The 72,089-nt window shown below is 40.9% G+C and overlaps 1 protein-coding gene across 1 annotated transcript; it reads left to right on the top strand.

Moving 5' to 3' along the window:
* UBL3 (ubiquitin like 3) lies at positions 21,380-69,947 on the top strand. Its single transcript, XM_005687541.3, has 5 exons — positions 21,380-22,432; positions 58,422-58,530; positions 62,944-63,030; positions 66,529-66,606; positions 66,914-69,947. Exons 1-5 carry the CDS (start codon positions 22,391-22,393, stop codon positions 66,964-66,966), a joined length of 369 nt encoding a protein of 122 aa, XP_005687598.1. The 5' UTR covers positions 21,380-22,390; the 3' UTR covers positions 66,967-69,947.

The following is a 72,089-nucleotide window of genomic DNA, read 5'->3' as shown; positions in this document are numbered from 1 at the left end:
CACTGCTGATAAGTCACTTCAGTCGTGTCTGACTCTGTGCGACCAATAGACAGCCGCCCACTAGGCTCCCCCATCCCTGGGATTCTCCAGGCTACTATGTGTAAAATAGATAGCTTAATGGGACGCTGTTGTACAGCACAGGGCGCTCAGCTCAGTGCTCTGTGATAACCTAGAGGGCTGGGATGGGAGTGGGGTGTGGGAAGGAGGTTCAAGAGGGAGGGGACACATGTATACATATAGCTGATCACTTCATTGTACAGCAGAAACTAACACAACATTGTAAAGCAATTATCCTTCAATTAAACAAAAAAAAAAGATCCTTGCACAGCTGAAGTTTGAATATCTCTGATTTTCTTTTAAAATTTACCAGGCCATTTGGAAGATTACATCCTACAAAAAAAAAAAAAAAAAGAAAGAAAGAAAAAAACAAAGAAAACCCTGATATTCCACAAAGCTGAAAAAGTAGGAATGCATTTACAACGGATTCTATTCACAAAGTGTTAGTTATACAAGAGTGGGTTAATCTAGCAGGAAGAGACTCGAGGGCAGAGCACGGAAATCTGTAAACTGATGGTGTAAAACAAAACCACGGAGATGGAAAAGGTCAAAATTAGTTGATGAAGTATGTGTTTCTAACCAGGAGAATAGAAAACTAAAAATAAGACCTCCTTCCTATCAAAAAGGACTGGACCGTGTCCTTTATAGTTCTCCTTTGTACCCCTTACTCACATGCTCGTCTTTTATTGCACCATCCAGTCCTCCAGGGAGAAAAAGAATCTTGCTTTGTCCCTGCCAGGCCTTCAGAGCAAATGTAGCCCTTTGTATCAGAGCTCTTTCACCTTCACAAAATGCTGATACAGTTTCTACAAATCTGAGGAAATCTCACGGTGGGAGTGGGAGCAGGTTTTGCAGAAAAAGAATTTTCCTTTCTGTCACTAAGACAGGAGAAATTTAGTCATGTTCCCTGGGATGAAGCTTGCTGTGTTGGTGGCCTAGACCCTTCATGCTTTGATGATTTCTTTCTGGAACTTTATCCCAACAACACAGAGCAGGGGAAATCTAACCCACCTAAAGGTTCTGTCTCTCCAGCTGTCTACATTTTCCTCAAGAGTTTTAACTGAATGTTGTTCAAGGTAATGCATTTTCAAAAGAAAACTTCTAATTCTGGCTGCTCAGCTCCATCAATCTCTATGAACTTCCTTTTCGGGTTCTCAAAATCCTCAACGTGTTTTACTACCTCAAATTGAATGAGAGGGCATTTTGGGAGATCAATCAGAGATAATAGGAGGGTTCTGAGCTTTTATAATTTAGAAGAATGCCGTGTTCAGAAATGGAGAACAAGAGCTCTATTATGAGCATTTAATTATTTCTATGAATACATTACAAACTCCTCCATCACTAGAATGTAATAACTAAAAACTGCCTTAGAATGACATTTAAATGAATTTCATTCCATGAAAATGAGACTTTAAAATCAGCCAGGCAAACAATGACATTTTTTTCTTCCTGTTGGCTCCTCAAAACTATTGCTCCATCAAAACACCAAAAGAATGTTGTTCCTGTCATGTAAGACGTGATAGTAACATAACTTTCATCCTAGTTCCAAGACCCTAGTTATGTAATATTCTAGGGCAACCCCAATTACTTCAAGGATATTGTGAAATCTTTTTAAAAAAATAAAAAAAAAATTGTTCAGGCATGAAATTAAAAGATACTTGCTCCTTGGAAGAAAAGCTATGACCAACCTAGACAGTATATTAAAAAGCAAAGACATTACTTGGTCAGCAAAGGCCCATCTAGTCAAAGTTAGACTTTTTCCAGTGGTCATGTATGGATCTGAGAGTTGGACTATAAAGAAAGCTGAGCACCAAAAAGTTGATGCTTTTGAACCGTGTTGTTGGAGAAGACTCTTGAGAGTCCCTTGGACAGCAAGGAGATCCAACCAGTCCATCCTAAAGGAAATCAGTCCTGAATATTCATTGGCAAGACTGATAATGATGCTGAAACTCCAATCCTTTGGCCACCTGATACAAAGAACTGATCCATTTGAAAAGACCCTGATGCTGGAAAAGATTGATGGCAGGAGAAGGGGACGACAGAGGGTGGGATGGTTGGATGACACCACTGACTTAATGGACATGAGTTTGAGTAAACTCCGAGAGTTGGTGATGGGCAGGGAAGCCTGGCATGCTGCAGTCAATGGGGTCGCAAGGAGTCGGACACGACTGAGTGACTGAACTGAACTGACATGAAGTTTAATACAGTTCAACTTTGAAAGGGTAGACAGCTGGCATTAGGAAATTTGGAGGCAGAAACATGGATCACCAACTATATGAGTATATTTGTTCCACTATGTACATGATCAAAACATATATATTCTCATGCTAAATTGTGTTTGACTCTGCGACTCCATGGACTGTAGCCTGCCAGGCTCCTCTGTCCATGGGATTCTCCAGGCAAGAATGCTGGAGTGTGTTGCCATTTCTTCTCCAGAAGATCTTCCCAAACCGTGGGTCGAACCTGTGTCTCCTGAATTGCAGGCGGATTCTTTACCACTGAACCACCAGGGAAGACCAATCAAAATATAAATCTTTACCAATTGCCAAGAGCCCAAACACCTGGGTCTAAAGGATGATAGATTTATTAGGCTATAAATATCAAAAAGGAAGAAAGTAAGTACACATTTAAAATGCATCGAACTCTGACTGTGTAAGAGTTGATGACGGGGACTTCCCAGGGGTTAAGACTTTGCCTTCAGTGCAGGAAGTGTAGGCCCAATCCCTGGTTGGGGAGCTAAGATACCATATGACTAGCAGCCATAAAGCCAAAAACAGAAACAATACTGTAACAAACTCAAAAAAAACTTTAAAAATGGTCCACATTAAAAAAAAATCTTTTGAGAAGAAGCTAATGATACAGTTTAAGTACTTTTAATTTTCATTCTTAATTATAACTAGATCTTAGACAATTGTTTCTTAGGAACTTCCCAAGATGCTGGGGTTAGCAAGGCAGATGATATAAAAGTCATAATCAAGGACCTGTTCCACCTAAGGTAAAAATAATAAATGTAAATATATATACATTGTTATATGATCTTATGATGGGGTGATCAGCAGTCATGCACTATGATATTTACAAAGAGTAGTGATGTGTTTATGGTAGTGAAAAAAAGCAATATTTGAAATTTTATATTTACATTGAGTCCAAATACTTACAAGAAATGTAGAAAACAAGACAAATAGGGTGTAATAGGAGAAGATTTGGGGTCAGGGTTATGAGAGGAGTTTATTTTTCTGGTTTTATGTCCTTTCACATTTTTCTAATGAAGATGTGTTGCATTTTATTTGTGATTCTTGACAGTTTTTGAAAAGGCAAATTTATTTGCCTCTTCTGAACTCAGTCATTCTTAAATAATCCTTTTGTTATTTTTGCAAAGAAGCCTTTTAGATATTGATGTTGATTAGGTATTGATTTTAGGTGTTGATACAAATAGATATCCCAAAGGACCATTGTAGTAGTGACCTAGTTTCATGTATGGACCAGAAGGCTAACCAGGCAGGGTCCATGTAGAAGCAGTACATGGTACAGTGAATATCTGTTGGACAGTTCTCATGATTAGGGGTATCTTGTAACGTGTAAACAAAAGGGACTCCTTTTATTCCTCCAGGAAATACCAGATGGCTTAGAGTCTAGTGAACAACAGTTTAAAGGGGGAAAAGGCAGAAACCAGAGGATAGTTACAGAAGAGAGACTGGGCATTCCTTTCAATTGAAACTGAGCATCAAAAAAGACTTCTTTTTTTTTTTTGAATTACAGAAGTTTAACTGGGAGATCTGCCAGAACTGGGACTGGAATCCAGGGCCCTGGCAGAAACATGGCTGCAGTATTCAGGAAGAACACTGTGCCCTAGTGCTGGGTGGGCAAAGCCAAGTGGGACTTGGCCAGAGTTGGACAGATATCAGGATGGCTAGATGAACACCGACCTGACTTGTGGGGCTGGACAGAGCTCTCCACACATGGGATCTGAGTCACCTGAACCAAGTGAGGTTCTGTTTTATTACCTCTACCTACCTGTTAGAGAATAGACTGTACCCTTGTCAATTACCATCTGGAGGAAGGTGGGTTCCAGCACTCCACTCGCGACGACTGGCTGGCATTTGTGTCGTTAGTATGATCATGACCTCTCTGGAGAAAAGCACAGAGAGGATGATGGACTTTGGGCCAAGGGCAAAGAGAAGAATCTCAGGCTCTTCAGGGAGTAAACACAGGGGCACAGAGATCCGCAGGCAGCCGCAGAAGCAGCACTGATTAACTTGGCATTCCTTAGTGCTGCTGCTGTCATTCTTTACAAACATTCGTGCTTCTGCACATGAATTTGCCTGTGCGGAATTATCACTGTCTCCTTTGTAACCCTTTCCCTAATGCGACCGGTTGCCAGTGACACTGAAGGGGTCAGTTTGGCTGTCGACTGTGCTTTAAAACCCACCCAGAGTCAACGCCTCATGCCTCCTCTGCTCCCTCCCATCCAGATAGTTCAAGCCATCATCTTTTCTAACCTAGATTATAGTAAAGCTCTCCAAATGGGTTGCCCTGCTTCTCTTCATGCCCCTCCGTAATCCATCCTCCATGTGTTAGCCCGAGCAATTTATATAAAGCCTGAGTCAAGTGTGAACACCGTCCTGACTGATATCGAGCCATGCTCTTTGCTAGGCACCCTGAACCTGCACCAACCACTTCTATCCAACTCTAACTTCATCCCTAGCCCTTGCTCCCACACAGATCAAGTTCAGGCTACACCAACTTCTCCATCTCTTGTCCTCCTCTCAGTCTTGGTCCCTTGCTTGGAAAACTCTTATTTTCTCTTTTTCTGGGGTAGGGGGTGGGGAGGGGAGCTTCCCAGGTGGCGCTAGTGGCAAAGAATCCACCTGCCAGTGTCGGAGATGTGCGTTCAATCCCTGGGTAAGGAAGATCCCCTGAAGGAGGGCATGGCAACCTACTCCAGTACTCTAATCTGGAGAATCCTCATGGACAGAGGAACCTGGTGGGCTACAGGTTATAAGGTCGCAAAGAGTCAGACATGACTGAAGCGACTTGGCACTTTTTTGTAAGCTTTTTTTTTTTTTTAATCACAGTTCAATTCAGTCACTCAGTCATGTCCGACTCTTTGCGACCCATGGACTGCAGCACACCAGGCCTCCCTGTCTATCACCAACTCCCAGAGTTCACTCAAACTCATGTCCATCGGGTCAGTAATGCCATCTAACCGTTTCATCCTCCATCGTCCTCTTCTCCTCCCGCCTTCAATCTTTCCGAGCATCAGGGTTTTTCAAATAAGTCAGTTCTTCGCATCAGGTGGCCAAAGGATTGGCGTTTCAGCATCATTTTAAGTCCTTCCAGTGAATATTCAGGATTGATTTCCTTTAGGATGGACTGGTTGGATCTCCTTGCAGTCCAAGGGACTCTCAAGAGTCTTCTCCAACACCATGGTTCAAAAGAATCAATTCTTTGGCGCTCAGCTTTCTTTATAGTCCAACTCTCACATCCATACATGCCTACTGGAAAAACCATAGCTTTGACTAGATGGACTTTTGTTGACAGAGTAATGTCTCTGCTTTTTAATATGCTGTCTAGGTTGATCATAACTTTCCTTCCAAGGAGTAAGCATCTGTTAATTTCACGGCTGCAATCACCATCTGCAGTGATTTTGGAGCCCCCAAAATTAAGTCAGCCGCTGTTTCCACTGTTTCCCCATCTATTTCCCATGAATTGATGAGACCAGATGCCATGATCTTGGTTTTTTTCACTCTCCTCTTTCACCTTCATGAAGAGATTCTTTAGTTCTTCTTCACTTTCTGCCATAAGGGTGGTGTCATCTGCATATCTGAGGTTATTGATATTTTTCCCAAAAATCTTGATTCCAGCTTGTGCTTCCTCTAGTCCAGCGTTTCTCATGATGTACTCTGCATATAATTTAAATAAGCAGGGTGACAATATATAGCCTTGACGTACTCCTTCTCCTATTTGGAACCAATCTGTTATTCCATGTCCAGTTCTAACTGTTGCTTCTTGACCTGCATACAGATTTCTCAAGAGGCAGGTCACGTGGTCTGATATTCTTATCTCTTTAAGAATTTTCCACAGTTTATTGTGATCCACGTAGTCAAAGGCTTCGGCATAGTCAATAAAGCAGAAATAGATGTTTTTCTGGAACTCTCTTGCTTTTTCAATGATCCAGTGGATGTTGGCAATTTGATCTCTGGTTCCCCTGCCTTTTCTAAATCCAGCTTGAACATCAGGAAGTTCACAGTTCATGTACTTTGAAGCCTGGCTTGGAGAATTTTGAGCATTACTTTACTAGCGTGTGAGATGAGTGCAATTGTGTGGTAGTTTGATCATTCTTTGGCATTGCCTTTCTTTGGGACTGGAATGAAAACTGACCTTTTCCAGTCCTGTGGCCACTGCTGAGTTTTCCAAATTTGCTGGCATATTGAGTGCAGCACTTTCACAGCATTGTCTTTTAGGATTTGAAATAGCTCAACTGGAATTCCATCACCTCCACTAGCTTTGTTCGTAGTGATGCTTCCTAAGGCCCACGTGACTTCACATTCCAGGATGTCTGGCTCTAGATGAGTGATCACACCATTGTGATGATCTGGGTGGTGAAGATCTTTTTTGTATAGTTTTCTTTTGTGTATTTCTTGCCACCTCTTCTTAATAACTTCTGCTTCTGTTAGGTCTGTACCATTTCTGTCCTTTATTGTGCCCATCTTTGCATGAAATGTTCCCTTGGTATCTAATTTTCTTGAAGAAATCTCTAGTCTTTCCCATTCTATTGTTTCCCTCTATTTCTTTGCACTGATCAAGGGGAAGGTTTTCTTATCTTTCCTTGCTATTCTTCGGAACTCTGCATTCAAATGGGTACATCTTTCATTTTCTCCTTTGCTTTTAGCTTTTCTTCTTTTCACAGCTATTTGTAAGGCCTCCTCAGACAGCCACTTTGCTTTTTTGCTATTTCTTTTTCTTGGGGATGGTCTTGATCCCTGTCTCCTGTACAATGTCACAAACCTTTGTCCATAGTTCTTCAGACACTCTATCAGATCTAACCCCTTGAATCTATTTGTCACTTCCACTGTATAATCGTAAGGGAGTTGATTAAGGTCATACTTGAATGGTCTAGTAGTTTTCCCTAACTTCTTCAATTTCAGTCTGAATTTTGCAATAAGGAGTTCATGATCTGAGCCACAGTCAGTTTTTATCACAGATATTTTTTTAAAACCATGAATTTTCAAATAAAATGGCCATACACAAATACTGTGTAAAATCATAACATTTTGCCAGGCAAATGGACCACCATGCCTTGTAACCATGTCTGAGTCTGCAAGAGTACACAGTGGGGTCAGGGTCATGGAGGGGGGTGCTCACCTTGGGAAGAACACAGCTGATTGGCTCCCAAGAGTCCTCTGTGGTGATGCTTCCTGGGTAACTTTACCAAAATCTGGGTTCTGGATGTAGGTTTTCCTTCTGTTCTGATGTGGGATTTCTTCTTGCCATCAGGACTCAGCATAAATATGCCCCCTTCTAAGCTACTTTCTCAGTCCCCCAGTTGCTGATAACTCCTCTTGGAGTCTCCCTGACCTGTCTTCCTGGGTCATTTTATTTATAGCACGTAACCCGAACCGGCTATATCTATTTTAGTTGTGGTGGTGGTTTTCTAGATTTACCTTAACAAGGTACCACATCCTGAGTGGTACAAGCAGCAGAAATCAATTTTTAAAAAAAGGACATTATTTTTTCCTAGAGTTCTGGAGGCTGGAAGTCTAAAATCAAGGTGCTGGCAGGTCAGGTTTTGTCCAGGACCACTCTCTGTGGCCTGCAGATGGCCACTGTCTTGTTGCCTGTTCACACGGTCATCCCCCTGTGCTTGCACCCCTGCTGTCTCTCTTGGGGATGGTTTCCTGGTTTCCTTTTAGATCACCAGAGTGCAATAGGGCTCCACTCTAATGGCTTCATTTTCAATTTGATTATCTTTTTAAAGCCAAATATAGTCATATTTAACTTATATGCAGAGTACATCATGAGAAACGCTGGGCTGGAGGAAGCACAAGCTGGAATCAAGATTGCCAGGAGAAATATCAATAACCTCAGATATGCAGATGACACCATCCTTATGGCAGAAAGTGAAGAACTAAAGAGCCTCTTGATGAAAGTGAAAGAGGAGAGTGAAAAAGTTGGCTTAAAGCTCAACATTCAGAAAACGAAGATCATGGCATCCAGTCCCATCACTTCATGGCAAATAGATGGGGAAACAGTGTCAGACTTTATTTTTGGGGGCTCCAAAACCACTGCAGATGGTGATGGCAGCCATGAAATTAAAAGACACTCACTCCTTAGAAGAAAAGCTATGACCAATCTAGACAGCATATTGAAAAGCAGAGACATTACTTTGCCAACAAAGGTCCGTCTAGTCAAAGCTATGGTTTTTCCATTGGTCATGTATGCATGTGAGAGTTGGACTATAAAGAAAGCTGAGCGCTGAAGAATGGATGCTTTTGAACTGTGGTGTTGGAGAAGACTCTTGAGAGTCCCTTGGACTGCAAGGAGATCCAACCAGTCCATCCTAAAGGAAATCAGTCCTGAATATTCATTGGAAGGACTGAAACTGAAGCTGGAACTCCAATCCTTTGGCCACCTGATGCAAAGAGCTGACTCATTTGAAAAGACCCTGATGCTGGGAATGATTGAGGGTAGGAGGAGAAGAGGACGACAGAAGATGAGATGGTTAGATGACATTACCGACTCGATGGACATGGGTTTGGGTGGACTCCAGGAGTTGGTGATGGACAGGGAGGCCTGGAGTGCTGCAGTTCATGGGGTTGCAAAGAGTTGGACATAACTGAGCGACTGAACTGAACTGACTGGTAGTCATATTCGGAGGCATTGGGGGTTAGGGTTTCAACATGTGAAGTTTGAAAGTGACAGAATTCAGCCCATATCAGTTAGATGTATGCTGTCTGGATAGTCTATTTATTTTCTGTCTCTCCACACTAACTTTTTATCATCACAAGAGCAGAGGTTTGTCTTTTGTTCACTCTGTAGACCTGTGTTCACTATCACGTCATTTCATAGGAGATGCTAATGGTTTACACTAAAGCAATGAACAGTCAGTGGTTTTGCATAATTTTTTGTTATCTTTCCCCAATGTGCCCCATTTTTCTGAAGATTTTTATCTCCTAAACTGCATTTATTAAGTTTTTATTAATAGATTTTTTCCAGGAGAGGATCATGCTATCACGTTCCAGCCAAAAATCCAAGAAATGTGACATTTGATTCTCCCAAGCAGCCTTATCAGTTTTAAATATAGAATTTCTATTAACTATTTTAAAGAGTTGAAAGTATTTCAAGGATTCCTCCCTCCTCCCTTCCCCATCACCATCTTTTCAGATCCCTGACATGAAGGAACTCAAGCTGGAAACCTCATGGATTAACCCTTACAGGCTGTGTCTCTCTAAGTTTTCCTCTGATTCTACAATCAGACTAGAATTAGAATACATCAGCTGATCAAAACCTACAAATGCCAATCCTTCAGCCAGGACTATATACCCCTTTACTTATCCAGGTGATAAAGTGAATTCCAGACCCACAGCCAGTTAGGCTATTTGAGCGAAAAACAAAGGCTAAAAAAGACCATCCACTTGAGTTAAAGAATCCATAATGAACCATCCTATAAAACATGACTGATTCCAAAAATGGTAGGTTCTTATCCTTGATGTGAAAGCTTTGCATATCTTGCAGTCAGCAGAAATTTTTACAAGAATGAAAATAAACACACCCAATCGCAGTAAATAAAGGGCGAATAGGGCGCCAACTCAAAGGCATCACAACCCAGTAAAACATGGGGACCAGCAGGCAGCTGTGCTGAGAACCAGAGCACACCACTGACAGTGCAGGTACCAATGGTTTATAATCAAGACTCCTAATTTCATACTGAGCCTCATAAGAATTATTGTCACTACAATTTATTTGTGAATTTGAGACTTCACACGTTTGACTTAACACAGAAACTAAAATCAAATAGCATGTACCCATGTAAAGAACATGTGTGTTAGTCGCTCAGTCGTGTCTAACTCTTTGTGACCCCATGGACTGTAGCCCGCCAGGCCCCTCTGTCCATGGGATTCCCCAGGCAAGAATACTGGAGTGGGTTGCCATTTCCTCCTCCAGGGGATCTTCCCCACGCAGGGACGGAACCCCAGGTCTCCTGCATTGCAGGTGGATCCTTTATCGTCTATAAGTGAAAGGAAAGTGAAGTCACTCAGTTGTGTCAGACTCTTTGCAACCCCATGGTCTGTAGTATTTCAGGCTCCTCCATCCAGGCAAGAGTGCTGGAGTGGATTGCCATTTCCTTCTCCAGAGGAGAAGGAATCTTCCCGACCCAGTAATCGAACCCAGGTCTCCTGCACTGCAGGCATACGCTTTACCGTCTCAGCCACCAGGGAAGATTTTATCATCTGAGCCACCTATAAAATGAAAGTGAAAGTGTTAGTCGCTCAGTTCTGTCTGACTCTTTGTGAAACCATGTACTGTAGTCCACCAGGCTCCTCTGTCCATGGGATTTCCCAGGTAAGAATATTGGAGTGGGTTGCCATTTCCTTTCACCAGAGGATCTTCCCAACCCAAGGATCAAACCTGGGTCTCCTACATTGCAGGCAGATTCTTTACTAAGTCAAGATATAACTGGAGTTTAAATTTGGGGGGGGGGCGGGAAGGCACTTCCAATGCCAACAAAACTCTCCCCAACTTTTGTAACTTTTGTAATTTTATAACTATTATTTAGCATATTTCAAATAATCTTATTCGGAGTAAGCTGGCCTTTTAATTTAATGACCAGACATTCAGCCCCAAAGAACCACCAGGTGTAGCGGAAAGCACCCTCAAGCTTCAACAGACTCATCCTTCACTTCGTTCAATGTACAGCCTGGAAGGAATTTGAATTTGAAATTTGACAAGCGCTTCTTTAGAACACTTTAAAAAAATGAGCTTTGGGCCTTTGCTTCTGTCCTAAAGGGATGGTGATTGCAAGAAAAGAATAAAAAGGCAGAAGATCCGTTCAGGCCTGCAAGTATTTTATGGTGTCAGGAGATTCACTGAAGCTTGCCATCTCTTTGTGCTAATAAATGTTAGTCGTGTGATTTGTTATTAAATAACTGGCAAAGTTTCATTTCAATTTCTTTGACTATGTCATGATACAGAGCTACCTGGAATCATATTTGTACAGAAAGAAGGAACACCCTTCCAGGAATACGAGAACCCCAAGAGTGGATTTAATGGGTAAATTATATCCTTGTCGCTCAGTCGTGTCCAACTATTTGCCACCCCACGGACCTTAGCCTGCCAGGGTCCTCTGCCATTATATCCTTAGAAGAAACTAAACTCAAAGGCCAGTATTTTATGAAGCCAATAACTTATTTCTGGATTCCTAAAGCCACTTGTCTGTCTTTGCAGTTTGTGGAAGGGAAGCATGTCTGCATCTGCAAAGAAGAGTGAGGCTTCTGCTTTTCTAAGATTTTAACTCAACTCTGCGTTCATGAGTTAATGCAAACTGCCGCAGGGTGCTTTTTCTAATTGTTCCTGCCCTTCTGCTGAATCCTCAGAATTAAACAGATCTGAGTCAGAATCCCAGTGACCCTGAGAAAGTTGTCTTACTCCTGAGTCTCTCCTTCATTTGTAAAATGGGCAAAACGACGTGACCTCCCAGGGCTCTTGTAAAGATTACACAGAATAAAGTATGTGAAAACCCAAATGGTGCCTGAGCTCACCTGGGAGAGCTTGCCTTCTGCTGCCCCCCCTTTTCTTTCTAGTATCCCCTTGTCTTTTCCTTCTCTCTCTTTAAACCTGTTTTATTTAGCTATTTTTGGCTGTACCATGCAGCATTCAGGATCTTAGCTCCCTGACAGGGATCACACCAGTCCTCTTGCTGTGGAAGTGAAGAGCCCCAACTACTGGACCGCCAGAGAAGTCCCTTAAATCATTTTTAAAACTGAAGTATAGTTAATTTGCAATGTTGTATTAGCTTAGGTATACGCAAAGTGATTCAGTTATACACACACACATACACACATACACACACACACATATAGTTGTTATTTAGCTACTTAGTCGTGTCCGACTCTTTGTGACCCCATGGACCGTAGCCCCCCAGGCTCCTCTGTCCGTGAGATTTCCCAGGCAAGAATACTAGAGTGGATTGCCATTTCCTTCTCCAGAGGATCTTCCTGACCCAGGGATCGAACCCATGTCTCCACAAGGCCAGGCTTTTCATCACTGTGGTTCTACTGGTCTCTATAACAAGAGGCAGACAGTGTGGCTGGATCCCAACTGAACAAGAACAAATAGTTGAAAACTCAGGCCCTGAAAGAAGCTGGTTTAGTCAAGTTACTATCACATATGAAAATCCTAGCACAGCAGAAAAAGAGAGTGAGACAAACACTTGAAGTCTCTCCCAGTGTATCTCATTTTATTATGATTGTCATCGTTGCTTATTATTGAGAGCTTATTATGTGCTAGAAAGAGTTCTCTTTTAAATTTTTGTATTTTGTATGTATTTTTCTACTTTCACATTTTTTTTTTTTTTTAGATGAGAAGATTGAGTAACTCACGCATATTTACATATGTAGTAAGTGGCAGAGCCGGGATTTAAATACAGGGTCCACATTCATAACCAATATGTTACTTTCCCCTCCCTCTTTCACTGGAATCTGTTGATTTAAGTTCACTTTAGGTCTTCTCTTTTATCTGGTAGGTAAGACAGTAAAGAATCTGTCTGCCATGCAGGAGTCCCAGGTTTGATCCCTGGGTTGGGAAGATCTCCTGGAAAAGAGAATTGGCTACTCGCTCCAGTATTCTTGCCTGGAGAATCCCAAGGGCAAAAAGGCTGGTGGGCTACAGTCCATGGGGCTGCAAAGAGTCAGATGCCATGAACGACTAACTTTGGTCTGTGGCCTTATAGCAAAGGTTGCCACTGTGATAAATTTATGACATCTGAATTCCCCAGAAAGATGAGAAGGTGATGTGGCATGAAGCCTCCGGACTTGCTGAAGGAGATGCCATTTAAACAGGGCAATTCCTTTATCACTGCTGCCCTTGAGAGATGGTTAGGTCCCGGCTCCTGTGTGAAGTCTCTGATTGGCATGCTGGAGGAGGTGCATGCTGATTATTCCATGTAACACGGTCATGAAATGCAGCCACGTGGGTGGTTGTCCAACAAGGCCTGACTCAAGAGCTGAATCAGTGATGATGACAGAGGCCACTCTCTGGCCCCAGCCCTTCCGACTAGTGATCTCCCTGTCAATGTGATACGCTGGAAGCCTTCACAAGCATACACAAGGCTTTGGAGAAATCTTTCCTGGATTCGTCATTCTGCTGCCTTAGATATTAATATAATGTGCAATACATTTATTGATGGACAATGTCACTGTCTCCTTTGGTAAAGAAAAAAACACAGTTTGAACAACATGGACTTATGGGTCAATCAGTCAAAAAACTAGTCTCAAAAACAGTGACTATCTGAAACTAACATAACAGTGTAAATAAACTATCCTTCGATTAAAAAAGACAAAAACAGACAAAAGTCCAGTGACTATTGCAGAGATTATTAGGGTATAAAAGAAATAGAATTTCCAGTTCATGCCACCAGATTAGTATTCAAGAGAATTCTCTTGCCTACATTGATGGAAGTATCATCTTATACAGGATTTTTTTTTTCTTTTTTTTTATCGAATAGCGTTTTATTACTTTTGGCGTTAAAAAAATGCCTTTTCATTGAATAATCCTATGATGGTGGACTAATTTGCATGGCAATGAAAACCAAGCATAATGACTGTGTTTTAGGAAATCAATCTGATGATACATTTTATATTCGTTTGGTATATTTGTCATGACTTAACACAGAATCATGTAATAATTCAACAATTACATTATGCCGCTAGGAACTGTTCTGCCTTTTGGTTTCTTGGAACATCTCAGAGGAAACTCATTCTTATGTTCATTGGAAAATTACAGAGAAGACGTGAGTACCTTTTAAGAGTTTCTAGTTCCTCATTTGTTGAAAGAATTGGAGATGATGATATTGCTAAGGTTCCTTCTAGATTCAACTTTAGATATTCATCAGTGCAGGCAAAACCCTGCAATGGTGTGGGCAAAAGTGGGGTTAGGTTGGGAGGAAAGGCGCTGCAAGACATCAGCAAGAGGTCATTCGGTACTACTTATCTGGTGGACCACGAATATAGTCTGCCCAACCCCCATGGCTGTATGTTTGCAAAAAAACTTGTTAAAAACTTGTTACCATTAAAAAACAGAACTCACTTTTTCAAAGTGAATTCCAGCCTGCACACAAAAATTGTCTTTCCATTGGTGTATTCTCTTAGTCATGGGAAAGCAAATGAGAGAAGCCTGAATATCATTTCTGCCTTAATGAGGCACACTCCTAGGTCTGAATAGAACATCAAAAGATAATCCCTGACTTTGCAAAATCATGGAATTGGGAAGAGAATGTAGAGGTTCATCCCTTCCGTGTGATTACTGACAAGATATTGGGTGCTATTCCTACAATATGTTAAGCGCTGGGGCTACAGAGATGAATAAAGCCCAGCTCAAACCCTGAAGGAGGTTACGGATAGTTGGAAGGAAAGGTGACTACAGCCCAAAAGAGAAATAACAAAGCTGCCTATCTGTAGCAAAACTGGGTGTCACCTCCTTCACTCGTGATGTGGTGGCCCAGGGACTGTATTAGGTATGTAAATTATGTGCAAATAAGGAAATAATTTTTTGGGGGGAGGGGGACTCCAAAATCACTGCAGATGGTGATTGCAGCCATGAAATTAAAAGATGCTTACTCCTTGGAAGAAAAGTTATGACCAACCTAGACAGCGTATTATAAAGCAGAGACATTACTTTGCCAACAAAGGTCCATCTAGTCAAAGCTATGGTTTTTCCAGTGGTCGTTTATGGATGTGAGAGTTGGACTATAAAGAAAGCTGAGTGCCAAAGAATTGATGCTTTTGAACTATGGTGTTGGAGAAGCCTCTTGAGAGTTCCTTGGACTGCAAGGAGATCCAACCAGTCCATCCTAAAGGAAATCAGTCCTGAGTTTTCATTGGAAGGACTGAATTTTCATTGGATGCTGAAGCTAAAACTACAATCCTTTGGCCACCTGATGCGAAGAGCTGACTCATTTGAAAAGACCCTGATGCTGGGAAAGATTGAAGGCAGGAGGAGAAGGGGATGACAGGGGACGAGATGGTTGGATGGCATCACTGACTCAATGGACATGAGTTTGAGTAAACTCCGGTAGTTGGTGATGGACAGGGAGGCCTGGAGTGCTGCAGACTATGGGGTCACAAAGAGTTGGACATGACTGAGTGACTGAACTGAACTGAACTGAAAGAAATAATTTCTGACTGTTACCTGATTGATAGCTGTACTACAATGACCCTTAAGGGATTCCCTGGGGGTCTAGTGGTTAAGAATCTGCGCTTCCAGCGCAGAGAGTGCAGGTTTGATCCCTGGTTGGGGAACTAAGATCCCACATGCCAGGCAGTGCAACAAAATAAAAGACCCTTGGAACTCGAGGGTCGTGTGACCCATGCCCAGCCAGGGGAAGATGCATCCTCCAGCTATGGGGGACCCCTCCCAGCTGTGCAACAGGGAAGATTCTGGGGCTTACTCCACTCTGGCCCTGGACCTTACTGTGCTTGCTGCCCTGTTTCTGCTTGCTCAGTGTCCAGCCTTCAGAAATGTTTACTTCTTACATACAGGGAAAGGCTCGACTAGATAGAAATCATCTCAATGCAAAATGAAAAACCACAAGGAACAGGATTTTTTTTCAACCAAAGGACAGCAAGGAGATCGCAGCAGTCAATCCTAAAGGAAGTCAACCCTGAATATTTATTGAAAGGACTGATGTTGAAGGGCTTCCCCAGTGTCTCAATGATGAAGAATCTACTTGCAATGCAGGAGCTGCAGGAGACTCGGGTTTGATCCCTGGATTGGGAAGATCCCTGGAAGGAGGGCATGGCAACCCCCCTATGGACAGAAGAGCCTAGAAGGCTACAGTCCATAGCGTCTCAAAGAGTTGGACATGACTGAAACGACTGAACGCGCACTGAGAATTCACTCAGGGATGCTGAAGCTGAAGCTTCAATCCCTGGGCCACCTGTTGCAAAGAGCCAACTCATTGGTAAAGACCCTGATGCTGGGAAAGACTGAGGGCAGGAGGAGAAGGGGACGACAGAGGATGAAATGTTTAGATGGCATCACTGACTCAGTGGACATGAGTCTGAGCAAACTCCAGGAGACAGTGAAGGACAGGGAAGCCTGGCGTGCTACAGTTCATGGGGTTGCAAAGAGCTGGACACGACTGAGTGACTGAACAGTAAATTAGCATACATAGTCTGGGACAGATCCAAAGTTTCTAAATGTGAGGGATTTTCTATCTGGTTGGAGTGTGTGTATGTGTGTGTGTGTGTACGTACGTGTGTGTGCTCTTCCTGATCACCCCACCTGCTCAACCAGCCTTCACCCAGTTCAATTCCAGACACCTCAAAGCTAAATTTGCCTCATTTCCTGTGTGCTTTCCAAGTGCCCAGTGCCAGTTCCCATGGTGGCATTTATCAACTCATCACATGGTATTTTAAATTCCACCTTCCCCACCTCTCTCTCTTATTGGACTCTGAGCAAAGAGGAAAATGTCTTGAGATAAAGAGACTCGGGCTGTATCAGAGGGGAGGTCAACATCTGGGTGGCTGAATGAGCACAGTGGGGTGGGGGAGGGGAGAGCAGGGCAATGATGATCGCTCCTTTAATCTTTATGACTGTGGCCACCTTTGCACATCACAGTACCTGCAGAGGTTATCACTCATTATCAAGGCAAGACTGACAAAGAGGAAGGAAGCTGATCTTACTTTTGAATGAATTTTTATTGGAGTAAGGCTTCTCTGGTGGCTCAGACGGTTAAGAATCCACATACAATGTGGGAGACCCGGGTTTGATCCCTGGGTCGGGAAGATCTCATTGGAGTATAGCTGTTTCACAATGTTGTGTTTGTTTCTGCTGTACAGCAAAGTGAACCAGCTATACATCTATCTCCTCCTTTTTGAATTTCCTTCTCATTTAGGTCACGATAGAGCACTGAGTCGAGTTCCCTGTGCTAAGCAGTAGGTTCTCATTAGTTATCTATTTTATACATAGCAGTGTCTATGTTAATATGTCAGTCTCAATCCCCCAATCCATCCCCCTCCTCTTTTCCCCCTTTATGTCCATGCATTTGTTCTCTACGCTTGTGTCTATATTTCTGCTTTGCAAAGAGGTCCATCTGTACCATTTTCTAGATTCCACACACGTGTGTCAATATACAATATGTGTTTTTCTCTTTCTGACTTACCTCACCCATATGAGAGTCTCGAGGTCCATCCATGTCTCTGCAAATGGCACAATTTCATTCCTTTTTATTGTCCCACTGTGTATATATGCCCCATCTTCTTTATCCATTCCTCTGTTGATGGACACTTAGGTTGCTTTGATGTCCTGGCTATTGTGAATAGTGTTGCTATGAACATTGGGGTGCATGTATCTTTTGGAATTATGGTTTTCTCAGGGTATGTGCCCAGGAACGGTATTGCTGGATCACATAGGAAAGAAGCTGAACTTGAAGGAATTTGACTTACACAGTGTTTCTCAATTGTGGCTGCACAAGTGAATTACTTGGGTGAGCTTTGAAAGATAATGGTGTCATGTCTGGTTCAGGAGAGTCTGACTTAGCTTGTGCTGGGGTAGGGGTGGGGCATCCATCTTTTTAAATGGCTGCTAGTGATTTTTATAGGAACAGGGTTGAGAATGTCTGGTTAGGGGAGTGTAATGTTAAAGGGCTAGACATAATTGCAACTCATGTGTAAGGGTCTCCTCAGGAGCGAAAAAGGGCCCTCCACATGTCTGCCTGTTCCCTTGCCTTAGACAATTTAATTCTTTTTTTCACATCCCAAAAAATGCATTCACAGCACAACTCTTAAATCAACAAACACACATAGTACATTCATTCTGTTCTGGAAAGAGTAAAGGCTAAAGGTGGGGGGACTTCCCTCTTGGTCCAGTGGCTAAGACTCGGTGCTCTCAATGCAGAGGACCTGGGTTTGATCCCGGTCACGGAACCAGATCCTTCATACTGCCACTAAGACCTGGCATAGCCAATTTTGTATATATATGACTAAAAGGGAAAGTCGATTACTAAACCAGTAACTATCAAATTATCTCCTGTTTCAGAGAAAAAGTCCTTGATTTTTTATTATGGTAGGAAATTAACATTTATTGAGGACACTTCTATGATAGTTTTCACATTGGTGTTAGGGGGCTTCATATAGGTTTTCTCATGAGAAAGAAACGTAGTATACTTCTACAAAGTAAAACCTCGAACTGACTCTTACACTGGAACCAAAGAAGACCAGGTCAGCCTTGGGTAACATTGGATGGAGGTGGCAAAGGGGCTGGTGGTTGCCAATGGCTGGAGGGAAGGGGAATGGGAGTCTGTTCACTGATTTGGAGTTTCAGTCTCACAAGATGAAAGTTCTGTGGACGGATGGTAGTGAGGGTAGTACAACAAAGTGAATGTTAATACCGAATTGTGTGCCCCAAAAAGGTTAAGATGGTAAATTTTATATTATGTATATTTAACTATAATTCTAAACATAAAAAATAAATTCATCCACATAAAGTGTGAAATTCAATGGTTTATAATGTATCTACTCTAGAGTTATGCAGCCATTGCCATAATCTAATCTTAGAATATTTCTATCACACCTGGCTCCACCCCACCCCACCTCCGACAAAAAAAAAAAAAAAACAAACAAACCCTTATACATGTGAGCAGTCACTTGGGAGAGATATTTCTAACAGATCATGGGTGTCATGTGTTATTCTTCTGGAACTTGACTTCACAGACTCTTAGAAGCAGCTTAGAGACTTTTAGTCCAGTCTCTGCAGATGAAGAAATTGAGGGTCCGAGAAGCAAAGCATCTTGGCAAAGGTCACACAGCAAATTCATTGGCAGAGGCAAGGCTTCTGATTTCCCATGGAGTTGCTTTTCCCAATGCAAAAATGCTGTGTCATTCACTTCCTTTAGACTGTTGCTGACAGTGGATTGAAGGTTTCAAAAAAATTGCTATTCTTTTTCACTGTGGACACAGGGACTCTTTCTCCAGCCTCTCATCTTACCCACCTGAATCGGAAAGTCCAGCGTAAAGACAGGAGAGTGCAAAAGTCTGCAGTGGTGTCCGGTCATGCTTCCTTATGCCTTAACACTATTAGGGAAGAGCTATAATGAATGTTATGGAGAATAATGTCGCAGCCTCTCTTAGAAGAATGATTAGAAACAGCCAGGTGCGGGGTCTTTACTTTTGAAAGATGTGTTTTGCTGTGGCAGCAAACAGAGCACCATGTGTCAGAGATGCCAAGGTTTCGGGCTGGCGGCGGAGGTCGTTACCTCTCTTGTCATTGCATGATTATTGGGAAAGAGCAGAGGAAGTGGGTTGAGGCTTCTATACATCCTGCCTTCTTCTCTTTCTTGTCTTTCAATTACTTTCAGACTCAGCAGAGCCTTGGGCAGGACAGCAGCTGGACAAAAGTTGGGATTTGGAGTGGGGTGGAGGACGAACTTGGTGAGCTCCTTGAAGTATCTTCAGCAGTCCTGATTTCCTGGAGGGCTGGTGGAGAGGGCGCTGAGGTTGCTACAAGTGGGGAATGAGGCCAGGGAGACTCACGCAGCTACAGACTTAGACATACCTAGATCAAGTCCTGAAACCTACTCCAGGCGAGGTTTGGGTCTCTTTTGTCTTCTGTCCTTTGGTCTTTCTGGGAATTTGACCTACCCTCCTCCTCCCTGGTTACCACTCTAACTCACCCCAGGATGATGAACACCCCCGGGAGTGTTTGGAATTTCTCCAGCCAGGCTATCCGCGAGGTAGGTACTCTAAACTTCCTGAGAGTTTCCATCATGATAGACACACCTGACTGGAGAGATTGCTGCGGGAATGACACAGGCTCCCAGCCAATGGAGGACACTGCCTGGATTAGTCATCTTTTAAACTTCCGGTATCTCGCCAAGGGCCTGGAGGGTTTGCTGAATGAATAAGTAGTAACGTTTCACACAAACGATGCATATTATTTACAAAGTGATTTATTTCCCATGCATGGACTCATCCTCACAACTGCCCCTACTTGACCCCTGGAAGGTAGGCAAGACTGTTTCACAGATGAGGTCACAGAGCTGGAGGTTGGAGAGGTGGCTTTCAGACTCTTAAGTCTGTTGGCATTTTTATACAGGTATCTTATTGAGATGGCCTTTCCTAAAACACTCGGAGCACTGAGAGAGATATGAGTCAGATAGACGTTTGCAGTCTCTACATTTTGTTCCTAAATCTGGGGTAGACATATTCTTCATCTAAGTCTCTCACCGATGGTATTATTTTCTGTTGCTTGCTAATCACTGCAGGTGTATAAGTTTTCAGTCACATTTTGAGTTAACTGGGATTTCAGGGCTAGCCTGGTAAACCCGTGTCACCCCATGTGGTTTAGCGTAGGTAGCAGTTTCCTGACAGAGAGTTTGCATCGTACACGATTGTATCTAACACAGTTTTTGGTTCATACACTATTGTCTTGAATGCAGTTTTGGGTAATTTCAATTAACTACATTATAGCTTTATGGCCCTGGGTCGTCAAGAAACACATGTTCATACATTCTCCCTGCTTAACGATATCCTTGCTCTTGCTGAACTTCTATGACCTTATTGGAAATCAATGATTGCTTCTGATCCTCCAAATGTATTGTTGAGGAGAGACCTAGATGAAATCACTATACGAAATGCTTTGAGATTGCAGGATGTGGAGAGCGCGCTGTCATTAAAATGAATGATTCTGCTTGGAGGTAAACCATGTTTTAGTCTGCGAGTATATTGTGCATGAGGGAATTTCTCTGTGCAGAATCATTTCCCAACTACCCACCCCTCCCCCAATAATTCGCAGGATCACAGCCCTCCTGGCAGCAGGTATCTCCCTAAACTCCTGGGCAGTCGCCCGGCTAAAGCGAGCTTTCCTCTCCTAGCAACTGTTGCTAAGAGGGGCGTGGCCTCGGAGTGCGACTAGAACGCTTTTGGTGTCCCGCTCCCCACCCCCACCCCACCGCGTAGACTACATTTCCCGTGATGCTCCAGGGTGGTCTCCGTAGTGACGCACTCGGTGTTCGCGGAAAGGGGGGTGGGGGGGTGAAGGAAGGCGGAGGCGGTGGTTGCGAGGAAGGCGGGGGGGAGGGGGGCCGTGCTCTCCGCGGGTCCCCGGCTCGCGCTCCGGCAGCTGCTGCCGCGGCCGCCATGTTGGCTTGAGGGGTGATGACAGGAGGCGGCTGCGGCGTCGGGGACTGAAAAGTGGAGGAGGAGGAGGCAGAGAGACGGAGCTCTAAGAGGAAACGGTTCCCGGGCTGAGGAGAGGAAGGACCCGGCCTCTTCCGGGGTCCGGCCGAAGTCGGCGTCGCGGGGAGCTCGCGAGGCCGGGGAGGGGAGCGGAAGGCGGAGACGGTGGGGGGGAGGCGCAGGCGGAGGAGGCGGGAGAGGAGCGCTGGGAAGCCGGAGACGATGCGCCCCGAGCCCCGCGGCTGCCCGGAGGCGCCCGCGGCCTGAGCCCCGACGGGCCGTGGGGGTCTCGCTCCTGGCGGGCCGAGCGCCCCGCGCTCCGCCCCCTTGCCCCAGCTCCCAGCCCCGGGCTCTCTGACCCGGGCTAGCGCTTCGGCTGCCAACGAGTTAAATGCCCTTGAGCGCGGGTTTCCGCGGCCCCGGCCGCGCGAGTTGAGAGCCGTTTGCCCGCTCCGGCCGCCGGGGACGCGTCCATGTGTAGCCACATAAGTTCTCTGTGTGCCGCGGCGCCTGGGCATCCTCCTCCCGCTTCATGAGGACTCGACTCGGGAGCGAGTGTGAATCACGGCGGGGCTGGGAAAGGAGGAAGGCGATTTAACCCCCTCCCACCCCGCTCCATGTCCGTGTGTCACTCGGCTCGGTCCACCTGGCGCGGCCGGTCCTGGGGCTGCTGCTGCTGCCGCTGCTGCTGACTTCGGCGACCCGGGAGTTGCTCCGCTCCGGCCACAGCTCTGCCGGCGATTGTTCCTCTGCCCCCAGCCAGGCCGGCACTTCGGCTCGGAAAGAACTTATTATTTTATTTAAAAAATTTTTTTTGGAGACCACATCTCGAACCAGTCAAGATCTTGAAGATTGATTTGTTAGCTCGAAGACGAACAGAAGACTCTTTAATTTGTTGTTGTCTTAAAATTTTTTTTTTCTTTGCGTAAACATCTGGGTATATGTCAAACGGCAAGATGTCCAGTAATGTCCCGGCGGATATGGTAAGTGAAGGATTAAGAGTTAACGACAGCCTTTGATTTAATTGTGGTTTCCAATCTCTTTTAATCAGAAAGGATGCAGGCGTAGGGTGAAGGTTTGCGGGGTGGGGGTGGGGAAGCCACGGTCCCGGGAGATTGTGGAAGAAGTTGGAGGGTCTGGTGTCGCTCTCGTTGAAAGCGCTGCTTTGAATATGGATCTTCTCACTTGGTTGCGTTTTCTAAATGGTTAAAGACAATGGAGAAGTTGGGAACATGTAGCAAGGTGCCTTGAAGTGGAGAAAAATCTCTTCCGCTTTGCTAGAAGCCTCTGAACACTTGTGTCTGAAAGCTTCTGAAAACGGCAGGGCTGAGGCCGGGTGTCCCTGCTAGATACAGAGGTGGGCAGGAAATCGGGAATCTTGCCCTGTGACGCTGGTCGTGAATGCAGTAGGTGCAAGCCGGCTATTTCCAAGAAGTGGGGACGTCTTATCTCTCGGCCAGGATTTGCTGTGAGCTTTTCGAAACGTTTGGGAGAACAAGTACGGCGACAGAAATAGACGTTTTGGAATGTTCACAAATCCTGACTGACTGTATTTTGGTACTTTTAATGAATATTCCAGGACTTTTAGTACCAAATATTTAGTAGTATGACATCACTGGACTTTTAAAGGCAAATGAAGCACATTATTGATTGAACCTTGATCCTGGAATGTTAAGAACTGGAAACCAAAGTACTCCTGTTTATTGACGCTTTTCTTTTTGTTCATAAAGAAGGTTAAGGTTATGAGACTGTTGACTAACAGGTCTGTGTAGACTTACAGCGCTGGGAAGGTGGGTTTGTGTGAGGTGAAATTACTCTTTGCTGTCCTGGGGACAAACGTAATGCAATTAACAGGAAGGGGAATAATCTCCTTTATGAAAGAATTGAAGTTAACATAGTTATGCTCATATATACGAAGTTAACATTTGAGCGTTTGTATATTTCAGTAAAAAAACAAAATTGAACTTTGCTGAGGATTAAATTTTAAAATGTCAGATGTTTCAGTTAGAGTGAACCCCATTTACGGGCTATAAAATTAAATTAAATGGCTCTAAATGGCATATTTTGACCTTGGTTTAAAGACATTTTGCTTGTGTTTGATTTCCCTTTCAGTGCGCTGTTTAAATGCGAAGGAACCACAATGTTCTGTATCTTGGGTGGCCACAGAGCAACCCAACACTCCTTCCTGAGTCTTAAAACTCGAGCATTGTCCTTTTAGTTTTTCTTTCCCTCCTGGGGTGCACACCGGAGCACAGTCTCCTGCCGGCTAAAGGCTAACCAGACTGGATTCCCTTCACCCTGTTGGTGAAGTTGCCTAGCTAGGTCTCTGGACGGAGCAGGAAAACGCTTTCCCCGATGGTACTCTGTGGGCTCATAGCCTCCAGCAAAGACTTGCTCTCTGGCTGAAACCTCCATCTTCTACCATCATACACGGTGTGCGATATGATCAGAGAAGTTGTCGTGCAATAGATCTGTGAGATTAAAACAGTGCAACAACTTTCTTTATTTAGGCCCAGTGACGAGAAAGAGCTGAATGTGCGTAGCTTCACTCACAAATCGGGGTGATTTGGAGAATACCGTTTCCAAGTTAGAGAGGAGGTTTGGAAGCTAGTGTTTGGATCGGGGTGCAGGGAAGGGATGGCAAGGTTGTATTAATAGCTGTAGTTATCAAATACAACTATTTCTGTTTTAGATTGTATTTTAAGGCCTTGATGATTCTGTGGTGCTTTGAGATCCCTTGATTAAAGGTGATAGGCAAGGGCAAAGCAGTATTATGTAATAAACATATAATTCCTTGGTGATGCTGTTTCAGAATGTGTCTAGAGTACAGCTCAGATTAGATGATTCTGAATAATTTTTATGTTTCATTTTCTAGCCATACAACTTGCTGGAGGCCTTGAGGGTTTTTTCCCAGCATTAAAACCTTTTAAACGTCATTTGCTATTACTCACATTGCATTTTTGTTTAAGAAGTGTCTTCCTTTGATATGTACCTAGAATTACAGCTTTTTGAAATATAACATGATAAATACCAGTCAGAAGTCGTGGACTCAATACTTCGTGCTTGTTAAAGTTTTCGTTATCAATAATTGACAGTCTGCACTTACATTCTGACTTAAACTGAGGAAAATGTCACTGCTCTTGAAAAGCATCGGCCTTCTCAGCCCCACCTCTCCACAATCTGATACTTCCCTTGCAGCATAATTCTAAATTGATTGGGATGCATATTCTTGCAGGTATGAATACATACATTTGCTAGATGCAGTAAGCATTTTAGGTTTCTCATTGGTGACAGTGTGTGCTATTTAGAAACAAATGTTACGCTTTTTCACCTGTTAATGGTGCTTGTCACCTGTATAGGAAAATCCTATTTCGGAGAAGAGGTGGGGCAGTGAAATTATAATAAACCCTGTCGTGGTTTCAACAGAGATAGTTCATTCTTGGAGTTCTAATAATTGCTAAAGCAGTTGATGTTTTTGGTAAAGTCTCCTTATAGAAATTATTGTGACTCACTTTTTTAAATCGATTTTTTTTTAGCATGACTTATTTTGTTACTGACATTTAAAATATTTTTTTAAACATTCAGTGTATTTTTTTGTGTACCGTAAGGGGTCTCTTTTTCTTAGAATCCAAATTTAGTAAGTCCGTCTTCTAGGTCAGGGTACGAATGGTACCCCTAGTGAATGGATTTGCCAGATTTACAAAAAATAATTTGCAGTTCGTACTTTTTCAGTTAACATTCTGTAAAGATGTCCTATAAATGGTATAACTGTATTTACTGAAAATGTTGGCTTTTTCTTTGCTAAAGGTGATTGAGTTTGAGTTGAGATTTACTGACATTTCAGTGTAATAACTAATTTGTGAGAAAAATCTGAAAATATCCTGTCCTGAACTGAGTATCATTATAATACATTGTATTTAAGTGATTCATTTCCCCCCTCAAATCATAGCTCATGATGCGGCTGTATTCATTGTTTATACTTGTAGCATGAATTATGTTAATGATTTAGGCTTTCTGAAAGAAAATGTTTAGTCTTTCTAACAGTAATAAAGCCTGAGGCTGGTTAGATAAGCTGGTAATTTCGTTTTCTGGATTTGGAAAGTTTTCAAGATGTAAATTAATATATTTATAAAATTATTATATAAAAATTGGAACTACTGTTGGGAGCTTTGGACTGAAATTATACTTTATGATATCTATAAAATTGAAAACCCTGTGTAAGAGAGACATTGTCAGTGTGAGAATAATGGCAAAGCAGTTTTGGTTATTTGAAGCATTTTAGGTGATAAAGAATCCTGTACCTTTTTAAGCTATGAATGTGAAATTGTAGCAGATGTAACTATGTTTAGTCTGGGATTAAGTGAGCTAATGATAATTTGATTTTTTTCAGTGCTTAATGATTATTTTTATTGTAATGTCATATCTTTTCCATTTGTGAAAGAAATATTGGAGCCCTCTAGTGGACAGGAAATTATTCAAATGAATTTCTTTTCAAAGTGAAGTTTTATCACTTTTCTAAGTTAAATGACAGATATAGGGTATACCAGGGGGAAAACGTCATGCTCGAAAAAGGTTTAGAGAATAGAAAAGTTTTAACTTTGGAGAAGGAGTTATATTAAGATCCAATGCCTTAAATTTTTCTCTTTACTTACAGCTCTTTAAATTTTTCCTTCTCTTGCTGGAGCTCTTGTTTCTAATATGAGTTGGAGGTTTTATGAAGGTTAAGGGTAGATAAGTACCATTTATATATTAATATCTGTATGCTGATATGTACATACACACGCATATGTAGGTGACTTGATGAATAACATATTAAATAACATGTCTCTTATGGTATATTTCTCTAAATTGTTTTGCTTGAATGTGTCTTAAATTTGGTATCTTGAATTAGACAGTTTTATTGAGAAAACAAATAACACATTATTTCCCTCCATTTCGAATGACTTTTCCTTTCTAGCTCTGAATCCTACTCCAGCTCATGTCCCTCTCTTGTGAAACTGGTTTTTAGTCCATTCTAGTCCACAGTGATCTTTACTTCCTGTGAACCATTTTCTGCCTATTTGATATTCTTCAGTTCAGTTCAGTTCAGTCATTCAGTCGTGTCCGACTCTGTGACCCCATGAATTGCAGCACACCAGGCCTCCTTGTCCATCACCAACCCCCGGAGTTCACCCAACATGATGTCAGATTTACATGAATATATGTCTTGTATTTATTATATCTACCGTAATTTCTAAAACATTTAAAAACTGTTGAGTGATTTTCTTGACTTGTAAGGCATTACTCTTTGTTATTTATGGGAAACATAAATATTGTCCCGTACTACTACTACTACTAATGGTGTTAAGCATGAGGTCTGTGATGTCTGATACTACTTTGAATATGAAAAGTGTATTTTTAGTGTAAGTTTTGAAGTTATTTTAAATTAGTGGATAAAGTACTGATGGCTCTGCTAGTTTTCATAACATGAAACAGTAAGTACATTTTAGGAGACTGAACTTCAATATGCTCTTTAAGAATTCCTCTCTTTCTGAAGGGCGAAAATTGAAAGTGACTAGAATTCATGGTGCCTGGAGACCCTGGGTAATGAATTATTCTGAATCAGTTAATTTTTTGAATACATGATGGTTATTTTGGGGAATATCCCAATCTATTTTGGACTACTGTCCTGTTTGCTTACATGTAATATGTGACACATAATTCAACTTACTTTTGGTGACTTAGAGGCATCATTTTAATAATATTGATTCAGTTCAATGAAGTTCACTGACTGTTTCTTTGTAATGTACTATCGTTATTCTATAAACCACAGCTGTCTTCGCTCAGCATCTAATACAGCTTTTGAAGCTTTGTGCCCGTTCACTACTAGTAATTGACAAAGTGAGATGAGGCAAGTCAATTGTGATTTGAGAATAAAAATATTAGAACTTCTAGTTTATTTTGTGCTCCAAGAAGAAGGAGAAATAGAACTTTTTTATCATTAATACATGGATTGGGTCTGAAAAAACCTCCAGGCTTCTCTAGGTCCACATTCTAATGAACATTTTCCTGAGGGACAGTATGAGAATTTTGTAATGTAAAGACAGCAGGACTGTTGAGTTTCTCAAGGTTCTTGCAGTTTCTCTATGATAGTCTTTTATATAGGTGCTTTAAAATTATCTATTTATTTTTGGCTGTGCTGGGTCATCCTTGCTGCCCAGGCTTTTCTCTAGTTGCAGTGAGCAGGGGCCCCTCGAGTTGTGGTGCACAGGCTTCTTGTCGGCTTTTCTTGCTGCAGAGTGTGGGCTCTAGGGTTCACGGGCTTCAGTAATTGCAGCTTCCGGGCTCTAGAGCACAGGCTTAATAGTTGTGGCGCGTGGGCTTAGCTGCCCTGTGACGCGTGGGCTTAGCTGCCCTGTGACACGTGGGTTCTTCCTGGACCAGGGATGAAACCAGCGTCTGCTGCGTTGGCAAGCAGATTCTTTACCACTGAACCACCAGGGAAGCCCTAGGTACTTTTTAAGAGAATCTGTGATACTTTGAATGGAAATGGGGAGCAGAGGCTCACTGTTAAAGTACCTTAAAGAGTTGTAGAACTCAAAACTGAGCAACACATTTTTATTTTACTAAAGATGAATATCTTAGATGCTGATCAAAAAATAGTCATGTTCAATAACAGTGCTCTTAATGTTAAGAGTAATAGTATTTTTAGTGGTTGCGTGATGGAAACAATGTTTAAGATAGTTAATTAAACCAATATTTTAATCTTTTAATTTTTAGTGTGTTTTATAATTTGCATAAAATATATGGTTTATAAATGAATAGATCATATATATTGGCATTGTATGCTGAAGTATTTTATGGTTGGGATGTTCAGTCAGACTTTAGAAGCTGTAAGATGACTTCAGATTTCTAAGTATTTGGAGTTCTGTTCCTGTCTCCTGCCTTGTTGAGTATTTTTCTGTTGTCAGTATGCCTAACTGTCCCTCTCTAACTTCATAGTTGCTGATTCTAATTTACTGTGGGTGTAGAAATCAGATTTCCAAAGTTTGTGAGGACAAAGTGTGTTAAAAATGAGTAAATGACGTCCAAGTGGGATTTTTCAGGCATTCTTATGGGAAACTGCATAGTCTTCTATTCATTTGGTCATGTCTGTTTTGGTGGTTCAGAGTTCTGCTTACTTGAGGGGCTTATTTCCTGGCTGAGTTTTGGAGAGATGTAGATTTTTGCGGGGATGAACTAGATAGATAATTTAAAAAATAAAATTACACGAGTAGCTTTATTTTGAGCTCAGAGGGGAGAGATGCTAATATTTGTTGTGTCCTAGCTGTTTCCCAGGCAGATGCTTGGCATTTGACAGGATAACATTTAGTTTCATCCTTTCAGTGACTCTGGAGAAATAGATTGGTAAGTAGAAAAAGAAGCGGCTGTTACCCCCTGGTGAAGAGCAACAGGAATACATCTGCAGTGGAACAAGTCAAATGTACTGACTTGCTGCAGCCACACAGTCACATAAGAGGGTATCGCAGAGGTTCTCGCTGGGGTTTGCCTTATGGTGCTGATGGGTGAGCCGGGGAAGAGGAGACTAGCTCAGGGTAGAATGCTGCAGACACAGAGTGGAAGTGGGCTGGTAATTGGATCTTCCAGCTGTCTTTGTTTAGGAGGCAGGAAAAAGGAAGTGGGCTGGAGGAGCTCGTCAGTCGTTGCGGAGCTGTAGTGTGGCCCTGGAGAGTTTATTACCTGTTGGTCTTCTGCCGGCCTTGTCTGCCTCTGTCACAGAGTGATTGTCAGCAGAGCTATTTTTACTTTCTCTCAGCCTAGGTTCACAGAGGGTCAGGATCTTTTTTGGAATCGCATAGCTAGGAAAATACAGAGCGAGGGTAGGAGTTTGGGTTTTATGGCAACAGTGATAAAACGCCCTAAGCCTTTCCCCTGTGTACCTGAGCAGACAGTACTCACCCCTCAGGCCCTCTGTTCAGCAGAATACCTGGATCCCCTCCCAGCACCTTGCTCCAGGTATCTTTGCAAAATGCTGTGTAACCTATGGGTTGGAGTGATTTTAATGCAGGTGGGTTTTCCCCTGGTGACTCAGATGGTAAAGAGTCCACCTGCAATGCAGGAGACCCAGGTTCAGTCCCTGGGTTGGGAGGATCCTCTGGAGAAGGAAATGGCAACCGACTCCAGTGTTCTTGCCTAGAGAATTCCATGGACAGAGGAGCCTGGTAGGCTAAAGTCCGTGGGATCAAAAAGAGTAGGACACGACTCAGCAGCGAGTAACACACTTTTCTTACTCACTGCTTAAATTCAAGGGAATTTTCTTTAAACTTGTTGGAGCTTTGAGTCCTCTTGTATATATACTATACAATAGAACTTTTTTCCTATAAACTTACCACTTTGAATTCGAAGACTGCTGCTGCTGCTGCTGCTGCTAAGTTGCTTCAGTCGTGTCCGACTCTGTGCGACCCCATAGATGGCAGCCCACCAGGCTCCCCCGTCCCTGGGATTCTCCGGGCAAGAACACTGAAGTGGTTGCATTATATATGGGACAGACACATAGGTTGATTTAGTGCTTTCAGCGTATTTCGTTTTTGTCTTCCTCCTAGTATCTGCTTATGTATGATGCAGATTCTCTGTTAATTGATTACAGTCTAGCAGCATTTTTTTACGGTCTGAATAAAATATGTACATGGGAAGTCCTCTATAACTAGGTTTTCAAAAGAAAATGTTCTTTCTGTTGAGGAAAATTATCTTAAGTTAGGCATTATATCGTGTGTATGAAGATAAATTAACATGGCAATTCATTATGTCTAGACAAAATGCTCTCTCAAGACAGATATTTGATTTTGTTTACTCTCTTATAAAATTAATGTTTTTGCCATAGAAATGCTCCTGCTTTTTTCATTTAGTCATATATCATTAACAACTATCCATACAAATAAATATAGAACCATCTTATAATTTTGAACTGATTCTGAATGATGTACAAAAATTGTTTGCTATTCCATATTCATAAAGCATTTAAAAGCTATTAAAAACAATATTGTAATGCCTGTCTTAGAGTATGTCTCTGTGCCTTGTCTGATTATTTTCCTAGGATAAAATTCTTAGGAATGTAGTGGCTGTGGGTTTAGATATGTTAACAACTGGGGTGAGGTAGGGATACACGTTTTATTAATTTTAAAGCATCCTTGATTTTCTGGATAAACCTAACTTTTTCATTATGAATTATCTTCTTAATATGCTACAATATATTTCATTTACATTGTTTTCAGTTTTGTTCATGAAAAAGATTGACTAGTGATTTTTAATTTCTTGTAAAGTCTTTGACACATTTAGCTATCAAGGTTATTCTGACTTTATAAAATGACTTGAGAAATGTTTTTTATTCTTTGAGTTTGTGAAAATTGATTGTACTGCATCCGTAAATGTTTGGAGGAGTTCACTGGTGAAGGAATTTGGGGTTTTCGTAGGGGGAGGGGTGGGGATTATCGATTCTGTTTCTTCATTTCACGTGGGACTATACATATTTTCTGTTACTTTTTTGTCAGTTTTGACAAGTTTTGCTTTTCAAGGCATTTATCTATTTTACCTAAATTTTCCAATGTGGCTTAAGATTTTTTTTTTTTTTTTTTTTTTTACAATCTCTATTACCTTTTTGACGTTTGTAGTATCTGTAATGAAATGTGCTTTTAAAACCTGATTGTTGGTAATTTGTGCTGCTGCTTGCTCTCTGTTGACTTTCACAGAGTCAGTTTTCAGATTTCATGTCTTGCCGGTCTTCTAGTAATAACTAGTTTGGTTTGCCTGGAAGTGTATTTATTTACTACCTTCATCTTTAAAGGGTCTCTTCCTTTAGCACCTTTAAGTTATTTTATAATTTCTGGCTCCCACTGTTTTTATTAAGTCAACTTGTGGTCTTACTATTTCTCCTTTGAAGTTAATGTGTTTTTCTGTTTAACTTCTGTTGAACTTAATGTGTTTGGGCTATTGTCAAGATTTTATCTTTGTCTTTGGTTTTTAGCAGTTTTACTATCGTGTGCGTGTGCATAGCTTTTATTTTATTCTTTATGCATGGAATTTGTAGAGCATTTTGAGTCTATGGCTTGCTGTTGCTGTTTTGTGAATTTTCTAAGCTGGAATTCTTTTTTTTTAATTTATTTTTAATGGAAATATAATTGAATTAAAATGTGTCAGTTACTGCTTTATAGCAGAGTGACTCAGTTATATTGATACATGTATATACATTCTTTTTCATATTTTCCATTATGCTTTATCACAGAATATTGAATATAATTCCCCGTGCTATACAGTAGGAACTTGTTGTTTGTCCTTTCGATACATACCAGTTTGCATCTGCTGATCTCTAACTCTCCATCCAAGCCTCTCCCGCCCCTTTCCCCTTGACAGCCACTAGTCTCGTCTCTGTGTGCTTGATTCTGTTTCTGTCCCATAGATGGGTTCATTTGTGGCATGTCTTAGATTCATATACTAACGGTATCAATACGGTATTTGTCTTTCTCTTTCTGACTTCTTTCACTTAGTGTGAAAATCTCTAGTTGCATCCATGTTGCTGCAAATGGCATTATTTTGTTCTTTTTTATGGACCGATTATATTCAGTTGTATATATGTACCATATCTTCTTTATCCATTCATCTGTTGATGGACATTTCGGTTGTTTCCATGTCTTGGCTATTGTGAAAAGTGCTGCTGTGAACATTCAGTTCACTTCAGTTCCGTCGCTCAGTCGTGTCCAACTCTTTGCGACCCCAGGGACTGCAGCACACCAGGCCTCCCTGTCCGTCACCAGCTCCCAGAGCTTGCTCAAACTCGTATCCATTGAGTCGGTGATACCATCCAACCTTCTCATCCTCTGTCGTCCCCTTCTCCTCCCGCCTTCAATCTTTCCCAGCATCAGGGTCTTTTCAAATGAATCAGTTCTTCACATCAGGTGGCCAAAGTATTGGAGTCTCAGCTTCAGCATCAGTCCTTCCAATGAATATTCAGGACTAATTTCCTTTAGGATGTTCTGATTGGACCCGCTTGCAACCCAGGGGACTCTCAAGAATCTTTTCCAACACTACAGTTCAAAAGCATCAATTCTTCAGCACTCAGCTTTCTTTATAGTCCAACTCTCACATCCATACATAACTACTGGAGAAACCATAGCTTTGACTAGACAGACTTGTTGGCAAAGTAATGTCTCTGCTTTTTAATAAGCTGTCTAGGTTGGTCATAACTTTTCTTCTAAGGAGCAAGCTGCACTCACCATCTGCAGTGATTTTGGAGCCCAAGTCTGTCACTGTTTCCACTGTTTCCCCATCTATTTGCCATGAAGTGATGGGACCTGGATGCCGTGATTTTAGTTTTCTAAATGTTGAGCTTTAAGCTAACTTTTTCACTCTCCTCTTTCACTTTCATCAAGAGGCTTTTTAGTTCCTCTTCACTTTCTGCCATAAGGGTGGTATCATCTGCATATCTGAGGTTATTGACATTTCTCCTGGCAGTCTTGATTCCAGCTTGTGCTTCCTCCAGCCTAGGATTTCTCATGATGTACTCTGCGTATAAGTTAAATAAGCCGGGTGACAGTAAACAGCCTTGATGAACCCCTTTACAGATATGGAACCAGTTTGTTGTTCCATATCGAGTTCTAACTGTTGCTTCTTGACCTGCATACAGATTTCTCAGGAGGTGGGTAAGGTGGTCTGGTATTCCCATCTCTTTCAGAATTTTCCAGTTTGTTGTGATCCACACAGTCAAAGGCTTTGGCATAGTCAATAAAGCTGTGAACATAGGGGTACATATATCTTTTTGAATTAGAGTTTTGTCCAGATATAGGCCCAGAAGTGGGATTGCTGGATTGTATGGTAATTCTATTTTTAGCTTTTTGAGAAAGTTCAATAATATTTTCCACAGTGGCTACACCAGCTTACACTCCTACCAACAGTGTAGGAGGGTTCCTGTTTCTCCACACCCTCTCCGTAAGCTGGCGTTAAAGTACTGTTTCTATTCAGTTCTTTCTTTCTGGGACTACAAATGCATGTGTGTTAGGTCATTTCAGTTTTCATTCTTTTTTCCCACTCTGTGTATCTATTTGGATATTTTTGCTGAACTGTCTTCAAGTTCCCTTATCTTCTCTGTCCAGTATACAGTTATACCCAATTATTAAGTTCTTAATTGCAGTTTCTGTATTTTCAGTCCTAAAACTTATACAGATTCAGATTCTCACAATGTTTTACCTGTTTTTCTTGAGTGTATAAACATTGTTGCAATGTTTCTGTCTAATAACTGTGATACTAATCCCCATCACCCATGAGCCCATTTCTGTTGTCTAGCTTTTGATCATTTGATCCTTTTTCCCAATATGCCTGGTAATGTTTTAATAACATTGTAATGAAACAGTATAGTGGGTCTGAATGATGTTATCTTTCTTGAGATAAAAAAATATTAATATTCTCTGGGAGGGAGGGAGGTAAACATTGATCACTTTGATTCATTAGTGATTAATAAGAAATAAGCCTGAATTCAGGGTAATCAGGAAATTCAAATAGGCTTCTAACACATAGCTCTTCTGAGGTATCATTTAAAAGTTTGAAGTGTTTACCAAGATGCTTCTTCCTTGGCAGGCCCTGAATTTTAAATATGATGAGACTGATAAAAGCTCTGCTTAGCTTTTGTAGCCTCTTTGCGACATCTTTTTGAGGAGCTTTTCTGCATTTCAGTCCATGTTGTTTATGATTCAGCACATTCCTGGAGGGCAAACACTGAGCAGGATGTTGGGCTCCTTTGCAGTTCCTTTTTATCTGGGATCCTCAATCCTGGCTCCTCTGGGGTAGCACAGAAGTCCAGTTTCTGCCTTCCCAGCCCGGCGGCACTGCCACAAGCTCCCGGCTCCTGTTCTGCCTGGCCTGGATGCCTTGTACTGGTAACTGGCAGATGCCTCAAGGGGAAAACAGGCCGTCTGTGTGTTTCCCTTCTCTCGACAAGTGATGTCCTGGCTCTCTTGGTGGTTTTCTGTGTACCTTCAGGTAGCTCAGTTTGTTTGGTATGTTAGATCACTTTTGTAGTTGCTTTCAGTGGGGAATTTGGTCTGATACTGCTCTTCCTCATTGCTTGACCCAATTGCCCTTTCTGTATGTGCTTTAGTTCCCCTCCCTCCCTTTTGGCTCTAGGATTTTTTTTTTTTTCCCTCTCTTTTTTCTATCCTGATAGTAGCTATGAGTAGCTAAAATTAATTCAGTACTTAACTGTGTTACTTACCATGGCACCATCAGCCAGGCAGTTGCTTAAGTCAGACATCTAGGAGTCATCTCTGATCTCTCCCTTTCCCTCATCCCCCAAATTCAATCCATCTCAAACTGCGTCTGGAATCCATCAACTCCTTCTCTTCTCCATGCCACCACCGCATTGCCAAGTACCATCGCGCTCTCCTGGACACGGCATTAGTCTTGGAACTAATTGTTCTGCTTCTGTTTACCTTCCCCTGTGATACACTTTCCAAAAATAGCTTAAGTGATTTTTGTGAGACGTAAATTGGATCATTTTTCCTTCTGGAAAAAAAAAAAAAAAACAACGAACAAACAGAAAACTTCAGCAGCTTTCCATTGATGAATAAATTCCCATAGAATAAAATCACAGATCCTTAAAGTGGCCCTTCGGAGTCCTGCATCATCTGGCTCTTGCCTGTCCCTGTAATCTTATCTCCTTTGACTTCCTAAGCTTCAGTTATCCTGGGTCCTCTCAGACAGGCCACACCTGGGCTGAGCCTGAAATCCTCCTCAGTGTCCTCTGTGCCCTACAGCTGTGGGCAGTGCCGTCTTGCTTCCTGTCCTCAGAGGCACTCTTCCAGCTCACATCTAAAATTGAATTCCCTCATTCCTCGATTTCTGACTCAGAACCCCATGGGCTCCCTCTGTAGCGCTTGTCACACTTGGTAATCCATTAGTTTGTCTTTAGATTTGTTTTAATTGTCGACAGTTCTGTTAGGGTAGGTATATCTCTTTTGTTGGCCGCTGTTGGCCAGTAAGTTTGATGCCTTTTATATAGTAGGTTTTTCATAAGTATTTGTGGGCTTAAGAAGTAATTATATTGTAGGCACTGTGTAAACTAATGACTTGAATCAGACTTAATTCTCAAAAAAAAAAAAAAAAAAAACCTCTCAGAACAAACTTACCACATAGGTAGGTGCTCGTGTTAGCTGCATTTCATTGACGAGGAAGGTGAAAATTAATGATATTTTGTCACTTTCCCGAAGCCAGCCAGCTAGGTGGGCCTGTTTTGTGTTCTTGGGTATTTTTGCATTTCTAACTTTTCACCATTTTAATGTTATATCATCTTCATTATATCTTAAAGCTAATGACTGTGATTATACTTATATTCTGGTATTTCAACTTTAGCTTCTTGAATTTGCTTAACATTTTAAAATAACCAAAATTTCAGAAAGGAAATTAGAAATTTGTAATGGAAGTTGAAGAAGTATTAATAAGATTTAAATACTTGAAGTGGTGGATTTGCAGTGTGGCTACCAAGTATTATGAGTGATTTTTCAAGCCATAAAATCTCTCTCATTATTTTGTGACTAAATAGAAAGCCTGTGTTACTATTAAATGCATATATTTGATATATATAAAAACATATATTTGAAGAAAATGGTGTTTGAGCCTTCTGTACTTAAAGGACTATTACATAGATTTTTACCTTTAGTACTCAATATAATGGATATAACTTCCATGTTAGCTATCAATTTACTTCCATACTTATTTGTCTATGGGTAATCGTCCTGCTCTCTTCATTGTTATTCAGTTAATCAGCAAGTATTTGTTGAGCATGTGGTTATGCCAGGCACATTTTTAGGCTCTGGTGTACAGCAGTGAGTGAAGCTTACATTTAAGTAGTAGGGAGATAGACATTAAACACAATAAGTAAAATACATGGTGTGTGAGGTAGTGGTATTTTTTTCTCCAGGGAAGAATAAGGGAGAGGGTTTGGAGAATGCTGAGGGAGAGTTGCTGTGTTGCCCACTTTTACAAAGGGTGATGGGGAGACCACTGGGAAGGGGTCTGAGGGAATTGCGGGCCATCCAATGTCTTGGGGGATCACATGCCAGGCAGAAGGAATATGTCCTTGTTTGATTTCTTTGTTCCTTTTCAGTTTCTCTCACTGTCAGCCCTTGCCTTAGGTTTTTGTGTGTCTCATAGTTTTTGTTCCCTGCCCTTCTGTGTCATCTGCGTGATCAGTATCTTCCTCACTAGTTTGTGCAACAAACATTTATCGCCTGCCGATGTGCCAGATAGACCCTGTCAGTAGTTGGAGCCAGTTAGTTTTCTCTGATGTCAGCACACACACACAGTGTCTTTTGAATGAATTTCCTGTTCTTTATCTCCATTGCCTCCAGCCAGGTTTTCATCCAGATAGCATCCCCCTTTATCTACTTCTAGTTATCTGCCTTTTACCCTTACCCCAGGTTTGTCTTTTGAAAACACAGATCTCATTACAGAGATCTCCTTGTTTAGCTCTTCTACTTAATTATGGTTGGCCAGTCCACGCCCTGCTCCTTAGGTGGTGGCATTAAGGCTCTTGGCAGCTGGGCTGCCATCCAGCCTCATCTGCTGCAGTTGCCCGCTCTGTGTGCCCTGTGTGGGGCTATAATGAACCCTCTGCTGGCCCACAGACCCTCAGTCAGCGTTCCTGCTTCTCTCGTCCTTGCTTAGCCTGCCCTTTCTGCTTTGGGGCACCTCCCCCCTCCCTTCTTGCTTTATTTGCACTGAAGACTTGTGCTTCATGGCAGTGTTAATTCCTTGGTAATGCCCTAACTACTTGGTCAGGCGCTTGGTCATTCTAAGTATAGCACATTCTAGGAGTTCCAAACCAAAGGGACAGTGGAGGCACAGCTGTTTCCCTAGGAAGGAGCAAGGGGGAGAAGAGGGGCAGCACGGCCTTCTCCTTCCAGGGTTGCCAGCAAGGTGAAGCACACAGAGCCAACACACGTCCTGTTCAGGCTTCAGCATCTCTGGTTCCAGGGAGCCTAGAATTGCTGGGTAGTGACGAGTCTCAGTGTTACCTGTTGTGCCATCATAACAGCCGGGAACAAGGTCCGGTCCATAGGAAACGAAGGTGAAAGGATTGCAGTCCCAGCTGATTAGTCTGGAATTCCGAGAGCTGGGCCTCTCAGTCAGTCCTTCTCTCATCCACGTTATCACCTCTACTCTAGCACGTGTAAATATTTCTGTTTTGTCCACTAGACAGACTGTGTACTCTCTGAGGGCAGAGAGAAGCCTTGTCTTCCTCATCTCTCTATACCCCTGTTCCTATGATAGCGCTGCGCCGGTTGTATAGAGAGTACCAGGTGAATGTTGAGCTAACACTGCAGCTTTGTCTAGTAGAGCATTCTGCAGCGATCGTAATATTCTGTATCTGCGCTGTCCAGTAGAGTAGCCACTGGCTGCACACGGCTGTTGAGCACTTGGAAAGTGGTGTGTGACTAAAGAATGGAATTTTAAATTTTATTTAATGAATTTAAATATGAATAGTTACAGGTGGCGTTGGACAGTGCGGTTATATAATTATTTCTCTCAGTGGACCAAAGAGCTCTCTCAGTTTTTTTTTTGGCTTGTATTTCAGATGGTCCCAAACTGCTCAGCTTTTTGGTAATTATTGTTCACTCACTGTCAGCAGTTTTTGCTACTGTCATTGTGTACACTGTCATCAACTTTCTTTTAACTTTTTGGATTTTGGTCCACATGACATAGAAAGACAAGCTAATGGAATTCTTTCAGAAAGAGCAAATGGTAGAGGGGCCTGGAAGTCATCTTTGACCTTTCCTAATGTGGAATAAGAATTCAGTAAGAATGTGGAATAGCCCTCAGAAAAGAAGAGAGAAGGCTAAAAATATAAATTAGTGTGGGCATTAAATTGAAGAAAAAATACCTATGTGACATTACATGAATTCATGAAGAGATGAAAGAGCAGCCCAGAAGTATAGTGCCTCTAGTTACAGGTAGGGTAATTTTTAAATGAGAAAAGGAACGGAGTTATGGTGAAAAAATGATTTTTAAAGTTTAACTCTCAGGAGAGCCATCCAAGGAGGAAGCCAAGCAAGAGTAGCGGTGGGCAACAGCAGAGATTGCAGGGGCGGTTGGATCAGGACCAGTTAAAGTCCTTCCTGTGTAATTTGGTAAAGGTTGCATGGATCTTAACTCATTGTCAGATATTTTACTATAGTCAAAACATTGTTTTCATTATAATTCATAGAGTTTTCTTCCATACTGAAGTGCTAGGCATAGAGGAATCCAGCATGTCCACTTTTTTTTTATTTTAAGTCACTGCAGTTTTCCAGTTTCTGTGTCCGTATCTACCTTTTCTCAACCTTCTCTGTCAAAACATTTTGCTTTGCTATCTGGACAAGCGTTAATAATACTTGCTTTCTGGGCTGAAGTTGCTCCTTTTTAATCCTGCCCAGGTCAGTCTCTCTGTTACCTGGTGGGAGGGTTGTTGGTTCAGAAGCAGCCATGGAGTTTGTGTTCTGATGCAGGGTTTACTAAGAGGTGTTTCGTGCTTAACTCCTCACACCCAGAGAAAGACAGGTTTACCAAGAGACTAAGACATCTAGCCTCTCGGTGGTTCTGTCAGACTCCCAGCTGGCCGAGGAAGCAGGCAGAGAGCTCTCAGACTTCCCAGAGCCCTGCTTGCCTCACTCCTGTGGGATTTAGGACAGACTGCTGGTGAAAAGAGAAAACTGGGAAAACACTCTCCCTAAATATCTTTATTCTGAAGTGGAGATGGGCTCATTCCTAGGTTGTTTATACTGCAGAGTGCAGATGTAAGCTTATTGTTATATTTTTATTATCGCAAGTCATATCTGAAATCTCAAGTAGAACCACTAGCTGTACACTGAAGTCTTCCTGGAATAGTTCAAGTGGCCATCGCAGCCTACTGAGAATTCCCTGCACACATACGCTTACACCACGTCTTCTTTATCCATTCCTCTGGTGATAGACTTGCAGGTCATTTCCGTGTCTTGGCTGTGGCGAATAGTGCTGCTGGGAACGCTAGAGTGTACATTTTTGCTTTTTAAAATGCAGTCGTTATCTTTGGGGATTCTGTGGAGTCTAATATGGAACACCAATGACTAGAAACACTTTGCTAATTTTAGTTCAGTAATTCCCCTAAAGTGAAAGCAAAACAAAAATTCACTTAAATCGGAGTATTTTATTTCAGTAGAATCAAAGAAGGAGGAGTTTGAGTTTATTGAATAATATTTGAGATTTATAGGAGTGCCTAATGTCTTTCTGATCTTACAAAAGGTCTCAACTGTTGTTTGTTTGTTGTTTTTTTTAAGCTTTTCCCTCTCCAACTAGTATTTTGCTTTATCCTGTTTCTAGGTTTGGAAATATATACATAAAGATAATAACATGTATATATGTTTATGATTTTTTTAAAGAACCTTATACTTTAAATTTTATTTACTCTCTAGTCATCTGTCAAAAATAAATAAAAATGAGTCTCTAACTGTACTTTATAAATTTTCAAGTACAAATAACTGTTCTTTACAAAATGTATACTTTTTTTTTTGCTCTTCAGAATTCACATTTATGTAAGATTATTGACTTAGTGAGTTTGGGCTCTTCTAGTTTATAAGCTATTTTGTCTGCCACATGTATTCCACCAAGGTAGTGTATTCCAGTTATGGTATTAATTATATCAAAATTAAGAATATCAACACTATTTCTCAACAGTCCTAAATGAGATCAGATTTCTAGATCTTCTAATTTAAGTAATTTAATAAGACTGTAGAGGACCAGTTGCAATCACCTGGCAACTATTTATAAAACATTCTTAATTTCATTTAAATTCCTTGAGAGCCACTGTTAATGATTCTATTTGGGGGATTTATGTACAGTAAATTCATAACATGTATTTCTTTACAGAATCAGTACACAATACTAATATAAACTGAAAGTAAGTTTGAAGAAAGTCATAGTGTTTATCACGGCCTTGTGGTAGAGAAAGACAGAGCAACTAAAAGCTTTTTATCAGCATACTAAACTTTGCCATCTGCGGAATACATATTCAGTGAATAAAAGATACACAATAGAAAATGGTAGAAAATCCAGCCAAAGAAATTAGCATGATCTTTTTGGAAAGGATTGAGTCTCCCAGTTCGAGGTAAAATTTAATATCTGCAAAGCAATAATAACACCATCTCTTACTTCGTTTTAAGAGTTTTAAAATTAGACTTTGGAGAAGGAATTGGCAACCCACTCCAGTATTCTCTCCTGGGAAATCCCATGGACAGAGGGACCTGGTAGGCTGCAGTCAGTGGGGTCGCAAAGAGTCAGACATGACTGAGTGGCTAAACAGCAAAATTAGACCTACCAAGAAACTTTGGCAGAATAGCTTCCTAAGCAATTTGTTCAGTTTCCCCAAGAACCATGACTACTGTGAAATGACATAGTATAGTTATAAATAATAAACACAAGTTCAGTCCTGATTTGTGTTACAGTTTTGTACCTCGGAGGAATTTTATTTTTCTCTGATGAACTTGGTGTAATAAGTCAGATACTATAAATAATAGGTTTTTAAAAAACGCACAAGTAACATCAGATGTATTGGAACTTTGCTTGGATTTCTGTCTTATTAACACAGTCCTTTTGGAGCTTAGGTTGATTAGCCTTCTTGTGTCGTTTCTGTTTTCCATGTAAGTACAGTTTATCCTAGTATTTAGTGTCCAAGCGGGCCCTATCCCACTTGCTTCACACACATTCATTCAGTAGAATTTCCCTAACAATGCTGTGAGCTAGGAATTATTATTGTCCCCGTTTAACAAATAAGGAGACTGAAACAAGAGAAATTAAGCAGTGTCTTGGTGACTGGTGGAACCAGGATTCAGAGCTAGGTATTCTGTTTTCAGAGCCTATACTATGAGTGTAACATCTCTGGAATTCTGGGAAAAGTGAAAGTTGCTCAGTCGTGTCCGACTCTTTGCATCCCCATGGACTATACAGTCCATGGAATTCTCCAGGTCAGAATACTAGAATGGGTAGCCTTTCCCTTCTCCAGGGGATCTTCCCAACCCAGGGATCAAACCCAGGTCTCCTGCAATGCAGGTAGACTCTTTACCAGCTGAACCACGAGGGAAGCCCAAGAATACTGGAATGGGTAGCCTGTCCCTTCTCCAGTGGATCTTTCCGACCCAGGAATCGAACCAGGGTCTCCTGCATTGCAGGCAGATTCTTTACCAACTGAGCTATCAGGGAATTCTGGGAAGGTATACTGTGTTCTTCAGTGCTACTGTGTGTATTAGAAATGAGCCAGTTCATTTTGTGTACACACAAAAAAGGTAGCATTTATTTAACAAATAATAGGAGAAGGAAATGGCAACCCACTCCAGCGTTCTTGCTTGGAGAATCTCAGGGACGGGGGAGCCTGGTGGGCTGCCGTCTATGGGGTCGCTCAGAGTGGGACACGACTGAAGCGACTCAGCAGCAGCAGCAGCAGCAGCAGCAGCAGCAGCCGCCGCCAGGTAAAGGGGTCACCTTTGATGTCTTTATTATGCAGTTGTTTTGTTTATATCATGGTTGTAACCTAGCATGTTGATTTGGGCAGTGTCCATAGCTGATTCTTTAGATTGAAAGAACGAAGAATGGAAGATAACTCAAGGAAAAAACAACTTGAATTTAATCTTCTTTAATTTCTAATACCATTTCAGATATAGGAACCATGAATGTAAAATAAACTCTTAAGACTGCAAGGAATCTGGGAGTAGTCTAAACCTAGAATTCATTCTCTCTTACTATAAAAAAAGTCCGAGGACCTCTCGGTGGGGTTCTGCCTATCTCCAGTGCATCTTTTCTGCAGGGTCACTGACAGACCACTCATTGTCTTCATTAGAGAAGCTTCTTTCCAGAAAAGAAAATACTGAGAGTTGGTACCGTAAGTTAGGAGGCATTGTTCAGCGTATGCAAACAACATAAATCATTCTGTTAAGCTTTGTAGAATCTTCCACATTTCTAAGTGTTTGACATTTTATCCTCGCAGTTGTCTGTAGAAAAACGAGTGGCGAAAAGGGATTATTACCCTTGATTTATTCCCTGTAATGGAGATCTCCGCTCTTTTAGTCAAGCTTTAACATTAGTGAGTGTTGTTCATTAATTCTTTGTGGAAGGGTGGTCCTTGGATTCTTTCTAGATTGTTTCTCTCCAAATTGCTAATCAGATTTTTTTCTAACTTTCCTCTCTCTCTCTCTCTCTCTCTCTCTCTGTTTTTAACGGTGTCTTTTCTAGTGAAAGGGCTTCCCTGATAGCTTAGCTGGTAAAGAATCCATCTGCAGTGCAGGAGACCCCAGTTCAGTTTCTGGATCGGAAAGATCCACTGCAGAAGAGCTAGGCTACTCACTCCAGTGTTCTTGGGCTTGCCTGGTGGCTTGGACAGTAAAGAATCCGCCAGCAATGTGGGATATCTGGGTTTGATCCCTGGGTTGGGAAGATCCCCTGGAGAAGGGAACAGCTACCCACTCCAGTCTTCTGACCTGGAGAATTCCATGGACAGAGGAGCCTGGCAGGCTACAGTCCGTGGGGTCCCAAAGAGTTAAGAGTTGACTCATTGGAAAAGACTCTGATGCTGGGAGGGATTGGAGGCAGGCGGAGAAGGGGACGACAGAGGATGAGATGGCTGGATGGCATCACTGACTCGATGGACGTGAGTCTGAGTGAACTCCTGGAGTTGGTGATGGACAGGGAGGCCTGGCGTGCTGCGATTCATGGGGTCGCAAAGAGACACGACTGAGTGACTGAACTGAACTGAACTGAAATGTCGTTCACTTTAAAACACTACAGTTATCTTTCTGGTGGAAAGAAGAGCACATTTTGTTTTACTTTGAAAAACTTTTTTTCCTGTTTTACTTTGTTTACTTTGAAAAACTGCTTAGAAGAAAGAAGTGGATATAATTTGCAATGCCCTGGTAGTTTAATCAATTCATTATAAATAAACTGATTATCTGGGATGGCTTGGACAAAGTATATAGCTGCTTTATTAAGTATTCTAACTATCTGAATAGGTAGGTTAACTTCTTCCAGGTTTGTAAAAATACTGTTATAACATCCTTCTTAGTTCATGGATTTGGTGGAATATTTTATTCCCTGGTGGCTACATTTCTTGTTAACTCTATAACGGCTATTCCAAGATTTCTGATACAGATGCAACAAAACACCTTACTTGGCCTTTCTCTTCTGTCTCATGCTATGATAGTTTCTCATTTTCTGTCCCAAAGTTAAATGACCAGCTTTACAGTTGACTCAACTTCTTTAGATTACAACATTAAGAGTCCCTTAGATGGGATTTTGTAAATACTTATTTTAAGTTTTATGAAAAATTGCAGACAAAAGTGGAGAGAGAAGTATAATAAGTCCGCATGTATCCACATTCCAGTTTCAACAATTATTAACTCATGGTCAGTCATGTTTACTTGCTCTTCCTGAATGATTTTGAAACAGATCATATTACATATGACATTTGATATGTCTGAATGAAATATGCATGCGAATGACTTTTTAAACCACAGTAATCATTACAGCTTTGAAATTAGCAATAGTTAGCTAACATTATCAACCTTACAGATACAGAGCATATAAAGACAAGTATTTATGCCACTTTTAGTTTTGAACTGAAGGTGCTGAAAAATTTAACGTTTCAAAGGCTGTTTAACATTAAAGTGTTTTTTTTTCTTTTGTCTTATGAACATTGAGACCTGAAGAAGTCATAGTGTAGCAACTTCCTTTTCTAATCCTGCTGTAAATAATATTCTTAGCATTCTCAGCTTTTCTCTTACCTCTAAAAAGAAGTAGAAAATGTTCTGACTTTGCTGTCAGAATATACAAATTTAAACATTGACCACAGATTTTGAGCATAATTGCACTTATACAGATTATGTGACGTAAGAACGTTTTCAATAAATAACAATCTTTGAAATCTAAGAAAATTGCCTAAAGATGTAAAAGTAGTTCTTGGACAGAGAAATATATTTCAGGTGATTGATTGGCGTTAATGTGGGAAATCATTAGGTTGCTATCTTCCTTTTTTATTGCAAGGAAAAGGAAGAAAATTATGCTTGTACCTCTGGCCAGTGAACTAAGCAGTTTGTTCTCTTTTTTCCTTTGCTCTATAATAGGTTAGTAGTTATTTAAATAATTGATGTTAAGTGTCTCTGAATTCCTGTGGTTCACAGATACTATTAACTTTCTCTTCCTGACTGAAGAGGATGTATAGGATAGAATCTTTTTTCCTTTGTCTAAATTTAGACTTCATCATGCATTAGAAAGTTTGTGAGGGTATCTGAACTGGAGGTAAAGTATGGCTATTTTCTTATTTTTTAGTTTTGTTTTGCTGCTGTTGCCGCCTTTTGTGTTTTTCAATTCTTTATGCAGTTAAGGGTGAATGGAGAGCTAAAAATAAACATTTGCAAACAGTTCAAGCTAGCAGTTATATTTCTATAATCCTTAAACTGAATAAAAGCAGAAGTTTAAAAACTCCGAATCCAAGTTTCACTGGCATCCCTGGCTTACAGAGAAGGCATTTGGTTGCCATTCACCCAGTTACCTGCTCTTGTCTCAAAACCCTGACCTAGTTCTAGATCTGAGTAGGGATTGGCCCCATGTGCAAGTTTATCCACCTGTGGATTTGCACTTGAATATCCCTTTTAACAAACTTGATGATCTTCTGTTGGTCTGGAGATGTTTTTTCTCCTATGATTACTTTCTGCTTGTAGAGTTGGATCACAGGTTGACATTAAAATATCAAAAGCCTCTGGAAACCCTATCCTTTCTAATACATTTCAACAATTTCGTTTATGGCCCTTTCCCTGTCCCTCCCTGAGAGACCCAGTCTCTTATTACCGTTACTGAGACTGTCCTTCTCAACACATACTCCCACCCCCAAGGCTGGGGAGGGGACTGAAACGTGAATCGCAAGAGCAAGCCTGAATTACTTAAATCAGATTTTTAGAAATTCAGAGTTTCTGCTGCCTCTACAAATCTATCAAACAGGAGATAGAATAAAACAGAGGAACTGAAATTTATTTATTGTAATTTATACTTTTATTCTTAACATTATAGCATACTGAGCTGTTTAGTAGTAGCCTTTCCCCACATTGACATTCAAACTCTAAACTAGAAAATGCTTTTGTTCTTTTATTCTAGAAAGAATAAAACAAACAAATTTGTATATTCACCTTCTACGTCTGATTGTAAAAATTGAAATGGTTTAGCATTTTGCACCGTAGCTAGGAATTGAACAGTCCTCAGAACAAAATGTCCAGGGGTAACATAGCAGCATTCCCCTGGTGTTGTCTTGCTCCTGAGGATTGTTACATGCCCCTAATATAATTTGTGTTCCGTATCTTGAATCAGGATATAACACAGCATGGGATAGATAACCCCTAATTTACCTGTCTGTATAGCGATCTATACAGCAATAGACTGCTGTCTCTATAGCAGTCTCTGCTGTGTAGAGTTTAGCTAAGGCCAAGCAAATAATAATGAAGGCCTCTAAACAGCAAATTTTATAACCAAATTGAGTTTGGTTATAAGATTTCCAGAGGTCAGCTTTGATGGCATAGTTGCTCTTATTTTAGACACAGTTTAAAACTGATTATCTCAGCCTGTAGCAAGAGAGAAGCTCTCTGGATAGCCACCACAAGCAACGTCTATGATAAAATCTCTTTACTGCCAGTTGGTTCTAAAAGTAAATTCCCTAAATTCCATGATTATATTTCATAATTATTTTCTTCAATACCTTCAGTGCTTTAACTGAGGGAAAGGAGTTCTATACATAGTAACATAATAACTAACATTGACATAATTAAATAATACTGATAAAATTGCAGTATACTTATGGAGTGCTTTTCATAAAGTCAACAAAATGCTTTCATTCCTAGTGTTTTATTTAATAGATTTTTTTCTTTATTTTTTTTAAAATTTTTTGGCTGCATCACGTGGCTTGTGGGATCTCAGTTCCCCAACCAGTGATTGAACCCACAGCCATGACAGTGAAAGCCTGGATTCTAACCACTAGGCCACCAGGGAACTCTAGATTATTTCTTCTAATTCAGAGAGTCTGCTGGCTTAAAAAAAAAATCCTAAAAAGTGGCAGAATTCCTAGCAAGCATCCTGAAAGTTTTGGGGAAACGTCCCTGAGCATCTACCTAATAGATCCTGAAGGCATTATTGTTTGATAAAGGATATTTATAATGGCACCCTGCAGAGACTGGCTACTTGATGTATATTGAAAGATGATGAGCTTATCTCCCTTCATGAGTTGGTCCCAGAAAATAAAGTTAAGAAAGGACTATATGGGTTTCCCCTATTGCCTTAAGCGAGTTTTTCAGACACCTTCCGCCGAGTGCTTCTCTCTCTGGATTGGAGTCATTTAATCAACCTGTGAATGATAAAGCCAGTTTGCCCTGGTATGGAACTCATCTAGTAACTTAGATGTCTGTGCAATTCAGGAAGCACAACTTCTGAGAATTTCCACGAAATGCCAGTAATGTCTGAATTTTTGTTTTGGGGTTCTGAGTTGAGAAGGTAGTACATATTTGGGGATTAAATAGTATTCAGAAAACTGAGAATAAAATGAAGATGTTTTTAGCCTTGCAGTGGGTTTCTGGGCCTCCCAAATTTATTCAGGAAATTTCTAACTTGGTAGAGTAGTTTTAACCTTAATATCCTTGATTCCTTTGATCCACGGCAGATGGGCAGTTCATGATGGTCTCTCAAAGTATGCGTGTTTATGGCTCTGTGGCGTCCAAATGAGAGGATCTCAGGAGTTTGAAGCAGGTGTGTTTAAGAGGTGCTTCCGCTCATCCACTCTGCACCAGATGAACTCGCCTGGCCTCTCAGTGTAGGGTAGAGCCTCTCTCTGGGCTGCTGTGCTCGGGCCTGTACGTCTGTGTTGGTGCTTGTTGGCTCGGTATGCCTGACGGATGACACAGGCTTTCTGCTGTAGTGCTGGGTTACCCTGGATTGACATTTCAGTTGCTGTTTTGTTTCACCCTGGGTTGGGTCAGTTCATGTAGTTTGGGAACTAATAGTAATGTTTTAAAAATGTTTGTTTGCTCAACATTAATTAATGGAAGGATAGACTAATTTTTATACCATTTCCATATTGAAACAAATACAGTTTTGTAAGGGTCAGTTTTCAAAAAGCAGGGTCAGTTTTGTATAAAGAATTAGGCAAAACATTTCCCAGGTTTTGGGTGTTTTAATTCATAATTTTTCTAAAGCAAGAAAGAATTAGTCACTCAGTCATGTCTGACTCTTTGCAACTCCGTGGGCTATAGCCCACCAGGCTCCTCTGTCCATGGGGTTTCCCAGTCAAGAGTACTGGAGTGGGTTACCATTCCCATCTCCAGGGAATCTTCCCAACCTAGGGCTCAAACCCAAATTGGCTGCATTGGCAGGTGGCTTCTTTACCACTGGGCCACCTGGGACAGTCTTCCGTGTATCTCATTGGTCGGAACTAGATACATGGCTGCTCCTAGCTGCAGTGAAGTTTGCTGTAGTTCTGATGTCCTCTTGTGTTAAAGGTTGCTTCTTATACTCTTTATGAGGAAGGAAAGAAAAGAACATTGCATGAATCTGTTAGCATTGTGTTTAACTGTTAATGTCACTGCAGAATTGTACTTAGTGGCATTAAAAAAGTGAGGGGTTTACATGCTTCCTGCAGCAAGAAATCTGGATGGTGACCATTTAGGGTTAGTGCAGTGGCCTGAGGCTGCTCTCAAGGGACCAGGCTCCTCCTGTCTCTCTGCTCTTCTCTCCTTAGCCTGTGGATTTCCGTCTGGTGGTCTAAAGGTAACTCCAGACATCACATTATGTTCCAGGTGGTGAAAAGATGGAAAGGCAAAAGGCTTTTCCTGAGCAGTGCTCTATTTGAGAAGGGCCTTCCTCCCCCGGTGCTGTAACCTCTGTCCCCCTGACCTGGAGTTGTCAAGGGCCCAGGCGTATATGGTGCTGGCGTTTTGAGTAGCCTTTTCAGGCCCTGATTGTAGAGGCTGGAAACTCACCAGTCTTGGTGGTGCCAGCGCAGGAGCCAGCCTTTCAGACACAGGGGCTCTGGTCCCTGTGTGTCCTTCGTGCACCTCCCTTTCCTGTGTCAAGAGTTCTCCCTCCTAGTTTGTATTATAAGCAGTGTTAGTTCAAATAAGGTAAATCGTGTTCTTTAATTGAATTTAAAAATATCTAATTCCTATGTAGGAAACTCATTTTTATAGGAAAAAATGACTGTATTTTCACTTAGTGGGAAATTAAGTAGTCATTAAATATTTACAAGGGTTGTGCACAGAATGGGCTGCATGCCCCGGAACTATTCTAGGTCATTAGTGATCTGTAGGATATAAATCCAGAAAATGCTTTTCTATCTTCGTCGTACTTGGCCTCTCAGCAGAACTTAGAATAGGAGCGCGTCTGGTCTTCCCTGACACACTTTCCTCCTGGTTCACGTGCCCCACATGCACAGCCTTCTCGTGTCGTCTCCTCAGCTCCCCCCTCAGTTTCCTTTGCCAGCTCTCAAATTTGCTTGAAATTGTTAACTTTCTTCGGGGCTCAGTCTGGGCTCTCATTTTATCTCACCAGCTTATCCGTATAGCAGTCAAGGTGATCTTCAGTGGAATTTGGATCATGAGCCTCGTTGTTTAAAGCTTTTAAGTGGTTTCACAGTTCGCAGTGAACACTCAGATGCCTCGCAGGTTGTATGAGCGGATCCAGCCCCTGCGAGCTCTTCAGCCTCATTTGTGCCAGCCTTCCTCAGCCGCTAGTCTGTCCCTGCACTTGGCAGGTTCTTCCTTTTGTTCCTTGAAGCCGTCATACATGCTGGTCCACTGCCCGGAGTGTCCTGCTGCCCACTCTTGGCATCTCTGGCTCCTGTTCTAGGTCCCCAGCGAGGCCTTCAGTGAAGCCCCCCTGAAGCTCCCTGTTCCAGAGTCTTGGCTGTTTCATGGCACCGTCTCACAGGTGATCTTTTGTCCGTTTGCTTCTTTTCATACCCAGTTTGTGCATTCAGTTCAGTTCAGTCGCTCAGTCGTGTCCGACTCTGCGAGCCCGTGAATCGCAGCACGCCAGGCCTCCCTGTCCATCACCAACTGCCGGAGTTCACTCAAACTCACGTCCCTCGAGTCAGTGATGACATCCAGCCATCTCATCCTGGGTCGTCCCCTTCTCTTCCTGCCCCCAATCCCTCCCAGCATCAGAGTCTTTTCCATGAGTCAATTCTTCGCATGAGGTGGCCAAAGTACCAGAGTTTCAGCTTTAGCATCATTCCTTCCAAAGAAATCCCAGGGCTGATCTTCAGAATGGACTGGCTGGATCTCCTTGCAGTCCAAGGGACTCTCAAGAGTCTTCTCCAACACCACAGTTCAAAATCAGCAGTTCTTCAGCACTCAGCTTTCTTCACAGTCCAACTCTCACATCCATACATGACCACAGGAAAAACCATAGCCTTGACTAGATGGACCTTAGTCGGCAAAGTAATGTCTCTGCTTTTGAATATGCTATCTAGGTTGGTCATAACTTTTCTTCCAAGGAGTAAGCATCTTTTAATTTCATGGCTGCAGTCACCATCTGCAGTGATTTTGGAGCCCCAAAAAATAAAGTCTGACACTGTTTCCACTGTTTCTCCATCTATTTCCCATGAAGTGATGGGACCGGATGCCATGATCTTCGTTTTCTGAATGTTGAGCTTTAGGCCAACTTTTTCACTCTCCACTTTCACTTGCATAGTAGATACTAATTTTTTTTTTTTTTCTGAATGCATGGTTAATATCATAGAGAGATTCTTAACATTATTTTGAGAAAAAGAAAGAAAAATTCTGTAGAGTGTGATCATACTGTGTAAAAAATGCTAATAGTCCTATGGTGGGAATCTGTTTTTTAAAATTAGCTTCTAATGGCAAAGGAAAACTTAAAAACTCTTCTAACTTGCAGTTTTACGTTTAAATGGAACTCTAGAGATCATTGAATACAATCACTTCCTCCCTAATCAGGGAACATGGATAATAATATGCTATTTTATGTTTTTACAGAAAGTTTTAGAGTTTACAGAATACTTTCACATACTGTCTCATTTGAAGTAGATTCTGAGTAGGTAGGGTATTCTCTGTGTGTAAGCCCTTGTCTAGCCACCAGGCACGTGCCTTGGGTAGGTGAGAAAATGAGGGTGGTGTGAGTATCTAGAGATTTTATATAAATTTTGTGAACTCAGCAGTAGGAAGCATGTTGGTAGCAGTGGTGTTAGAACGAACAAACCTAGCTCCCAGAACGGTGAAGTGCTGGCACGGCGTCTGGGACGTCACAGCTGGTGAGCGGTCCGGCTGTTAACCAGCCTCCGGCTGTGCAGTAAACCGGACAAATCTCCCTCTTAACTCTGGCAAGATGTTTAGCCTCAGCTAAGCCTCAGTCTGCTCATCTGGAAAATAAAGATACTGTCTGCTTTATACAGTAGTAGTTAGCACAGTTTCTGACACATGCTAAGTAGTCAGTAAATCTTTTTGTTGTCACCACCACCAGTAACATCAAGCATGACAAAAATGACCAAAATGGTAGTTTGGTGAGCAGTTTGAGTCTTAGAGAGTTGTGAGTTCTTTGCTAAATTCTCATTTGAGGAGTCATTCACATATACAGGTGTGTTGTGCAATAGCTGTGCTGCAGCGTAGCAAGACTGCTCAGAAGATTTTGTTTTCCACATATTTTCTAATCATATATGCTCGGGCTACCTTATTCCGATTTAAATTACCAAAATAATAGCAGTTTAAAGACTGAAAAATGTGTGAGCGATTGCAGACGTTCAGAGGGCTTTGAAACTCTGGAATAAGGGTTGTTAGTAAGCACGTGGACTGTCAGGCCACCTCTTCAGTGTTGCTGTGGCTTCTTAGAGACAGCGTCCTGATCACGGTCTCTCTCTCTTCCTGTCTAATGGCCCCCTGGTGATTTTATTGACGCACTTCAGGGAGCATGATTAGTTGGTTCAGTACTTGCAGCATGCCTTCATTAGGATGTTTAATACGTAATGCTGCCGCAGATACCTAATCTGTAAAAAAACAACAAAAAACAAACAAACTGGCTGATGGTGGGAGGAAGTAGAAGGGAGTAAAGACATAGAAGGAATCCAAAGAAAGAAAAGTGAAAGTCGCTCAGTTGTATCCAACTCTTTGCAGCCTCATGGAATTTTCCAGGCCAGAATAGTGGAGTGGGTAGCCTTTCCCTTCTCCAGGGGATCTTCCCAACCCAGGAATCGAACCCAGGTCTCCTGCATTGCAGATGGATTCTTTACCTGCTGAGCCACAAGGGAAGCCCTGGAACACCTGAGTGGGTAGCCTGTCCCTTCTCCAGGGGATCTTCTGACCCAGGAATTGCGCCAGGGTCTCCTGTGATCCAGGGCTTTGTGATTTCTGCCCTTGAGGACTTTACAATCTAATTGAAGCCATCTGCTGCTATTGCATTTGCTTTCTGTATTGTAATGCTAAATGTTTTTATGATGCTGGATTTATATTCAGTAACAACTTCAGTAACACACAGGTCTTGTGTTTTTCTAAATGAATAGCCTTGATGCATTCACCCCTAATGAGGAGCACTCGTGATGATGTTAATAAACGATAGACATTCTTAGCTCAGGTGGTATATCCTGCATAGATGCAGACTTCGGTGCTCTGTTTTACTGGCAGTTGTAGTGAACATTATATACTGACGTAGATGCATTTATCATGTTTGCCTTTTTCACTTTCTGCTCATTTTGTGGAGTTTTGCAGCAAAGTAATTTGCCACACAAATCCTGAGTAAAATAATTTATTGTGACTTTAAAATTTAATAAATAATAAGTAATAAAGCAATTATATTCAAGTAAGAATTGACGAGTGTTCCAGAGACGTCCAGTTATAAATGAGAACCTCGCTGTCAGGAGCACATGAGGTCATGGCTCTCTGGGGCACCACTGAGTGACGGGATCCCTAGTCACAGGTCGACGCGAGCCGTGTGCGAGCTGAATAAGCTTCGGATCTGGGCGGCTGGGGACAATCGTCGTCTTCATGGCTGCCCAGAATGAGTGCTTCTTGGACAGGAGAGCTGGCTATCACTTTTGAATAATCAGTTGACTGACAAACGTATTGTAAAGAATAGGATGATTTTTTAAATGCCTTGTTCTTTTTTCCCTCTTCAGGGCAACTATTTTTCTTTTATCACTATGGTCTGTTGCAGGGCTTGTGTTCTCTGATAATTTTATTTGGGAACTTAAGCTAGAGGACTCTTTGACCTCTCCTTTACCTATTTGTCAGAGTAGATGTTTCTACAATTAAAAAATAAGGAATCTCATTGAGTTTTTACTGCTATAGATTTAATAGTTCATGTACATTAGAATATACATCATTTTCATCATTTTAAGTGTTAAAAAGAAGGTAAAGATCCCATAGTTTTAATCCATTTAGCAAATCTCAGTGTCCCTTAGTTTATGAGTACATAATACAAGTAAATTCAGAGACAAGAATCCAGGTGTGTTTTCTTAGAAGTTAAAATCTGTTTTCATGAATGCCTTACAACTTCTCTCTTGGCTTCTTCGGTTATATTTTGAAATTCTTCTCCTGCTCTTTGTTTGAAAATGTAGTTTTATCACTTCATCCAGGGTGACTAGGTGCAGGGGAATTTTTTTATGCCATCCCCTCTCAAACATGTGAGCCCAGAGTGTGTGGATTGGAGTGGGGCAGTGAGCATTTCAGCCGTAGGAACAACCTGGATGCAGGCCTTGAGGCAAAGAGCTTGGCAGCTTGAGGCCCTGAAAGAAGGTCCATGCAACTGGGGCATGGTGGGGCAAGAGGGGCTGGAGTGACAGGATAATCACGGAGACCTTGCTGAGGAGTCTGCCTGGGCCCCTGGTCACTTGAGCTGGGTGGCACAAAGCGGGTATTGGTGGTGGCGGTGCCCTGGGTTCAGCACTCAGCCTCCCACTTGCTAATATCTCTCCTGTCGTTCCCAGGACTCTGAGATGTGAGTGATAGCATCAGAGTCCGATAGACTGAGTACCAACTAGGTGCATGGGTAGTCGCGGTTTTACTTCTGGCCACTGGACATTACACACCCTACCCTGGAATCTCCAAATCACAGGTTCTCCTTTCCTTTCTCTTTTATATTCATTTGGCAAACACTTGTTGAGCGCTTTGTAGCCACCCCCTCCTCCACACTCAGTTGTTTGTATGCCTCCTAGCTTCCAGGGTATGAAATCTCCAGAAGTTTCACGTTAAATATTTTGTAATTAGGCACCAAGCACTGTATCTGTTTCAGAAAATGTCTAAATAAATGAACAACTAAAAGAAAGTTTATGAATATGTAATTATCATATCTAAGCACTGCAGTTATTTGAATAATTTGTTTTTAATCAGTCCTGTGTAGAAACATGAACATATTCCTCCTTAGTTCCATTTTTCTTAAACATGCAGTTAACAGAAATTCAAAACATGCCATTTAAGTCCATAGGTCTAGAAAAAAAAATTTTATCTATTTTCAGCCTCATACCTTAAGTCACTGATAGTTTATATTTTTACTCTAGATCAAGTAGCTATTTTGATACAGGATTATTTTTTAAAAAGCACTATTCACCTTCATAAAAATAAGAAACATAAGTAAAGACAAACATACAATACTGTATACATTTTTAGGAAGTCAAGCTCTTAATTTTTTAAAATAATCTTTTTGCGATAATTATGGATTTACATGGGATAGAAAGAAATAATACAGGGAAATCCCATACACCCTTCACCTAGTTTTCGCTAATGATAGCTAGCATCTTATAACTAGTTCAGTAGCCTCAGGGAATGGACGCTGATAAAATCCACAGGCTCTGTTCGGAGCTCTCCAATTTAGCATGCTCTCATTAGTGTCTGTGTGTATGTAGTCCTGTGCAGATTCACAGGCTGCTTACCAGCAGCACGCGTTTCAGTTCACCCCGAGGATCCCTATCGTCCCTGTATAGAAACAGCCGTTCTCTGTCTTCCCCTCTTCCTAGAGCCCGGCCACCACTGCTCTCCATCTCTTACTTAGTAATTTCAAAAATATTGTATAAATGGAATCATATATACCACGTCGTCTTTTGAATTGACTTTTTTTTTTTTAAACTCTATATCATCCCCTTGAGATAAATTGAGAACTTTTTAAAAGTGATTTGCGAAGAAAGTCTGATCTCTTTCCCACTGGCCACTTACCTGTCCTTTAGCAAAAACAGGCACGAATGAGCCCCACAAAGGTGCAGGCAGAGCCCTCCCCTGTGTGCCCCGGGACTCACTCTGCTCCTCAGAGACTCTCGGAGAAGTCAGGAGTTCCCCTTTTGATCAGTGCGTTGATCTCTTTGTGAAAAATGGTCATATTTCTTTCAGAGGGCATGGTCCATCTCCATAGTCTCCTGCTTTATTTCCAAAGGCTGTTCCAGTTAATCCCATCTTCCATTCCCCCTCTTTCCTCTTACTTTTTTCCCATCCTGACCTACTCAAAACAAATTGTTGAGTGAATTAAGCTGTAGATAAGATTTCTCCAAATCGATATAATCCAACAAATAGGAATCACAATAAGTTTGACCGAAAATCTTAAAAAAAAAAAAAACCAAAAACTTGAAATTATATGCATGAAAGAGCTTCTTTTGTTTCCATTGGCTTTACAGGAAATGATCATGGTAGTTCTGCTTCACTGATAGTCTTGTTTTGATTTGTTTTGCCTCCAAAGTAATTATAAAATGTATATCATTCATTTGGATGGTCTAAGTGCCATCCCTTGGGTGTGTTATTCTGTAATAAGAACTCCATCTCCTACCAAGTCATTCAGAGTCCTGATGAACTGTTTTGTTTTTAGATGAGTATGTATATGAGTATATCACATTTTAAGCTGTAAATAAGAGTGTTGTTTGTAACCCACTGTTGATGTGTTGAGAATCCCAGTACCTCACAAGCAGAGATTCTTTTAAGGTATTTTATAGGTTGACTTACCTTGGGTTCAAAGAAGAAAAAAGGTCTTTCATTTAAAAGTATTTAAATAATTAATACTTAATCTTTCTAAAGAAACTAGCTCACATTTTTAGGGATTGCTATACGTTTACTGAGAGGAGCTGTAATTGACATTTAAGCTGAATAAGCGTGATAGATTCTACCTATAATGTGCTTGCTTAGTTGCTCGGTGGTATTCGACTCTTTGCGACCCCATGGACTGTAGCCCACCAGGTTCCTCTGTCCATGGGAGTTTTCAGGCAAGAACACTGGAGTGGGTTGTCATTTTCTTCTCCAGAGGATCTTCCTGACCCAGGGATCAAACCTACATCTCCTTTGTCTCCTGCATTGCCCTCTTTACCCGCTGAGGAAATCCTAACTATACTATAAAAACAACTAACTACTGACCAACCTATATAGCTAGATGTTGGGATGATTGCTTCAAGATTTACTTTTTTTTTTTCTCAGTTTGTAGCTCAAAGCCACTTTGAAACTGTACCATGAATTATAAACTTAATTTCTGTGGCCACCCAAGTATAAGTGTATAAAGCAGACCAGCGTGAGTAAATTGAGAGTATATGTGTCACACTGAAAAGTTCATGTCCACCTGTAAACGTTTAAAACAAAAGTTAACTGTGTCAGGCACATCTACAGGCCAAAAGTTTTCAACATTCTGATCATCTTGATAAACATAAATTTGTTAGACCGTTGATTTTGAAATGTGAAAGAGCTAATTAGTGACAGTGATTGTATCAGGTTTAAAATAGGAAAAGCCGAGAACTTCGCAGCATGAATGCAGTTAGCATTATGTATTTATGAGGTGGAGGTGTGTGTTTTATTTTTTGTTTAATACATTGTGGATGTCTTTCCACATCAAATCATATAAGTCTGTATCTCATGTCATTTAATGATTGTAGGAAGCTTCCATGATGGGCATGCACTATCATTTATTTTTCCATTTTCTTGCTGATGGATATTAGGGAAAATTTAAAGTATGTGTCAGTGTAACCTTTGTGGAAAATAATGGTTAAGTCCTCTTCTCCTATTTTTGTTATTTTAAAATATTATAACTTGAATAAAAGCTCAGTAGAAACTAATTTTTAACTTAAAAGTTGATCCCAGGAAATAGTAGGTTCCTATCATTTACATAACTCTTAGGAAGCGTGGATTTAATTATATTTCTTTCTGAGTGAAGCAGACATGTGGCTGACCCATTTTGAAGGGCATAATTTCTTGGGCATTAATGGCTGAAGGGCCCTTCCGCAGTAGTTTGAAGCTATTAAAAGATTCCTTGTAAGTTCAAAGCAAATAGATATTTACCCATATTCACACATAAAGAGACAGTGTTAAATAGTGATGTATGTGTGAGAACTAAAATTCACACTGTGTTTTGTAGACAGTAGGCTCCTTGCTTTGGCAGTCACTCATTACTCATCTGTTGTGGGAAAGAAAGAAGGTGGTGCTTTCTTACAACTGAATCCTTATTGTAAATCCTTCCTTGAATTTTATTCTAATGGAACTTACGGTTCCGGATCAAATTACTTCTTTCCAACAGTGTTGTTTCATCAGACCTCTTCCTGTATTAAGTTCTTTGGTATGATTTCATTTTATTTAGGAAAGGCAGCAAAAAATTCTCACAGGTCATATCGAAAGGGCTTTTCACCTGACTTCTTTTATCTTTTGAAATACTTTAAAAATTGAGATAATAGGGTACATAGCAGTTAGAATACAGTTCCTAATTTGGAACCTGATTCTGCTCCATCTGCTGTGAAATCCAGTTACATCCCGTTGAATGCAGAGGTGGGTGTGTATAGCATTTTGCGAGAGGAGATATTTTATAATTATCAGTTCCTTTTCTAAGTGGCGATTTGAGGTGCTGGGAACAGCAGTGGCTGTGGTGGTGGCGGATGGTAAATGAGTGACTGGTATCTTGGTGGTGCTGCAGTAGATTCCAGTTTATTCACTGTAGACTGTGTCATCTTACAGGTTTACTGGGTTTTTAATAATAATAGAAAGATGTCAGTAACTGAGGAGGAGAGCTTGGGTGACCTGGTGCGTTGGCAGTCTCTGTGCTCTGTGTGTAGAGAAGCTGGGCTCTGGCTGTGCCCTTCTTGTTTAGGAAGGTGTTATCTCCTCTCATATAACAGGCCTTATAGGTATAGAAAACCTCACCTATATATCTATTACTTATAAGGGAGATGAATGAATATTGTTGTTGAAAAAAATTGTTAATTATGGACAAAGATAAAAATTTTAAAGTGAACATTTTGGAAACTATATTAAGAATGGTATAAGCAAATATATATTGGCTTGGAACTGTAAATCCAGTGGCTCTCAAAAATGTTAATTCAACTGTCCATCTCAGGTTTTCCACTGAGGGTGCATCTGTGTTCTTTGTTACACAGAGCTCCACGAAAGTGAATGATCATGTAATTGGGATTAAAGGAACTGCTGTTACTGACTCTTCCAATTAACTAATAAAGTTCTTCAAAATTAGTTTCTGGTTAATTTGTTTAGGTTTGAATGATTTTTATAGGATAAAAAGTTATATATAATTTATTTTTTCTCTTCCTTTTTTCTAAGAAGCATATTAGCAGCTGAATTTTTTTTTCCTATTTAGTGATGTGATCTGCAGGGTAACAACTTGTATTAGCTGTTCAATGGAAAATGTATATTTTATAGTTATAGTGATAACCTGTAAAAGTCCAGTTCTGAACATTGCTGGAGTAAATTTAAAAGCGTAATGAATTTTGCTTTCCCTTTGTTCATTTATATGGTAAACACACACACACACACACACACACACACACGTATTAAATAATGAAAATAAAATTATGTCTCAAATTCCAGACCTTTAAAAAGAATCTTTTCAGAATTTAAGTAAATAAAAAACAGAAAATGGCATTAGTAATAATTGAGAATGTGATTGAAATGAAAAGTCGTTATTTTACTTTAAAAATGTTAAGACTTTAAAAGAATCATTATCTTCTTTCAGATAAACTTGCGCCTCATCTTGGTAAGCGGGAAAACGAAAGAGTTCCTATTTTCTCCTAATGATTCTGCTTCTGACATCGCAAAGCACGTGTATGACAACTGGCCGATGGGTGAGTGGTGGTTTTCTCTTGAGAATGAGTAATGTTGGTTCTTTATGCCCTGCCTTGTTTCACAGACATTTTGAAAAAGTTGAAGTAAAATACAAGAAAACAAGCAAATGATTGAGGGTACAAGGCTTAAAGTTGAAGGGGCTGCCGCATCCCTGCTGGGTTTGGCCTTTCAGCTCCCTCACTGCAGAATGGTAAAGGAGCCTGGGCATCAGGTCGCTCGGTGGCCTTACAGCTGTTTTAATGTAAAAGAAAATTATCTTTTAAAGGAAAACACAAGGTAGCTAACACACACACACACTTTCATATCAGTAACTCTTTACACCAAAGCACCAAGTAAAAACAAAGAAAACCATCTGTAACAAATTATAACACATTTTTTTTTATTTTTGGTCTATTCTGTACACAACCTGCATTTGACAGAAAGTGAATATCTCATTCATGTCACTTCCTGTGTTTTCTGAACTACTCCAAGGTCAAGAAGGTATAAAATCCATTTATGCTTTGCATTTTCAAGCCAATATCCATGACAGAATTTTGGAGTGTGTGCGTTTGTGTGTGTGTGTGTGCGCGCGCGTGTGTGTGTGTGTGTGTGTGTGTGTGTGTGTTTGAGAGAGAGAGAAATCCTTTCTCTGGTTCTTTTCCATGTAATAAGACTCGTGCCGTCCTCAAACGAGTCTTCAACTTATTCTCTTCCTATGAAGCTAACCCAGGTCATTTTGATCCTCTTAATTGCATGTACCTAGTGACACGACTGTTTGTGCTGATTTCACTAACTTTACTGGACTTCGCTGATGGCTCAGACGGTAAAGAATCCACCTGCAATGCGGGAGACCTGGATTCGATCCCTGGATTGGGAAGATCCCCTCAGAAGGGAAAGGCTACCCACTCCGGTGTTCTGGCCTAGAGATCCCATGGACAGAGGAGCTAACCAAAACAGTTTGTACTTTTAAAGCACAAGACTTGTATTAACAAAGAACACAGTGTATGCAAAATGAATCAATTAGATCAGTACTGCTCAACTGAAAATAATGTTATATGAAACACTTTTAGAAGAAAGTCTTTAATCCTTATTAACTTCTATAGACCATAAAACTAAAACAGATCTACAAAGAAAATGCAAATATAGCTCTAAAACCAGTAATGTTCAAGTTAACAACTTTAATGTGCCACGTGGCATATTTTTGCTAAAACTCACTCACTGCTTGCCCCATGGATATGGTACTGTGGAGTATGGCGTGCCTCTTCGCCCACTGGCTATATGAGAACCCAGTTATGTGTGGATTTACCACAGACCCTTCATTCACACAGTGTACCAAATTGTCATTCAGCCTTCACTGACAGGAACGTGTCATTTATGTATTAAGTCGACCTTTGTTCTTTTCTTGTTAACCTCTTGACAATTAAAGTAGTACTGCTTGGTACCAGTACAGTCATAAGCTTAAACTCATACATGAGCACTAAAGTCCCAAGGCTGTACTTGGTTGTAAGGTAATAATTTGAATTATCTAGATAATCTCATCCAGGTTATCATTAAAATGAAAACACAATCTAAAAACTCTTGATGAGGACTTTCAGACCCAAAGAACCTCATAGACCTGAGTTTAAGAAATAATGCTTTAGACAAATACTTTGAAATGACTGGGTCTTCTTGCTGATAACCAAGGAACAAGTCAATACTAGCTCCTGAATCAGATACTGGAGCTAAAGGTCATAGATAAGAAGGAATTTCAGAAGAGCTGAAGTAACTAAACTTAGAATACTGGATTGTCTTCACAGCCAGGCAGGATAGATAAGTAAGACTGTGAAAAGCATTTTCAAATGTCTGAGAGTGATGTTGTTTGTGTAGTGGCTAAGGTGTATCCAACTCTGAGGCCTCATGGACTGCAGCGTGTGGAGCTTCCCTGTCCTTCACTGTCTCCCAGAGTCTGCTCAAACTCATGTCCATTGATTCATTGATGCCATCCGACCATCTCATCCTCTGTTGCCTCCTTCTTCTCCTGCCCTCTATCTTTCCCAGCATCAGGGTCTTTTCCAGTGAATTAGCTTTTTGCATCAGGTACCGAAGTACTGAAGCTTCAGCTTCAGCTTTAGTCCAATGAATAGTCAGGACTGATTTCCTTTAGGATGGACTGGTTGAATCTCCTTTCAGTCCAAGGGACTTTAAAGAGCCTTCTCCAAATCCAAAGTTCAAAAGCATCAGTTCTTTGACGCTCAGCTTCTTCATAGTCCAACTCTCACGTCCATATATGACTACTGGAAAAACCATAGCTTTAACTATATGGACCTTTGTCAGCAAAGTGATGCCTCTGCTTTTTAATATGCTGTCTACGATCGTCATAGCTTTTCTTCCAAGGAGCAAATGTCTTTTTATTTCATGGCTGTAGTCACCATCTGCAGTGATTTTTGGAGTCCAAGAAAATAAAGTCTGTCATTGTTTCTGTTGTTTCCCCATCTATTTGCCATGAAGTTATGGGAGTGGATGCCATGATCTTAGTTATATTTCTCCTGGCATTCTTGATTCCAGCTTGTGCTTCATCCAGCCCAGCATTTTACATGATGTACTCTGCATATAAGTTAAATAAGCAAGGTGGCAGTATGCAGCCTTGATGTAAAATCCTTTCCCAATTTGGAACCAATCTGTTGTTCCATGTCCAGGTCCTAACTGTTGCTTCTTGACCTGCATACAGGTTTCTCAGGAGGGAGGCAGGTAAGGTGGTCTGGTGTTCCCATCCCTTTAAGAATTTTCCATAGTTTGTTGTGATTGACAGAGTTAAAGGCTTTAGCATAATCAGTGAAGCAGAAATAGATGTTTTTCTGGAATCTCTTGCTTTTTCTATGATCCAGTGGGTGTTGGCAGTTTGATCTCCTGTTCCTCTGCCATTTCTAAATCCAGCTTGTGCATCTGAGAGTTCTCAGTTCACCTGTTGTTGAAACCTAACTTGAAGGATTTTGAGCATTACCTTGCTAGCATGTGAAATGAGTGCAATTGTGCAATAGTTTGAACATTCTTTGGTATTGCCCTTTTTGGGGATTGGAGTGAAAATTGACCTTTTCCAGTCCTGTGGCCACTGCTGAGTTTTCCTAATTTATTGACATAATGAACAATGCTAAAGGAAATACTCTACTCACAATAATCTTGGGTGTGATGAATTCAAAGTAATCCATACCAAAGTGTTAACAACTTATTTGGTCTTCCTTCTGGAGGAGAGGGGCCTGGGACCATGGGAGTCAGAGGGCAACTGAAGGGGGATGGACGGGGGAGAGGCTGGGGGTAGGGCTGGGGTCATCTCTCCTTTCCCGCCATGCTGAGTCACCGACAGGCACTGGTGGTATCAAACTCACTCCATCATCTTGAACAGTCAAAACAAGGCAAAAGCGAGAGCCCTCCACTCACCTCCTTTATCTTCTGTCACTTGCTCTTGGGAGTGTTTTAAACTAGTTTTTGTGTTGACAGTTATCTCATGAAAGCAGAAACTTCTGTAGGAAACACACACATGATGCTAGAATTCTTAAGAAAGCTGATGATGGAATTCTCAAATCTCTATCGAAATCACAACTTAAAATTCTATATCTACAAGGTAGTGAAAATTACTGACCCCATACTTTGTCATGATACAGTGTCCTCAGGCCACTATTCTGACAGAATCGTATTCCGTGTTTTACCATAATAAGGTAAGTTATACTGTAAACTGAAGTATTCTGTTATCCATTCTACACACCAGTTGCCTTTCGATTATCTTTGTACATCATCCTAGATTTCATACTTGTATAGTACCTTGTGATATCTGTTGCTTTTCAAGTTCATTCTGAGAATTTTGGGTAAAGTGAACTAAAATTATATCTTCTGGAATGTTTATCAGTTGGCTTAAAAACAATAAAGTTATCCACATTATGAAAAAGTAGACACTGTTCTGCTTTTAACATTTTAATTTTCTAGTTACTGAGGTATAATTTTTTTTTTGTTATGCTCTTTACCAACATGCTAATGCTTTTAAAAATCTTTGTTAAACCTACTGTTCCCAGCCTCAAATATATGTTTTAACAGATACAGATACTGGAATATTGCGATGTTTTCTGTTATTTTGATAATTAAAATTAATTTTCAACTGACTTCTTTTTAACCAGGATTAGACTTTCCCCAACTCATTTGTTTTAGTTTTTAAACTTCAGGACTGTGTTTGGGCACATTTTAGTGTTCTTTAAGAAGCAAAGACTAATCTTAAGCAGTTCCTGCTGTGTAGTGAGAAGCAGCGAGAACAGTGCTTGCGAGACTCGTGATTATTCCAGTTAGCAGGAAGCTCCAGGTGTCCTCTGTGATACTCTTCATCTGAATGGGATCAGAATTTTAGAACAGTGTGATAATGCCTTAATTTTATGTTGAAATGCACCTAACAATTCCCTGGTTCTTTTCAGACTGGGAAGAAGAGCAGGTCAGCAGTCCAAATATTCTACGCCTTATTTATCAAGGAAGATTTCTGCACGGAAATGTCACATTAGGAGGTAATGGTCACCTTTGTAATGGGACTTAGTGCCTGTCTTGCAGCAGCATCACTCATTTGTTTGTTTAGATGCTCATGTCTGGTTTTGCTAAAAACATACAATTTCAAGCTCTATGAATTTTGCCCAGTTTTTGGTATGTCTACATTTTTGCATTTTGCATTCTAATTTCAGCTCTATGCTTAAGTGTTTACCGCCTTGTAAAATATACTCTTAAGCCATTAGAGACGGGAATCCACACTTATTATTTTATAAATGTAGTTTAATTTTACCTCTGGATAATGTAATTTAGATGTCATATTTTTAAGTTAAATCCAGACACAAATGCGGCAAAGTTTATGATGGTGGATTTTCAGATATAATATTGAAGGGATGTTTTTCATTTTGACTGTAATTGATGGAATTGCTAATCATGCAGAAATACAGGTAAGCGAGTCATGTTAGAGAACCAGTGAAGCATAGCGACTGGAAGAGCAGGCCTTAGAGCCAGGTTGTCCGTGTGGGAGCTTAGCTGCACTGCTCACTAGCTCCGTGACCTCGAGCCAGTTCCTTGCCTGCTCTCTGTCCTGGTGTTGCGGTCTCCTCATCAGTAAGGTAGAATAACCATAGTGCCTCAGAACAGTGCTTGGCACCTATTACACACTGTGTTAGTTATTACTGCTCTTCACGTGTGAATGAAGAGACGTGGCTCAATAGTGCCCCCTCATGGGGGTGCATTTTCTACCATGAGCAGAATTTGGTTTTAAGTACCAGTATTTCACATACATTATAATTATCAATAGAAATTTGTAGGCAGAGGAGGTGATCTACCTTAATGTATCTTTGTATACATATAGTCATGAGTTTTTTCCTCTAAACCTAACAATTGAAATGTTTAATCTGATCTTCCTTCAAGGTAGGCTCTTTTCATTCATTCACTCGCTCATTCAGCGTCTATTTATTTCTTATGTGACAACAGTCCTAAACAGTTAAAGATACAGGATTGAAAAAGATAGAATCTCTTCCTTCAAGGTACTCTGGTATTAGATAGTAGAAGCAGATAAAATTCACTGTTAAAATACTGTGTGATGAGGGCTGGAGCAGATGAATGCAAATGTTTATTATGACAGATAGATAGAACGTTTCAGTATATAGTTAGAAGTGTTGTCCATGGCTGTTCCATGAATTTCACATTCATTGAAAGTGGGACCCCGTATTTTAGTCTTTCTTTGATTATCTGTGCCTCAAGTAACTCTTGGAATGTCACTGGGAGACGTGGCGTATTGACTCCATGAGTGCGTCTTGAGACTCCACTTCCCTTTAAGTGTTGACCTGTGTGAGCATTTTCTCACCTACTTAATTTAATTACCTCTCTGTTGTGGCTCTAAAGGTCCAACTTCATGTTAAAGATCATAGAATTTGTGTTAAAATCAAATCATTGATTGCTTTTTGGGATTTATTTTTGAATGATTAATAGATTGACTTACATTATTACTATGTTGCTGTCAATCTTTTCAAAACCAAACCATCTCTCTGGTCTTGTGATTTAGACAAATAACATGAGAGTATAACCTGGATCCTCTAAGTTATCAGTAAATCTGGGTAATGACATTCACCCCTTGGGGGGTTTTGGTTACTGTCTTTCTTTTTCTCCTATATTCTTAAATGTGAGTAATGAGGAGACAGTGCGCAGGGTCACACAGTTGAATGGCAAGCGTGGAGCAGGCCTGGGTGTGCTCTACACGGCTTGAGGGTTGCTCTGTACTGTAACCCTGTCACCCCGTGGGTGTCAGAATCTTCCTTTAAATGCAGATTTCTGCACACCCAGTCCCCCTCTCCATCTCCCTCTTTGCTAGGGGTGTGTCGTCCCCAGTGGCTCCTGTGTGAAGCGTGCACTGCCACAGCAGAAGGCAGAGCCCCCACAGTGAAGGCGAGAGGGCGTCTCAGGTCTCGTATCCCTCTTCCTCTTTCTCCTCTGATACCATTAGTGTCAGTGTCTGCTCTTTCGAATTGAAATTCAGATGGAGAAGAACAGTAATCAGATGTGTAGCCTAAATCGGTAAGCCCCGCAGCAGCTTCCTAGGCCTGACCACAGTGTTTCTCCACATTTGCATCTCAGTTTGCACACCTGTTCTCTGAGACCCATTTTTCTTGCTGCTCAGAAAGATGATAATGGTGATCAAAATAAAATTTATGGGGTGCTGCTTTGGGCCAAGCCCTGAGGTAGGCACTTCCTGGGTTGTTTCTTTTAATCAATACAGTGGTAAGGGCCGGGTGCTCGAATTTGTCTCCCAGTTTGGGTGGGGGAAACTGAGGCATCAGGGGGAGGCAGATAGCACTCAGAACCCATCTCACAGTGAGTGAGTGGCAGGATGCGCCCTTAATGCAGGGCTGGCTGCCTGCGGTCAGGAAGCGGTGTGAGAGTGGTCCATAGCTTGGTGTGTGGACTTTGCAAATTCAGTCAGGCTTTCCCAATACTTTTAGTGAAACGTTTGGTAGGATAAAATTTTGTTTGCATTTCAGTCTTAAAGCAGGCCCAGGAGATTATCCAGTAAGGGCACTCCTCTTGTTTCAGCCTACTGTGTATTTGGGGGCCGTTACGCTTCACTTCAACTTTGGAAGTTAAGAGAATAGACCAAATAGTGGCTGGCTAGCGTTAAATAAGATGGAAAGTCACGTTGATCATATGAAATATTAGGAATATTGAAGATTATTAGGGCTCTTATTAACCGTCATCCTATAGGGAAGATTTAAATAGCGGGTAGCAGGAGGACCGAGCTTGTTGGGTGCTGATCTGAGCCTGCCTTTAATTCCAAGTGAGGGGAGTAGATTGAAACTCAGAACTAGAACATTGCAACTGCAGAAACAACTCCAGGCCGTAGCTGCACTGTCTGCTTCTCATTGTATACACAGAATGACAAAGGAATTTACTTTGTGTAACTGGTCCATAGATACATGGGTGTATTATATTACTCTGTTTCTGAAAGATTTCATAACAAAAATTGTTACTTATAAATGAGAAAAACCTTTTAAAGGCTTGAATAGAAAACAGTGATTATTAATAATGCCAAACAGTGATTCATTTATTTAAAATAACCTTTTAAAGAAAATTGTTTTCTAATAGAAGAATATAAGGTTGAAAATAATAAAATTATTATGTTTAAAATCATTAATATGTCATTTCTTCTATTTCTACATTGTGGTGACCTCTTTGATGCAGGAATTTTATTAGGTGACTAAATAAAATTAGGTTAAGCAATTATGTATTTTCTCGTCTCCTTCCTTACACTATGTTTTTATATGTCAAACTAATAGTCATAGCTAAATAATTTCTGAATTATAAAAATTGCTTCTGATAATATTAACCTAATTTCATTATGTAATAAATGCTGTATCCAGTAAGAAGTGCTGTCTGTTGAGGAAGTCATACAGAAAGCAGTCAGCTTTTAAAGTGGTCTCAATTCTGGTGAGTGATTCCAGTAGGTTGATGTATGTGTAACAAACTGTCTTCTTTTCACACAGCATTAAAGCTTCCTTTTGGCAAAACAACAGTGATGCATTTGGTGGCCAGAGAGACCTTGCCAGAGCCAAACTCCCAAGGTGAGCTGTGTGCTGGGAGCTTCCTGCCTTGCGCCACAGAGGCAGGCGTTCACAAATGGCTCCAGTTCTCTTGGACATTCTGAGGACAGGATGTTCTCATAGTGTATGGTCAGAGCTCGCTAAGCAGATAACCAGGCATTTTGGAAACAGGCTAAAACTAAAAGGGTATTTATTATAGCCTTTTAATTAAAAAAAAAATGCCAACATTAAGCAAAAAAAAAAAATATCCCTGTTTCTTATTATGCTGGAATCCCTCTGCTTCCCCCAAGCATCTTTATATAAACAAGGCTTCTTTTCACTTCCCTAGGTCAGAGGAATCGTGAAAAGACTGGAGAGAGTAACTGTTGTGTCATCCTGTAAGCGGTCTACCTGGCGCGTGTGGCGTGGTCTTTGTCTTTCATGCTGCCGGGCCAGGGGTGACCCGGCATCGCTTCAGAACCTTCAGGAAGCGTCTGCCTGTAGACCCATGGACCTCAACCACCACGTGGACACTGTCATCTTCTCTCATGAAAGTAAAAAGAACCAAGGACATTTTTCACTATGACTTTTATTCCTAGTAGTTTTGTTTATGTTAAGCAGTTTTAAAATATAAATTTAAATTGATTTTTGAATGCAAGTCAATCTCCAGGGGAAAAGTTAACAAGTGATTTTTCATAGCAGAAACCATTTTCCTGCCACAAAAGTTTTCATCACCAGAACTAACAAATCAAGTGTTCCAAATACAATTTTGCACTAAAAATAATTGACAGTTATTTTCTTCATCAGCAGAATTTATAACATGGTTTATGGTACCTAGAAATACTCATATGTGCAAATCCACACTGGAAGACATTCAGCAATTAATGAAGTTAATTGCTGGGCCAACATGAGAGGAAAAAATAGAAAAGAAACTAAAATGTTGGGTGAATTCTACCGAAGTCAGCCATGGCGGCTGCACTGGCACAGAATCCTGCCCTGAGCGCGGCTATTCTCACTGCAACAAATGAAAAGACACAATGTGCCTGTTGTTGGAAGTGCTCAGCAGAGGGCTCGTGAAGCTAGTTGTTTTTCCTTCACACGTGCACTCCAGTCAGACTGACTGGGGGCTTGTTCACACAGCACAAGAGGGAACGCGCGCGTCTTAGCCTTAACGCGGGGGGTAGTTCCAGTCACTCGTAGATTTCCATGATTGCACAGAAATATTAGAAAACCTCATTGATTCACCACTTTTATGTATTTGAATATCAGCAAATTCAATTTTCCGTAATTATTGCTCATCTCTGTGTCCCGTGTCATACTTACTCATTAATGAGAGCTCAGATGAATTCTTAAAATTAAAAATTCTCCATAGGACTAATTTTGTTTCCTTATGTAGTTTGCCTTGGGTATTAGTGCTTGCAATTGTATTAAAATCAAAAGCTGATTTTCAAGGCATACTTGATTAGGGATGCCATTCTTTTGTTTTGTACCGATAATTTAAAAATTGATATGCTAAAAACAATTTGCACAGCGCTAAAGCATGAGCTAGTTTCATCTAAACCTGTAAAAAAAAAATAAAAGATTTTATATTTTTTCACTGGGAAGAAATTCTTCCTGGGTGAAATTGCGAATATGTGTAGAATATATTTAATAAAAACCTCATAAAATACCTAACTATAGAACTTAAATATAGATTGGCGTGTAGTATATAGAACAATATTCCATATAAATAACTCTAGCCTTTATAAAAATGAAGTTGCAGGCTGACGTAATGTCCTGTACTGAAATGAGTGTCCACGGCCCTTACAAGCAGTAAGTGTAAATGGTTTCAGTCAGCTTCGTTTAAAGGTAATCAGGTTATTTTATTCATTGTTAATGCTTTGATGGAAAGGCTTTATATGCAGTAGATCTACAAAAATATTGTTCATACTGATCAGAATTAAATTTGTATAGAGCAGAGTTTTAAAATGAATGTAAATAGGACTAAACATTTTCTTTCTGCAACCTATACTTATAGATTCTTTCTGTACACTAAATAAAAAAATATAGTGCATTTTGGTGGTAATTTTAAAGGTCTTTGATTAGGTTGATAGTTGTTTAAATACTGTCTCATCCATGTTATAACTGTTCAATTTTTATTTCTGAATCTTTAAGAAAATTTGTTGAATATTCTATTGTTAGTTTTGGGAGGATTCCCAGTGTATCTCTGATATTTAACCTGGTTAATTTGTGCACAGTCATGACAATGGGTAGAATTACGTAGTCTCTGTTATCACTAAGATGTTCTATTCAAGAGATGTTAAATATTTATATGCTTTATTGACTGGCTCAAATGTGAATTCTGTTAGTGTTGACTAAAGAAGAATCTGGTAGTTACTTAATTGGGCAATTAAGCCATTTATGGCTGTATTCTTTCCTAATATAAACTACTGGTAATTATTTTTAATACCTATTTTAATTCTAATTATTCTGTTTTTCCAAAGTTAAAGACTATCAGTTAAATTATTATTGAAATTTTATGATGGCTAACCACATTTCCTGTTGGTTTCCTATGTATTTTTCTATGTGTTCCCATGTTATAAATTTCCCTTCACAAGACTGCAATTTGGAGTTTGCAAAATGGATAAACTGGATCATTAGTAGAGAAAGAAATGTCATTTAATACCTAATATCATTGTTGTGCAAAATGAAAAAAGAATAAAAAATAGCAGTAAAATTATATACTGAAAACACCAAAAATGTAGATGCCTTAATAGTGTGTACATGAAAATACTCAGCTGTCCCTTTTTAAAATAGTTATTTGGACTGCTTGACAGTTAAAATCAATACCACATCCCAGTGAAGATCCCTCCGCCAGAAACAGTAGCTCACTCACTGAAAGGTGAGGGCTACAGAGGTTCAGTCCTGTGAACGCAGCCTGAGTTACGGGCCTGTGACCCTCCTAGCACTTGGTATTTAATTCCTGTCTTCTACCTAAATTGTCCTGGATTTTAAGCATTCTGGGAAAGGCAAAGCTTTTCTTCTTTATTAAAACCTCAGCATGTCTCCTTGATCTGACTTCTTTACTTTCTCTTCAAGATAAATTATTTCTTATGAAAAGTATAGTATCTGACATCATCACTGACATTAAATGAGGTTTCCTCATAACAGACATTTATCCTTAGTTTTATGTCATCTTGACCAATGTTACAGTAATTTCTGTTAGCTGATTGTGGTATACGATGTTTAATGTGAAAAGAAATTAAAACTTTCTTCATCTGTTGTAGAATATTTCTCTTCTTTTAAATGACTTCTGTTCATAATTTTGGTGTAAAAATTTTGTGTCTCCACTATCTTCCTCTTTTTTCCTTCAGTTTATTTCATTACACTCTTCAGTAAAATCAGTATTGTGTCAGCCCTTTATTCTTCTGTGTTACCTAAACCAAAGGGAAAGTGATCAAGGAAGACTGAGTATGCCTTCACACTGTCCTTATTGGTAACTGTCACAGGCCTTTCTCAATTTTTTTTCCCATTATTAGTTTGTGATATAGTCACTGGTTAGCCAAACCAGGTGATTGGGGGTGGGAGGAGGGCTTGAAGGAGCACGCATAACCTATACTTGGGGTTGAAACCAAACCACAGGCTGCTGGCCGTCTCCTCAGCAGTTTCCCTGTCCTGGCAGAGCAGGCCCCTTGGCCATTGGCAGTGGCTCCCTCAGGCTATCACAGCCAGCCTCCTGGCGCACGTTTCTTCAGAAGACTCTTGATACATGAAGCCCTTTCACAGACTGGGTGACTGGAGAGCTGACTTCTGAAAGAGTTCATGGACAAAATCAAGTCAACACCTAAGTCCTGGTAAAGTTTAATCCAGTACTAGAACACGAGAACATTTCATTTACTAAAGTTATTTTGTGACTCTTGACAGTGACATCAAATGTCTTGTGATATTATTTTTTTATAATTATGCCTCTTTTTCAAGATGACAACTTTAAAGAAATACACAGTAGGCATTGTAAATTAATGCTGTGAAAAGGAGGTGTGCCAGTCTCTCCTTTGATTCAGCCAATTAAAAGCAGGAATTGAGGGCTTCCCTGGAAGTCTAGTGGCTAGGACACTGTGCTTCTACTGCAGGGGTCCGGGGTCCCATCCCTGGCTGGGAGATCGCTCACGCCACCTGGTATGGGCAAAAAAAGAGAAAAAGACACACATATTTCTTAATGTAGACCTAGAAGTAATTTGTTTTGAAAACAGTATCTCAGGTAGAGACTTAATTCTAGAGTGTAGTTACTGTACATTCAGACATTTAGTATCTGATTTGTATTTTCTACAGACATCTTATTTTGATGGACAGGGAGTCTACGTTGTAGTAGAAGAAACCTCATTTTAAGTAACGAGGGAGCAGGATGTAGAGGGGAACAGTGCTGACCACAAGCAGAGCTGGAACCTCCAGGTTTAATCCATGCTGCTCTTCAGCTACATGTTCCACGTGGTGATGACAAAAGAGAGGGATTTATCTCGTTCTCAGCTGTCTGCTCAATAAGGTGGATTTTCTGGCATTCTGGAGCCTGGCTCCTCTCCCAGTCCCCGCTGCTTCATCACACACTATGGTTTTCTCTCTGGGATGGGAGGTGGGGTTTCTTAACAGCGCTCCACTAATCAGCATGCTTTCTACCAGTGCTTCTCAGACATTTTTAAAAATTTGATTAACATATCTCCATCCTGACTACCCCTGCCCCTCAGCCCTCAGAGCACAGGATACCATGCAGGAAAACCGCAGGGCTTCAGGGTCCACTTCCTTAACCTTTGGGCTCTGGTTGGTTCATGTGTAGAGTAAGAATAATATCTATTTTGTAGGGTTGTAAGGATTATTTTAAGAGAAATATTTAGAGCACTGATTGGGAAAGAACTTACCTGACCAACCTGCAACCCTGTCAAAGGGCCTTCTGTTGTAAGTAGAGGCCAGGCACCCGCATGGTTCTAGATGTCCTGAAGAAGTAGATTAGGAAAAGGAGAGAAAAAATGAAAGTTCGGCATGCAGATCCTTCACAAGTAAATATGATCATATAGTCACAAGTTACTGTGATGAGGAAGGAAAGACCATCGAGGCAACAAGTCAGCTCTCCAGTCTCATAACTTAGCACGAGCAGACCGGGAGCTTGGCCACGTAAATCAAGGGTGAGTATAGTAGGTGTCTGACACCTCGGAGAATGATGTTCGCTTGGAATGAGCTGGGTGGAGAGGAAATAAGAAGTACATGTTTACTGTGTTCAGAAAGGACAGGGCAGTGATATGCTGCTGGGTGTCAACCCTGGTTGCATGCTGGAACCACCTGGGGAGTTTTAAAATTTTTTACTTTTTCATATTAATGCCTGGGTTTCTCACATCAGCTGAATGAAACCTGAACACTTGTGGCTCCAAATGGTCACCTTCTTGCAGATGGCCAGAAACTAAACCACTTAAATACCAAGAACACAAAGGAAAACAGTGGAAAGACTGCAACAAATGGAGTTAAAACAGAAATGGAAATGGGGTAAGAGGCTGGAGATG

The sequence above is a fragment of the Capra hircus genome, chromosome 12 (assembly GCF_001704415.2).
Source record: "Capra hircus breed San Clemente chromosome 12, ASM170441v1, whole genome shotgun sequence".
In the NCBI taxonomy this organism is placed as follows: domain Eukaryota; kingdom Metazoa; phylum Chordata; class Mammalia; order Artiodactyla; family Bovidae; genus Capra; species Capra hircus.
This window is presented reverse-complemented; position numbering and strand designations above follow the sequence as displayed.

Bases quoted from the DNA above. Each gene is read 5' to 3' on its own strand.
- UBL3 (XM_005687541.3), top strand. From the start codon at position 22,391: ATGTCAAACGGCAAGATGTCCAGTAATGTCCCGGCGGATATG. The intron at 22,433-58,421 runs GTAAGTGAAGGA...ATCTTCTTTCAG, and splicing joins GTAATGTCCCGGCGGATATG to ATAAACTTGCGCCTCATCTT. The intron at 63,031-66,528 runs GTAATGGTCACC...CTTTTCACACAG, and splicing joins CGGAAATGTCACATTAGGAG to CATTAAAGCTTCCTTTTGGC.